The sequence below is a fragment of the Bidens hawaiensis genome, unplaced genomic scaffold, assembly GCF_021521415.1.
Source record: "Bidens hawaiensis isolate Kalapana, Puna unplaced genomic scaffold, B.hawaiensis_p1.1 tig00024256_1, whole genome shotgun sequence".
Classification (NCBI taxonomy): domain Eukaryota; kingdom Viridiplantae; phylum Streptophyta; class Magnoliopsida; order Asterales; family Asteraceae; genus Bidens; species Bidens hawaiensis.
The window spans coordinates 57,259-129,347 of NW_027493822.1; the positions used below are offsets into that span (position 1 = coordinate 57,259).

General features: G+C 37.2%; 2 protein-coding genes across 2 annotated transcripts; one reads left to right on the forward strand and one right to left on the reverse strand.

Annotated features, from left to right (window-relative positions):
• Nucleotides 1–18,971: 18,971 nt before the first annotated feature.
• LOC143568954 (uncharacterized) lies at nt 18,972–19,598 on the reverse strand. The gene is made up of 3 exons (XM_077054977.1): nt 19,541–19,598; nt 19,375–19,461; nt 18,972–19,256 (listed from the first exon to the last, which is right to left on the reverse strand). The coding sequence occupies exons 2-3, from the start codon at nt 19,442–19,444 to the stop codon at nt 18,973–18,975; spliced, it is 354 nt and encodes a 117-aa protein (XP_076911092.1). The 5' UTR covers nt 19,445–19,461; nt 19,541–19,598; the 3' UTR covers nt 18,972.
• Nucleotides 19,599–25,934: 6,336 nt separating this feature from the next.
• LOC143568957 (uncharacterized) lies at nt 25,935–29,607 on the forward strand. Its single transcript, XM_077054980.1, has 5 exons — nt 25,935–26,018; nt 26,763–26,932; nt 27,326–28,042; nt 28,555–28,771; nt 28,900–29,607. Exons 2-5 carry the CDS (start codon nt 26,783–26,785, stop codon nt 29,436–29,438), a joined length of 1,623 nt encoding a protein of 540 aa, XP_076911095.1. The 5' UTR covers nt 25,935–26,018; nt 26,763–26,782; the 3' UTR covers nt 29,439–29,607.
• The last annotated feature ends 42,482 nt before the right edge of the window (nt 29,608–72,089 follow it).

Here is a 72,089-nt window from a genome sequence, read left to right on the forward strand (position 1 = left end):
GTAAGGCTGTAGCTACTGATGAGCCACCTAAGAAGCCCCGTGTGTCCTCTGGGGCTGGTGTAATTATTGGTGCACCACCACCTCGTCAATCAACTACTCAAAGCTCGGCGGTGCCGCTAACTACTAGCACCCTGATGCTCACATTAACAACGACGATGGTGTCACATGAGAGGCTCGGCTTAATTCCTCAAACGGCGTTGACCGAGGTGCCGAGGCCTCCTGCTGTGCTGTCAACCGTTTCTTCCACGACTACAATGGGACCTCCTCCTCTGCCAACAACTGCATTTCCTCCATCTCTGCCTAGTGATGTCTCTTTCATGAGAATCACTCGGCCTCAGGGTCCTATTCAATCAGTTCATTCATCTGTATACAATTTGTCACCTGGACGTCAAACAGAAATGCTGCTTAATCTGTTACACTTATATGAAAACCAAATGGCAGCTGACCGACTCAATCAAGAACGACTCATGGAGAATCAAAGAAAAATGATGAGTTACATTTCGTTTTGTTAGAAGGAGACCAAGTCGCTGCGTGCAGGAGGAGGTGAGCCTAAACAATCACATGGTTCATCCTCTGGCGCTGGTGTGAGTGGCGCTGATGATTCAAACAAACAGTTAATTTCATTTCAAGATCCAACAGCGGCCAAGCCGATAGAGATGATTGAGGCTAACACGGTAATATTTATTGATGAATTGGGGATAGTTAGAAGTATGGTGAACAAAGATGAGATACAGATCGGTGAGTTTGTGTTTAGATCTTTGACAAGGGAGCAGATCTCTATTCTACTTGGGCTGAATGACGATCAGCTGACTACATTAGAGACTGAGCCCGATGTCGAAGTGATCAATGAGGAAGAAATGGAAGATGATCCGTTATTTATGAATACGGACTTTATTTATGAGAACAAAGAGATTGAAATGGAGGATGTTACTGCTGAAGAGTACCCGGACTTGTATCAACACGCAAATGTTGATCAAGGTGCTCCGGTATTTCATGTAGTCGTAATTAAAGAAACTGAGGACGATTTGGAGAAGATTGTGCAGCGAACGGTTCCTTCACTCAAAGAAGTGACTGATGATGACATTGAAAGATGGTTCAAACGCCAGAAAGTGGGTAAGATCATCAGTGCTTTTCGGTATGTAGATAAAGAAAGAAAGGATACTGCTGCTGCTTGGATTGAGGCAAATCAAATGACTACCTTCAAGACAGTTTCTAAGGTACATGGTGACATTGTCTCCTGGCTCTATGATTCAGACCTTAATGTATGTATTATTAAATGGGAAAAAGGTGTGCAATATTACGAGAGGATAATGGATGTTCTAACACTACCGCGTTGGGATGTACGCACCTCGCGAGACGTCCATTTATCAATCGTGGGGGCAACCGAACTGCTGAGTGGTTTCATCAACACTTACTGTTCGAGGTCAATCATGGCTTCAAGTTCTTCAAGCCCCAGGTCCCAAGACGTAAACGTACTGATGAGATTGATCCGAGGACTGGCTGGAAGAAACTTGTTTTAAAAGTGAAGCCACTAAAGACAATGAAAAGAGTTCCTGTGAAGACAATGTCGCAAGATATTTATCTGTCTTTCAACCGTTGGTAGTATGACAATCGTACTGGCGAGGCCGTTATTGTTCGTGGTCGAGGACTACAGACTGAGCTCATCAAGATAATCGATCCGATGTGGTTGGTTAATTTATCAGAGACAGACAATGACGTGCTACACAGGAAGCAAATTTTGTTTGAACGCCAAGAAGATTACGACCTGGCTATGCAATTCCAACGTGTTGTTCGTGTATGCCATGAGCACGGGATTCATAGTTGCAGAGATTGGCAGACAAAGCGTTTCAAATAAGTTAAAGACAAAGAGCTCAAGACGAGGGGGTGTCTGTTAGTGCACGGTTTTGCGTCTCGAGTCTTTGTAATTATCGTTAAATGTTTATTTGATTATTTTAATGTAATATTTAATGTTTGTTTATCTAATTAGTTATGTCATGTCTAGTTCGCTAGGAATGTTAGCGAACCAAGACTAGTTCGTTAAGGTTAGGTCTAGTTCGCTAGGAATGTTAGCGAACTAGGACTTTATAATGTATTCCCTCCTGATTCGTTAGGGGATGTTAACGAATCAGGGGGTGGTTCGTTAAGTTAATTTAAGTTAACGAAGGGGAAGCTGGTTCGCTAGGGGATGTTAGCGAACCAGATCGTCTTCTATAAATAGTGAACCATTGTTCACTTGTAAACAGTTGAAGTTTTGAGAGAATTAACATTATTCAGAAATATTTAAAGTATTCTCTCTCTCTCTCTCAAGCTTCACATTAATCTTATATTGATAATATATATATTACATAACAATCAAACTGAGGTATAAAAGAGTTAGATCCGCATAATCAATATCAACATATAGATCTGAATCAGATCTAAGTTATTGATTAGAACGAGTGTAAGTCAGGGGAGCAAACACAACTGGAATATACAAGTTGAGGAAGTGTTCGAACATGCTAATTTGGTAAACATCGAAACTGAAGGAAGTGAGAGGGAGACGGGAGAAAATCAAGCATATATGGCAGAAGTGAACGATCAGCTCTCTGAGGTAAGTTCTGAACTTCATTGTATACAATGTGAAAATCTATCTGAACAATTGAAAACAATAACTGATCAGTTTGTTAGTTTGGACACACAATTTAAAACGTTAAAAGAAGATCATCACTATACTAAACTAGAGAAAACAGTTACTCAGTAAATAAAAGCTAGTGAAAAGGATATCAGAAGTCTTAAAGCCAGTCTAGCTGAAAAAAATACAAGTAATTGATCTTAGTTATGAAGTGTTAGAAGAAAAAACCAAACTAATTGCTGAAAAAGATAAACAGATAGCTGATTACCAGGTAAAAGTGATGGAACTAAACAGAAAAATTGAACAATTTAGAAATTCTTCAGCAATGCTAGATCACATCATAAGTGTTCAACGTTCCCCAGTTAACAAAGGGGGAACTGGATTTTCTGAATTTCCACCACCGTATAACAATAACTATACTTATAATCCTAGTAATCAGCAATCTGCGAATGTTGAGATTAGTCAGACAGTTCCTATCAAAATTTCTACTAAAGAACCTGAAGTTATTAAGAGCGAAACGAGTAAGCCAATTTCTAATGTTGAGATTTCTGTTCCTAGCTCTGTCTCATCAAATTCGGACAAGGCATCTGAATCGGGTGAGATAAAAGAAGAGGTAGTGTTACTAAAACGTGGGGAGGAATATAAGCCCAATGAAAAGAATTCTTCCCTAAACCCGTTCGTCCCACCATATGTTAGACAAACGGGTAGTAATGCAACCTCAACATCGGCAACAACTGTTGAGACGAAAGTTGAAAACAGAAGTTGTTTCCGATGCAATCAAGTAGGACACCTTATTGCTGATTGTCCTATAAACCAGAGAAAATTTAGAGGTATGAGGCCTCCGAAAACTAAGAATAAAATGAATGTTAATTATGATACTGGTAAGAATGCGAACACACCAAATTTCAGACATTGGACTAATCCAAGATTTCAAAGAAATCGGTCTCATTTTTTCCCAGTTAACTACCAAGATTATAATTCAGTTAATTCACTAAGGTTTGGATGGCCTCATAGCCAATCCTCTAGAAGGTTTCCTTTCAGAACCTACAGAAACCATCCTCAAACTGACTTTGGGCAACCAAAGTACTGGATGCCGGTCAACAGATTTAATCGACCCAAGACCAGTAGGTCTTGGGTCCCCAGATTTTAATCTATTTCTTGAATTGTGCAGGAACAGTCAAACAAGGCTGTAAACAATCTGTGGGTTGTTGACAGTGGCTGTTCCCGGCACATGACTGGTAACAAGAATTTGTTACGTGACTGTAAATCTGTTCAAGGAGGAAGGGTTAGTTTCGCTGGAGAGAGTGGATGTAGAATCAGTGGTATTGGAACTGTGACTAATGGAAGAATGAACGAGCAATCATAGGATCTTTAATGTATTTAACTGCATCTAGACCTGATATTATGTTTGCAGTTTGTCTTTGTGCTCTTTTTCAGGCAAGCCCGAAGGAATCTCACATGAAGGGAGTAAAGAGAATATTGCGGTATCTCAAAGGCAAGCCTAAGTTGGGATTGTGGTACACGAAAGGGGGAGAACTGGATTTGGTAGCTTACACAGATTCTGACTATGGAGGTTGCAATCAGAACAGGAAGTCAACAACCGGTTGATGTCAGTTTCGGGGAGGAAGATTGGTGTCGTGGCAGTGCAAGAAGCAGACCTCAGTAGCCATTTCCACCTGCGAAGCAGAGTACATGGCAGCATCAAACTGCTGCTCCCAGGTTCTATGGATACAACAATAATTGCGCGATTACGGTCTGAATTTCACTCAAACTCCTATTTGCATTGATAACACTGCTGCAATCTCAGTAACTAACAATCCCGTCAAACACAGCAAAACTAAACATATTGACGTTCGTCATCATTTTATACGGGATTGTGCTGAGAATAAATTAATTGTGCTTGAAAAGGTTGATTCTTTGGATAATTTCGCCGATCTTTTTACTAAAGCGTTTGACCGATCCCGTTTTCAAAATCTTGTTGAGCTTAATGGGATGATCAATCCCGAGTAACCTTGTTTTCCATTTTATTTATTAACCAGATGACTGAAAGTGACCGGGGCGGTTTATGATGCGTTTTTATGCTTTCGCTGAAAAATAGTCGTTCATACTTAGTTAGAAGGACACATACTCGTATGTGTTCGGTCCAGCTGATCCAATGGATCTTCAGGATAGCCGTTTACCTGAAGACTTTGCCTTGATAGGGGCGATAGAATTTAAAATTTTATTCCGGGAGATGATATAATTTTTCAAGTTTATAACTTCGTAAGATGTTTCAATACAATGTTTAAAAGAACATTGATCCAACCTTGGAAAGTGATAGAAAAACTAATTTTGTGTGCTTAACTGGTGAAGTTATTAGGCCTAAAAGACTCTAGAACAGCCATTGTATGTTAGGGTAGCTTTCTATGGTGCGTAAAAGTAGAAGTGATACAAACTAAACTCCTCGATTTAATGTGGAGAATCATTCTGAGTTGTGCATGTCTCCATATACATCTTTCCGAATGATAGGCAGAAAAGTGATTACCCAGTCATACACGAGCCCGTGAGCGTTCTGATTCCCGAGAAGATAGTGTCAAGTACCTGCAGCGATCCAGATTCGGAACTTGCAGGTGTCTATAATTTGAAGCTGTATTAATTTCTGTATTAAAAAAAAACATATATGTTGTTAAGCCTTCTGGAGCTTGTGCTGTTTCAAATATCAATAAAGAGGCAAGAAAGAGAACGGGAAGAAGACTGTAAATATCAATGTGTGCTTACTGTTTAATCAGACATTACGGGTCAAAGTCAACTCGGGGTGACCTGGGGAAAGCCAAATACGCTTTGAGAATAGATAGGAGGCATCACAATCTCTCATGTGATGTCCATCTAAAGTTTGAGCTTAATTGAACCTAATCCGTATCACAGAAGCGATGAAAACCATATTAAGTTTTATACCTGCTTACAACCTATTTCTTTATGTCATAATAACGCTGAACATGGATCTATGTGACAGCCACTTAATTAGTATGATTCCTGTTCGGATCTTTTCTAAAACATGCAGGTTCACGTCAAGACTGAAATTTGATCCCGTTTATTTAATTACAAAAATTTCACTACATATTTTGTCTTATGGTTTAAAACTTGGTTACTTGGTTCTTTGATCGTAAAGTTTAAACCTTTAACGGAGGATTTTAAAAGACACTTGCATTTTGATCAAATTTATAAGGTCCTATTTTGTAAATTAAGTTAGGCGAACTTACTGGTAAGGTTTAGGAGCGAAGTTGTTCAGGGGCGAAGTTAATGGTAAGCGAAGTTAACCTTAACTTCGCCTGAGTATTTTCAAACCTATATAAAGGGTCAACTTGGTCAAACTCATTACAAACTTTCAAACACCAGCGAACTTATAACCTTACTTCCAACCTCGGCGAACTTAATCCTTGAATCGAACCTCCCTTTTATCTATTTCTTGTCCGTGTTAAAGGTGTGTAGGATCGGTTTAACCCGTAATTGATGTTAATGGTGTTAATCAGAAGCCTTTTTGGTCCGACTTGTGACATAGTTTGTCCAATCCTTTAAACACCCGAAAAACTATCTGTTTCTACTATGTTTGTAACCCCATTAATCTTCTAGATCTCAATAGAACTATCCTTTCAGGTGTGTTGATTCTCAAATACTACAAACAAAACCTTGATCGGATCATAATAATACGCCGTTTCAGTTATAGGCGAAGTTATGGTTTAGGCGAAGTTGTTCTCAACTTCGCCCTAGGTATAATTTCGCCTGATCAAGTTTTTTTTATTAATTAATTTGTCTGGTTTGTTCTCAGGCGAAGTTAGGGTTAGGCGAACTTATACCCAACTTCGCCTTAGGTTTAACTTCGCCTGCTCAAGTTAATATTATTTATGAGTTCTGGTTTGTTATCAGGCGAAGTTAGAGTTTAAGGCGAAGTTGTACTCAACTTCGCCATATACTTAACTTCGCCTGCACACTACATGTTATCATAACTTCGCTCATGGTAACAGGCGAAGTTATGATCTACTACGTCAATGCTCTAACTTAAACCGTTTGTTGTGCAGATATGGCTGCTGTAGCAGGGGCTGGTGGTGCTGGTGGTGACGAAGGTGGTGACAACAACCGACAGTTCTTTTCGGGTCACAACATGTATATCACTTTGGATCCAGATGCTAGTGGTGTCGAAGACTATCGCGAGATCATCTCCTTCCTCGTTCGCTCACGTATTTTTCACGCCATCATAACAACTCTCCCCATTTCTCTACCGAATATTGAAGATTTCTGGCGAACGGTAGAATATGACTGTAGAGTTCATCCTCCGGTTATGTGCACTACTGTGAACAATCAGGTGGTACAGTTCTCTGCAAATCAAATCAGAGTCGCGTTGCAGTTCGGGGCTGAAACTACAGATGATCCAACAGATTTTCCAGCTCCATCCAGAGATGGTGCATTTCTACGTATGGGATATTCGGGTCCATTGGGTGACACTCAAAGGCAAAAGGGATTTTTACTGGATCAGTGGCGTTTTCTGATGCACGTGATGATAGTGTGCATGTCTGGTCGTAAAGCTGGTACTGACGGTATGGGAGCAACAATGCAATCTGCAATGACAACCCTGACTTACAACAAGCCATACAGCTTTAGTCAGATGGTGTTCTATGAAATTGATCGTCAGAGACGCGCGGTCGCCAGGGAAAGACTTTTAATGTACCCCAGATTTTTACAGATGATTTTGAATCATGTAGCCCCTACACTGCCTCAACGACGTCCTATTTGTTATGTTGAGAGTGTAAGTAAGAGAATCTTTGCGCAATGCAGGTCGTCAAGTGCTCGTAGCAAATCAGAGCTTCGTCTGCGACACACTGCACTATTTGGTTATTTGGTAAATCCGGCTTATATTGCTCCCGCAGGAGATGAATTTCGAGACCCGGCACCGCAACAGGCTGATGTTCCTCAACCACCTGTACAGCAAGCACTGCCTGCTGATCCTGTTGCAGCTCCGGAAGAACAGGTCGATCTTGAAGCAGCATTTGGTGGTCAAGGGTTCTTTGACATGGAACAAATTGATCCAGCTGCTGAGGTTCGAGCCCCGGTAGCTGAGGCATCTGGTGTGAATGTTTCGATGGTAGCTACGTCTGTAGCAGATTCTGAGAGAACCGACTCTGACTCCTCCGCTGATGATATCGCTGAAGCACAACAGATTCTGGTCAGACAAGAAAGATTACATGGCAAGAGAAAGAAAGACTCGGGTGACAGTGAATCTGACTTCGAGGAGGAGTTAGACCAGTTGATACGACGATCGAAGAAGGTCAGAACTGGTGAGGGTTCCGGAGTTGGTGAAAGCTCAAGGGTGATTCGTTTCTCTCCACCCTCGTTATCTGGTATGACTATGGTTCCTGCTTCGATGACTGTGATAGTACCGATCACCTCCAGTGTTCCCGTGGTGACAACATCATCATCATTTGGTATTCCACCAACCACGTTTCAGTTTTCGGCTCCGGAGATAGTTTCCTTGCCACCTCCTACTGTTACTCCATCGGAGGTTGTTGCAAGATTTGTTGAGTCGACGTTGGTAGCTACTGCGGGGTTATCGGTCACAATACCACCCGCGGTTACTGTTCAGCCTGCTTCTGATACTCCAGCCAGTTTGGGAATACCTCCACCTTATGCTCAAGACGTTTCTCACATGCGTTTTGGATTTGATGCTACCTTATCTGATTCTGAAAGGATAGCGGCTCTTGAACGGGTAGTTGCTGAACAGTTAAGAATCAATCTAATCCAGACTCAAGCTATCCAGCGACTTGTAGCAGAAAATCAGATCCAATCGTCCCTCCTTGTTGAACATGGTAAACTATTTGATGCTCTAAAACAGTTCTTAGCATCTCAGGGGGAGACGAGCTGCAAGGGCGACGAGTTGAGAACAAAGAAGAGTCATGATAGAGACGATGATCCCAATGCATCGAAAGGTGCAGGTGGTGAGTTGCCAAGAACTGAACAAACTCTGGGACTTCCACATCTCAGGGGGAGTCAACTGGTACGGCAGGTGGATCAGGTGGTGAAAATGTAGTGGTTGTTGATGATGAGGAAATGTTGGGTGATGATGATGTGTTAACCATTGATGAGATTGAAAAGATAGGAGAACAGATTGTGATTGATAGTGAGATAGAAGAAGGGGAGATTGTGGATGATAATGTAGAACATGATATCCCAGACATTGACAAGGTGAATGTGAGTCAAGATATGGATGTGTCAGATGAGTCTGAGTGGGAAGAACAGCCGAGATGGAAAGAAGGCTATGCTCAGTGGTTTGTTAAGACAAAGAAGCCAGCGGTTCCAACAATGTTCAAAAAGAGTTACAATATCAAAGGGTATGCTGAGTCGAAGAAAGGTATTATTTGTTGGCTGTATGATGAGCAGTTAAAGTTATTTGTGATTAAACGCTTTGATGGGATTCAGTATTTTAAGACGACGTTGAGATCTCTCAATACCTTGCCTGAGTGTGAGGTGAAGGATTTGGCTAAATTGGGATTTATTAATAGGAGTGATGGCAATATGGCCAGAATAATTGGGAAGATTGTGTGGAAAGAAAGTGTGAAAGAGAAAAAGTTTGAGTTGTTAAAGCCTCAGAAAGGGAAGCTAGTTGAAGATAAGGAAAGAGGAATGAGAGCTGATGGCAAACCTTGGATGGTGATGAAATATAAGTCGATTCGGTGTTTGAAAGAAGTGCCGATGAAGTTAATGCCCAAGGATGTTTTAAAGAATCTCAAGTGGTGGTACGTAGATAGCCAAACAGCTGAAGCGGTTATGGAAGATGAAGACGAGCAGGAGATTCTGAGAGTGCATGATCCCATGCACTTGGTAAATTTGTCTCAAGCTGACTTGCAGGTGCTAAATGATAAGAAGATATTCTATATTCCTGCATGGAAAGATGAAGCCAAGAAGTACCAGAGGGTGGTCTCTGTCTGTGTAAGACAGGGCGTTCATGCTTGAAGACGGGTGACACGAGATTTTTGGGATTACGACACGAGAATGAAGATAGAGATATGAAGCTACTGCCAAGGGGGAGTCTGTTGGTGCATAATATCAGTAGTTCAGTATCTCGTGTTTTGTATGTGTCTGTAATCGTGTTAGAATGTTTGTTTTGGTTTTGAATATTAGTTTTACACAAGTTCGCCTGGGATGTAGGCGAACTTGGAGATAAGCGAAGTTATGACAACTTCGCCTAGTATGTTAGGCGAAGTTGTCGAGGTTATATAAACCTCAACTTCGGCTCTGGTTTAACAAGTTTTTCTGAACGTGTATTTGTGATTATTGATATCACGTGTTGAAGTGTTGCAATACAAAGGTGTTTATTAGTATTGTGACGTGTGTTTGTTTATCGGTTCAACGTAGTATATATCTTACGCTCGTATCGTATTACGTGGGGATTCCGCACCCTCGTGTTACGAGATACTCCTGTGTAGATCCGGCTGGGAACCTACAAAGAGCTTTGGTGCCACAAAGTCTTCATTCGGCCACTTTGCGGCACCTCATTGACTGATAACAAAAACTGACAAAATGTCAATTTTGTATTTGTTTTTCATTTTAAGTTCCCACTATCAAATTCCCGCCAAAATCACTTCTCTTCTATTAATGAAAAAGAAAAAAAAATCTTGGTTCTAAAATATAGTATTGATTATAAATTCAACATACCGTATTAATTGATTAATCTCTATTGATTGAATTATTAATGCCATAAATTATATTTTCTAACATACTTAATATAAAAATATAAATATAATAATTACGTGTAATAAATATATTTTCTTTACAAATTAAAATGTATATATAAAAGATTTTTGTTTAAAAAGTACATTAACATTCAATTTTTTGAGGCATCTTTATATTGAAAAAACTACAGTAATTTTTGTTATTTTTTTTACAAATATTCAGTCTTAAAATCATTAACAAATTTTCCAATTTTATATTTATTATAAGGTTATTGTGATAGTTTGAACAACACGTGTTTATAAGGACAACATGAAAGTTGTTCAAAAGGAAAATCTGGTGTTTTTTTTTGTTTATGGCGTATGGAATGTATAACATTTTTATAAAAAACTTTAGCTACATATTATACATCAAAAGGCCTCATGTTTTAAATGTTGTTTCCAGTGGCATTGCTTCATCATTGTATATCGATGGTAGAACAACTCATTCTCGATTTAAAATTTAAATATATTTGATTATATAAAACGACTATATTTGTAATACATTTTTTTTACGAAATACAAAGTGACTTAATTATATTTTTTGTTTTTATTAAATTATTCATTATATTATACAATAATTTATCCCGTGTAATACACATGTTTCTAAAGCTAGTTTATATAATAATTACACATTTAACCTTTATTCAAAACCAACTACCCAATGACTTTTTCACACATTAATATTTTTTTTTAAAAGTGCATTATAAAAACGAGCATTTTATTCTGTTTAATTTGAGTATAGTATTGTTATACTTCAAAGCTTTACCTATAAAAAAATAACATATTATGTGATTACTGGTTAGGATCGGCAACAAGTCGTGTCAGACAAGCTCAGATCATGTGTAAGACCAAATTAGGGTTGGATGCAAACATGGATAATTTAGTTCGGTTCGTGTTGGTATGGTTTTGAGTCGAAAGGGGTCATGTCAGAATAGGTTTTGGATTACGACAATGCACCGCGCGGGCACCCAGTTGGTTTTATTAAAAGCTTCAGCTACTGTGCCAAACACCTAAATATTACTAAAAACTAAAAACTACAACTACCAGCTAGTTTTGCCAAACATACCATACCACTTGCATGAATCTAATCATAACTTGGTTAACCAAGAAGTATGGACGAAGTTCTTTTTTATCTTTTGTTTTTTTCATGTTTTTTTGTTTATTTTTTTGGTTCTCCTCTTTTATGTTTTTTTTTAAATAAGTTATGTTAATCTTTTTTTCTAAAAAATATATAGAATTAAAACAAATAAAATGATTCACCAGATTAAATAGTTTGGTTAATTAAAATATATAGTTTGTTTATTATTATTATTATATATAATAAAGAGCTTTGGTGCCACAAAGTCTTCATTCGGCCACTTTGCGGCACCTTATTGACTGATAACAAAAACTGACAAAATGTCACTTTTGTATTTGTTTTTCATTCTAAGTTCTGGTATAGTAAGGAACGTGACGGAAACCGACTGAGTTCGTGAAGACTCGCCGCATTTTGTTTTCTTGTTCCACTACCATAACGAACGTGATGGAAACCGACCGAATTTTCGTAGACTCGCCACCTCAACCATGGTGATCGACAACGGTCGGGTTTTACCAATGCTCGAGTTTTACCGACCGGCGCCACCCCATTGGTCTACCTCTTTTTATAATTTTTTTTGTTTTAGTTATGATACAATAACACACGTAACCGAAACTGACCAAATTCACGCCCAATTACCGTCTTGGAGCTAGAGTTTTACCACTACACAGGTTTTACCGACCTGCCCGGGGCAATGCGCCGGATAAGTACTAGTTATAAATAAATCTAAAAGATGGTGACAACGTGTCTAACATTATTGAGGGTTTTAGCCTCAACTATAAAGAAAACTTGTGTTTTTGAAGTATAAATGTTTTAACTACCTTAATTTAAGAAACTACTTTACTTTTCTTTTATGTATTGGCATAATACATCTAACAAAGACATATAATAACTATGACATAACAAAGGTTATACGAGTCAACCATGAATCCATAAAAAAACTGAACACGAGCAATTCAAACCAATCAAGTTCGCTAGCTAAAAGGAAACACTTTAAACGATAACAATGTTAAATGAGCAACACTTGTGGGCTAAAGGGTGGTTCGGTTTGATCTCAAAGGGGTGGTTTGGAGGAGATCATAACTAAAGGGACTTAAAAGAAAACTAAGTCATACTTGGTGGCTAAGTTTCTTTAATGGATAAGTCTTTTTAGTATCCATAATGGATAAGACTTTTTAGTATGGATAAGTCTTGCTAATATCCATAATGGATAAGTCTTTTTATAGATAAGTCTAGCTAGTAGATAAGTTTCCTTACTCCTTAAGTTTTTGTATGCCTATATAAGGCTTGTATGTTAGTTGTAGAAATATATATCAAGTGTGTCTTGTATTAAATATAAGTTTGTCTTATATCTCTTTTCTTGTTTTCATATAATAAGAAAACGCTCGTGTGTTTGAGCAAATATTGTTCGATCGTGTATTGGGTCTTGGATTTGTTTACTGTTTCACTTGTTTAAAAAGTAACAAGTGGTATCAGAGCCAACCCATTAAACATGGCCGATTTTCAAGTTGTTGGAGGCGTGAAGAAATTGAACAATCAAAACTATAACACGTGGTCAACCTGTATGAGTTCGTATCTACAGGGTCAGGATCTGTGGGAAGTTGTTCAAGGGTCAGACACCACCCAACCGAGAATCGACACCAATGGGGCGATCAACAAGTGGAAAGTAAAGGTCGGAAAAGCTATGTTCGCGTTGAAAACAACGATCGAGAAAGAGCTTTTGGATCACGTCCGAGACCTAACAACGCCAAAAGAAGCATGGGATGCTTTGGCGGCACTTTTCTCCAAGAAAAATGACGCGAAGCTTCAGCTTCTTGAAAACGAGCTTCTGACAATCACTCAAAAAGATCTCACGATTCCGCAATATTTTCACAAGGTTAAGACCTTGTGTCGTGAGATTGGGGAGCTTGATCCGGAAGCAAGAGTTGGAGATGCTAGAATGAAACGAATTTTAATACACGGTTTAAGAACCGAGTATCGAAGTTTCGTAACCGCGGTTCAAGGATGGCCGAAACAACCATCTTTGGTCGAATTCGAGAATCTTCTCGCGAGCCAAGAAGACTTGGCTAAACAGATCGGTGACATCTCAATTTCAAGCCCAAAGATCGAGACCGAAGCCTTGTATGCCGATCGGGGGAAGGGAAAATTTCGACCAAGCGGGAATCAAGGACGAAAATGGAACGACCGATATAAGAAGTCGGATAACTACAAATCCGGACAAAGCTCAAATCAGCGAGAACCGATGAATGACAAGAAGTCGGGAAAATCCGGTAAGCGATTTCCATATAAGTGTTATAATTGTGGCAAACGTGAACACATGTCCAAAGATTGCCCGGGGAAGTCGGTTGGTGAAGGGAATGCCACCACAGTTCGAGAAGAAGTGGCTTGGGATGCCGAAGCCAATTTTACTGCCGAAGAACATGTGATGGCCTTAACCGCGAACACGGAAACTGAAGACAATCCTTTGGATGATTGGATTGTTGATTCCGGGTGTTCGAACCACATGACCGGAGAAAAGGCGAAGCTAAGAAACCCGGTCAAATATGAAGGTAATCGGGTGATTGTAATAGCCGACAACTAGAGACACAAAATCGCACACGTTGGTGACATACGATTCAAACCGCATAAACAAGGAGAGTTTGTATTAAATGATGTTTACCATGTTCCGGGTGTGAAAAAGAATCTACTATCGGTCCCTCAGGTTACGTCTACGGGTCGATACGTTCTATTTGGTCCAAATGATGTCAAGGTGTTCGATAAGTTCGAAACCTCGTCCAAAGCCATAATGCAAGGAAAGAAAAACGAGACGGTGTACGTTCTTTCCGCGGGAACAGCTTATATGGAGAAAACCAAGACGGTCCAAAGCATCGATCTTTGGCACCAACGTCTTGGTCACGTTGGGTACGATAGGCTTGTCCTAATGATCGAAAAGTCTCTTGTAGCCGAAATACCGAAGATGGATGTCCGAACATGCGTGGTGTGCGCCGGTTGCCAATTCGGTAAGGCTCACACACAACCGTTTGAAAGCTAAAGTTATCGAGCCACGAAGCCCATGGAGCTAATTCATACCGATGTGTTCGGTCCGGTGAAACAAGCTTCAATAACGGGTATGAAGTATATGATTACGTTCATTGATGATTTTTCTAGATACCTTTGGGTATATTTTATGAAAGAAAAATCAGAAGCTTTTATGAAATTCAAAGAATTTAAAAGCGTGGCGGAAAGGGAGACTAAGATCAATATCGAGTGCCTCCGATCCGATAACGGAGGCGAGTATACATCGAAGGAGTTCGATGAATATCTCAAAGTGTGCAAGATTAAACGCCAATTAACTTGCTCAAATACTCTGCAACAAAACGTAGTCTCTGAAAGAAAGAACCGAACCCTAACCGAGCTCTCAGGTAGCATGAATCATGACAAAAATGTACCAGGTTGGTTTTGGGCTGAAGCAATGCGAATCGCAGCCTATATATCTAACCGCTTACCACAACAAAATATGAAAAATAAATCACTGTTTGAAAATTTGTTCAAACTTAAACCGGAGGTTAGTCATATGAAGGTGTTCGGGTGTGTGTGCTATGTATTCATACCGAGCCATCTTAGACACAAGATGGAAAAGAAAGCAACAAGGTGCATCTTTGTTGGGTATGATCCGGAACGAAAAGGGTGGCGATGTTGCAACCCGGATATGGGGAGAGATATGTTTCTCGACACGTTGTTTTTAACGAGATGTCGTCATGGTGGCCCCGAAATCGAGAAGTGTTACCAGATTCTGAAAAATTGAAAGAGAAGCTTGAAACCGAAGTAACTTTCAATCTTGGAGAAGTAGAATCAGACAACGAGAAATATGGGTCGGACCATGTCGAGAACATCGGGCCAGTTGAAACTGAAGATTCGACGGACTCTGCACCAAGCCGAAGTTCAAACCAAGGCCCATTGCAAACTGGCGGAAGTCCCTCGGCCCAACAACTCGAACCGTCGAGTTCCGAAGCGCATGGATTAAGGCGATCAAGTCGTCAAAGAAAACCAAATCCTCGGTATGCTAATGTGGCAACTGTGGAGAATGAAGAAATCGAACCGGAATCTTTCGACGAGGCAAAAGAAAACCGAAAGTGGATAGTGGCGATGGAAGAAGAAATCAACGCCCTGGTGAAGAACCAAACTTGGGAATTAGATCCCCGAATAGTTAACGTAAACACTGTATCGTGCAAGTGGGTGTTCAGAATAAAAAGAAAAGCGGACGGATCAGTCGAGCGATACAAGGCACGTCTTGTAGCTTGCGGTTTTTCATAACAACACGGGCTCGATTATGATGAGACGTTTAGCCCGGTTGCCAAATTAACCACGGTTCGTGTATTACTTGCAATCGCAACAAGTAAGGAATGGAGCATGTGGCAAATGGATGTGAGCAACGCTTTTCTGTAGGAAACCTTGATCATGTAATTTACATGGATCAACCGAAAGGTTTTGAGAACAAAGAGCGTCCGGGTTATGTTTGCAAGTTGAAGAAGGCGTCATACTGCCTAAAACAGTCACCAAGGGCATGGTTCGGGAAAATAGGAGAGTTCCTAGAACAGAATAATCTTTTCATCTTCTTCATTACTTCATTAGGTCAAGAACACCCATTTTGTAAAAGTGTTATTTTCCCTTTCTTTCCATCCAACTTAAGAACATAATTATCATTTCCTTTCCTCTAATTTCCTTCAAACTCAAGAACACACCTAATTTAAAAAAAAAGTTCCTTCCCTCCCTTCCCTTTCTTATCCTCCCCTCTCCTTTCCTTTTCTTTCCTTGGTTAAACTCAAGAACAAGGCGTTTAAGCCCAGCTTCCGAGCACATTAGTCATTAAAAACCCGTCCCCTACTAGACCAACTCCAACTAGCCCATGCATCATCTAACCAACCCTCATTAACAATACAAGAGCAAAGAATTAGAACTAAAAATAGACAATATTATATCATACTTACTAATTAGACACGTCTCACACAATGTACCTCTCATTCTCCCTATTGTTTCATCAACAACTATTGCAATTAAAATCTTTGTTATCACTTATCAACATTTTGTCAACAAAAAAAAACACAACATGGCAAACACTCTAGAGCTCCAAATGAGAAACATTAGCAAAACAAGGTGTTACGATCAATCGATCATAGACTACAACATAATGTTTTAACTGTTTATCATAATGTTGATATTACTTATTTATAAACATAAGCTACCACATTACTATATATACATACTATACGTAAATAGACAGCAACACAAGACACAAGTTTTGCCTATCTTTTGTGTATCTTAAGATTCTTTTTTTCTAACCAGAAACTGTGAATTTTATAGTAAAAGCAAAATGCTATTTCTTACATAGAAACCTATTTTGTATTTTGCATATCTGATCAACTTGGCAACATAGACTTATTATTTCCACTTTCGGTATGCATCTATGTATTTTTCACACTAAGATCATGTGTAGTCATAACTGAGGCGTTATGCGACACGTATATGTCAGCAAAGGGGGCTATGACAAAAAAAAGTGTATTGACGTAACCCCCCATAACCTACTTACAATCATTACTCATACTTGACCAAACACACACACCATGGGCATGATATGCATAACGTCTTAGCCAAAAAGAACGCCATTGCATGGTGTTCGGGGTGCTATGGTGGGGCATCACACCCCCAACACATGGCCTAATGAACAATCTTCTATCATCGTAAAAATTCTCACACAAACTAAGATTTAAAAGGGCGGGAACCACTAAAACCAACGTGTTTCAGCTGACAAAAAACGAAGCACAAGCATTTGAACTTACGAAATTAATGGGAAATAAATTAAAGTAAATTACACCGGCATCACACTATATATCAAGCATATAATACTATTAGAGAAATTCATGTTACTTCAAAGGCTTGATACAAAGAACTGAAATTAACAATATTCTTACAATAAAATATTGTAAACTCATCTTTAACTCATGCTAATTCAGTTGTGATCCGAGCTCGGTCCAGTTGGGATAAGTCTTTTCGCTACGCCGTATCTTGGGTCAATCTCATCCAGTGACGATGGTTGTGGTGGGAGAAGTGGGCGACGAGTGTGGAACATATGAGATTTGATGATGGGGCGAAGGGGGTGCTTTGGGTTGAAGATGGTGGTCGTAGGGGCGGATGGCTGATCATGGAGGGAAGTTTTCGCCGAACCAGCCGAGGAAGCGGCAGTGATAAGGAGAGGGAAGAGTAATAGCACCAAAAAGATTTTCATCTTCTGAATATTATGTGGAAGAGATGAAGAATGAAGATGGTGATGGTTATGTTAATAGTAATTGTGAATGGGATATTTATAACTAACGATAAAAGTTATATTATATATTTAGGGTGTATATATTTGTATTTTGGTATTGTATCTCCTATTTATTTATCACGATTCTTTTCTCCCAATGTTAGGAAACCTCTTTTATATGAGAAAGAAGATCGAAATAAATAAGAATAAGATACAATATACCATATATACAAATAAGATGCATATGTTATTATTATTAGGGGTGTTCTTCGGGTTTTCGGGTCGGGTTCTTCGGGTTTCAAAGTTTAAATCTTGACCCGAAACCCAACCCGAATCCCTCACGGGCCTTTCGGGTTCGGGTAATTCGGGTTCGGGTTGGGTTAATCGGGTTTCGAGTATCATAGAAAACAAAAGAAAAACAAACAAATTTTAAAAACTACAATGCTAAAATAAAAACAACATATTATTCTTTGCTCGGAAGCAAATAATCAAATAATAAACCAACATAATATGGTAAAACAATCCAAAAGAAGAGTAAAACTAACTCAGACCATAATCGTCTTCAATCGGGCGTGATTTGGTTGTTCGATTATGGCTGCTATTAGTAATAAACGGAAAACGTAAATAACAATAAACAATCGATCTATAATAGCTGTAATGACAACAATTGATTATGACCAGATTCTAATGACGCTAGTGGCTAATACTAAGTCTATTATACCTAAAAAATATATTTAATTTTAAAACTAAAAGTTTATTCGGGTTGACCCGAAACATATAAATCAAACCCGAGAACCAACCCGAATTACTTCAGTTCAGGTTCGGGTTAGTCTTTTCTCGGGTTCGGGTTTTTCGGGTTGGATTAGTTCGGGTTTGGGTACGTGTTTTCTCGGGTCGGGTTTCGGGTAAAAGTGACGGCCCTAATTATTATAGGTATTATTAACATGTTAAATAGAAATAGTAAATGGAGAACAAGAACAATAAACTAAGTTCAAAATGCATGTATTATTGAGTTGATACTCATAATTCAAATGCTATGACCAATGTATGTCCCTATTGTTTCATCAACAATTCTTACCGCTAAAATCTTTGTTATCAACATTTTGTCAAACGAAAGAAACAAAAACAAACGCTCTAAAGCTCCAGATGAGAAACATTAGCAAAACAATACGTTACGATTATAGGTCCACAAACACCCTGTAAAGCAATGAATGCGTTAATAAATAACCACTTTTATGGCAGTTGATATAGATTTGATTCTTGATCTCTATAAATATAAACGAATGGCAAAATGCTTACCAATTGATTGACCAGATGAGGGACGGAAAACAGTTGCACCAATCCCGGCTCCAATGGATGCAAAAACTAGCGATGCACCGCACCTAACAGTAGCACCGCACACCTTTTTCCCAAGAACTTTGACTCGTTGTGACCAGTCAAAGTCAGCATCAACATCTTCCAATTTGTTGGATTTTACAACGTCACGAACATAACGGTAACATTCAATCCCAACTTGAACAAGCCATGATGCTGCAACTCCTAAAAAGTGGCCTGCTCAAATGAAAAAATAAAAAAAATTCTTTGTGTTTTGACTGTTTGTCATAGTGTTGATATATTATAAAGAGTATATTAAAATTAATATATTCTTAAAAAGAGTTAGATAACTGACCTCTAAATGTCGTTCTGCTGACACAAAAGAAATAAGTATAAAACGGCATCCCCCTGTTTGCTTTTCGCATGGCAGACTTTGGTACATCTAGCATAAACAATTAAAAAACGGTAATTAATTATATTATGTGAAACTGATAAAGTGGAAATAAATGGATAAAACGCACCTTTTAGAAGCTTCCATGCAGCACGCTGTGAAAAATGATGTACAGCAAGACGTTCCAGCACACGTCAAGTAGTAACAACACTAGTCTAAAATAAAAACGTTACAAAACACATTGAGTAATAATGTTTTAAGCATTTGGAAACATGTTACAAAATATAAATTCATACTTACTTCGCGAAAGATTTGTTTTACTGATTTCTTGAAGGGTACAACCAAGTCAACATGGTCATCAGAAGAATCGGGTAAGAAATCATCATTGTCATCATCTTCTACTTTAGGTACCAAAATTGGTAGATAAAATAATAGAAAAGACCTTAATGTGGTCATCACAAACGGTCTCGGTTGGAAAGCTGAGAATAATGGCTTGAGCTCGATAGAATATTCTTTTGTGCTGTAGTTGAGCACATCATGCCTAGAGATTGTTTCAGATGCGGTTCTTAAACTCGTTAGGTAATCTCCGGCTGAAAGAGATGGAGTCGGTGCAGCATCACAAAATGCAAATCTTTTCTCACTGAAACGATTTTAATTTTGATAAATTATTAGTAGAAAGTAAAGCCAAATACATAAGTTATAGCCCAAGAGTATAGCCTAAAATTTTAATGTATATAAATTATAAAATTTGCAGTTTTTTAACTATGCATTATGTGTATATTATTACTGTTTCCTTTTTTATATATCAATATGTGTAAAACAATAAATTTGTTTTATATGAATAAATGAGCAGCCGGCTTAATATTATTACAAGTTAAACTCGGGCAGTCGGGCTCAACACTTCAGCTCGTTAAGGTAATTGAGCCAAGGCAGCTACGTTTGTAAACAAGCTGAGCCCGAGCCAAGCTAAGCTCAGCTTGTTAGGCTCAATCAGTCGCCTCACTTAAATCAAAGCCAAACTTTTAATATATAATCTAAATTATAAAATTTGTAGTTTATTATATATAGATTTTGTGTATGTTAAAAATGTTTTTTTTTCCTTCTTATGTATATCAATGTGTGTAAAAACATAAAATTTGTTCTTTTAAATAAACGAGCTGGCTCAAGCTTTTTACGAGCGGATTATTCAACTCATTAAGGTAAATGAGCCGAGCTGTGAGCCTGAGCCCAACCTGATTCAGCTAGATTTGTTTGCGGCTTTAAAAAAAGAGGGACATTCATTACATAACCAATTTTTAGTTTATATAACCAAGGCAAATGCATAAAGCATATACATTTGACTTTAATCGTGATAAGTACAACAACAACACTGTACTTATATTAGTTATGTAATCTGTATTGAACCCCTGCACATATAAGGCAGTGTTTGGGATTCAAAAGCAAATAAGCAACTTCAAGTGTTTGGATGATAAAAATTTATACTTGTTTACCTTTAACAGTTTGAATTTGTTTATTTCAAATTCAAAATTATCAATAAGCAATGCAAACAGCCCTAAATCCCAATAAATCAACTGATTCAATTTCAACACACCAGAATAACAATAATAATAAAAATCAAAACTTGATGCCTAAATGGGTAAATACATGAATAGATAAATAAGACGTGAATAATAAGTGGGTATACCCGAATAAAGCCCTGGAAGCAAAAGGGGTGCCGGCGGCGATGTAAGCGGCGGCGGAGGAGGCGGCGAGGGTGGCGGAGTATAAGCCGGTGGCATGTAGAGTTTGGCCATTGAGGCTGGGGTTCTTCCTCAATAGATCCATAAATAAAGCTATTCCAGACATTGTGATGTTGAAATCAACGATTGAGTCAGTTGAAGATGGTAGTGATGAATGGAAGAAGATGATACAGATGAAGGGGTGAGGGTTTCAAAGACAAGACGGATCGATATCGATGGTGGTGGTGTTCTAAAGGAGAAGAAGAGGACATATAATAATAATAATAATAATAATAAGATCTATTTGAGATCTTTAATTAAAGGTATATTATTATTATTATTATTATTATTATATTATTAAGTTAAACATTTATAAAAAAATTTCTTTTAATCTAATTTGATCATTGATCAGCGACTCCCACAGGAGAAAACTCATCTTAGGTGAGATTTAAGAAAATCCTCTCTCTTTATGAAGATGGCATGTCACTACTCGGAATCATACCGAGATGCGTTGGCACTGCTTTCTAAAAGCAGCGTCAGTGTGTCTACCGATTTCACCATAGCAGCTTGCTTGAACTTATAATAGCTTATTTGTATTTAAACGTAGAGATTGAAGAAGTTAACTAAATCAAGTCAGTTTTTTTAGTAAAAATTCGAATTGATACAAAAGAAAGGAAGATCGAAAGTCAGTTTGAAGGTTCATAAGTTTCTTTTTTTATTGACATTATTTATGGTGGAATAGATTTCATAATTTTGAAACAATAAATACAAAATTACAATTTTAGTTCTCTGTTTCTTTCCTACTCTATTTATTTAGGAATTTACATCCGTATTGTTTGAATGATGTCTTGAATAATGATGTATCTAACCTAAATGGTGAGCTAAGTAGTTGTTCTTAATCGTAAGATTAAGTAGCATATGTTGAAAGTTGATGTTAGAACGAGTTAAAAGAAAGTTGGAGTTAAAGTAGCAAGTTTAGTTTTTTCAGTTAAGTTTTAATTAATAGTTTGAAAGTTTATATCTGTTTGTTTAGTTGAATATTTTGCAAATTTATCTAGTTTGCTTGAATGGTTATAAGTTAAGAGTTTGAATATGTCAAGATTATGTATAATTTGAGTAGGATTAGTATGCTTTATTTTACTATAAATATTTTTAATTAGAGGTCACTATAAATGTGTCAAGAATTATAACTAAAATAATAAAAAGTTGATCATGGGTGAAAGTGAGATCAATTTTTGTGCTATGCATTTGGGTTTGATTTAATTGGTATTTGAGCGTAGTCTCAAGTGTGTAACCTAACACGTGCATATGTGTTATGGATTACCCAGCTATATATTAAGTTGTGGCATATAGATTTAATAGAGTTACTAAAACCTACAAGCATTAGAAGAAAGTTCAAGTGTGTATATGAAACTCCATCGACTAACCTATGGGACAAGTGGATGCTCACTAAAGAACTATGAAGTCCATAACTAGTTCATTTGGTCATGTTTTTCATCATAAATGCTGATGTGGAACTCTTTGGATAGGAAAAATAGAGCAAATCCTTTATAGCAAAAGGTTATGGTTATTTTCAATCATCTATCATTTTCATTAAGTGACTATGGAATAACACTGAGGATGTGATAATCATTTGTAGCTCGATTCATAATTTGGGTGTGTTAAGGAGTTTCAATCGAAAATAAAAAAGGATAGAAAAGGAGGTTGTGTGGCCTAGAGGAAACAAAGGAGAGATGACTAAGGTTGTCGGTCGAATTAAGGTCTAGGATGGTGGAATGAAGGTTGAAGTGATTGGGCATCAAGCAGGCATGGGCAAAATCACTAAGTGTGGAAAGTTATAACGTATATCAAAACGTATGATGGAATGATGATAGGCGTGTAGTCTTTTAATGTGCAAGATACCAATGTTCATAAGGTTAGTTGTGTTAACAATGTTGTGTTTTCATGTGAGCTTCTACATACCCACTTTTGAATGCGTTTATTCTTTTTTAGGTTGGGATACATGTTGTATGAAAGATTTTGAAAGTATGAAAGCAATTATCTAATTTAGTTGAATGACATGTGTACTTTGATGAAATGACATGTCTGTTACTTGTTACTTGTGATATAACTACATGATTGACTCATATGTCTATGTGAAGCATCCATTGTGTGAATATGGGCTCGTGGTTGCCTATAATAATATGTTAGTAATAGGAAATTGTAATGGCGTGAAATGAAATGATTTTTTGTGAAACCTAATGATGATTTGTAATGATAGTATATAGCTAATTAGGATTAGCTGACTTGTTTAACGTGCATATTAGGAAGAGGTGAAGCATCGACTAACAAGGATCTAACCGAAGACCCAACATAAGATCTAGTTATGAACATTTTATATATTTCCTTTCATTTTTAATGCGGCTTGAATGCTATTTCCTTTTAAACTTTCGTTGTGGGATTGTTTTGAATGATCTTATGTAATTTCAATAAGCAACATGCATATCTACAGTCAGGGACGGATCTATGTATGCCTTAAGAAGGGCGGCCGTCCATCTTATTTTTTTTGTTGCATTGTTGTGTATATGTGAAAATCCCGAGCATCCCCCCCCCCCCTTTAAAAAATATGCAATTGCCTCCCTTTCTTGTGATTTGACCTCCTAGACAGTCTCCCTTAAGTATTTAAAGTTGAAAGAGGATACCGAGTTTACAGTTATTTAGTTTCTCCGGTCCAATGGCAATAATTCTATGACCGGAGAGTCAAAGAAATAAAGAAAACAATAGGTGGTTGGAAATGATGAATTTTTACTTTTAAATATTTTATTATTTCTCTTTTTTACTTCACAACATGCCTAAATAAAACACTATATTTATTTATTTTATGTATATTATTACTTTCTTTCTTAAATACTATATTGATAATGATTGTCTTTAATTTGTTTGGATAATGATCTACGAATTTGTTTTTTATTTGTTTTGTAGTAATCTTTTATCACTTCAGTATTTATTAAAAAAATACTTTCATGAATCTCCGTTATTAGAAATCGATAAATGTATATACAAAATACAAAAAGAAGTTAACTGATTGCAATATGAAATTGTTAAGTACATAACCCGAATATGTTAACCCGGCCCAACCCGAAAAATGCATAATATAGTTATAGTCCATCACTGGTTACAGCACAAGTTTTATGATGCTACAATAATCATTCGTCTAGTTCATTCCAAACGCTTACACAATTCTCACGATTTGTATTGATTTTTCCTTTTTTAATTTTCATAATAAGCTCACAAAATTCATCATAATTGATAAGGTTTTCCATACGTTTTTTTGTCACATGTTCCTTCAATCTTCTTATTACCTTTCACAACAAATATACAGCCTGCATATTAGAAATATGATTTTGTCTAGTTTACTAACCATTTTTTATTACTTTATTTGTTTTTTTCCCATTTCACAAAAATGTTTTGAATACTTTACTTTATTTGTTTTTTCCCTTTTCACATAAAACAATATTGGTTTAGCCAACAGTAAAAAATATAAATTGTTTGATAAGTCATTCATACGGTTAATTCACTTTTACTTGACTAATGTGGGTGAAGTTTGGGGTACATTCGGATTCCCTTAACCTGAATTGGGTATGCATTTAGATTTCAATTTCACAGAGAGAGTTACTCCATTAATTTTTATATATACCCTTATTAAGCAAAAATCTCTCACTTTTAACATGACATTATCCATTAATCGATTTTCCTTCATATTCATTCATAAATCTCCATACATACATCCCTGACACCCTTACCAAAAATTTAAAAGTCGATGATTTGACTTAAAACAATGAGCTTTTAAAATATACTTTGTTAAACTAAAACAATCTATAATCAATTTAATAATGCTTACTAAAACGTTCAAATATGATATTTTATTATTTTTAATACTCCATTTAATATTCATCCACTAAATCACTATATTCACATTGTAACCGGACCAGCCGGTCACCCAACAGTGGGCCCCACATGGTTCCTCAGCAAAACCTTGCCTCTTTATCATCATTCGCATTTCACACCATCCATAATAAATAAATAATAAATATTACATTAAACCTTTTATTTTTTCTTTTTCCTATGATTTCTAGATGGTTTTTTGCCCCCCTTTCATTCCGGCCAGCAGCCACCACCACAACCACCAGCAGCTACCTTTATAACCACCCTACATATGTACACATACTCCATCCATCCTACTCAGAAGAACCTCAAGTTTCTTGACTGTTTCTTGAACCACCACCACCATCCACCGTCTCAAACCACCGTAAATTTTGTTCCTTTAAGTCTTATAAGATACCCATACATAGTTTACAAAAGGGTTTTCAAAATCTTGCACCTTTTGTCATCTGGGTCATAGTTTTTGATGTATACAGTCAGATCTTCAAGAAATTAGTATTATAAGCTATACCCAGTTCGTATTTCTTGATTTTTAGGGTTTTAATCAAGAGTTTTGGTATGTGTTTGTGAAGGGTTTGGTGGTTTGTAGCTTAAAGTTGTGAAAGATTGTTCCTTTTTTAGGTTATGATGTTAGTTTTGTGAATTAGGGTTTTTTTAATTTTAGGGTTCCAAACATGGCTGCAAATAGTCAATGTTTTGTGGAATGGAAAGAACATTATGTTTCGAAAGAAAAGGGCAAAAGGGTGGTTCATTATTTCTTGAAAGATGTATTGGGTGAGTCGGTTTTAGCGGTTGTCGGAACTGAAAGGAGTATTAGGCATATGCTGTATGTGGTTGCTGAAGATTTCTTGAAAGTCAATGAGGCCGATAAGTTGGTCAATGCAGGGTATAGATGGAGGTCAAGGAGAGAGGTTGTGAATTGGCTTACTTGTAGGTTATCGAAACAACACCGACAAGGTGAACCCTCGAGTAAGTTTCTTAAACATGTAGTTAACATATTTGCATATATTATATGTTGAAGTGTCTTGAATGTGTAGCATTATTGTGTCATTGTGCTTGAAATGTGATATAAGTTGTATAATTGAAGATGTAATTTGCGATTGATTGATAGAAGCCGGCTTAAGTTAATTATAATGATGACGTTTTCGTGTGACGTATAATGTAATAGAACCCTAGCCTTGACATAGATACAGCCACAGGCAAGCTGTCGACTCACAAAAATACCTAATTCGGTTTTGTTTATTTTGTGTGTATTCAATTACTGGATAATTTCTATGAATAGTTTCATATATATCCTTCTAGAATTGCAAAATTTCTATGTATCCTTTCAAATTTCATAGTATGATAGTATCATATTTATATAGGAATAAAGTTTCATAGTTGCTCATTTTATAGTAAACAAAACAAGTCTTAGTGCATAATGTTCTTTTTTTTTATTCATTGAAATAATCTGTTGTTAGTAGCTGATTTTGTTTTAAATACTGTGTAATGAGTAAATATGGTTCTTTTAATATTTTGAAAGATTAAATACGATAACATAAAAATTTGAAGGATATGCATGAAAAGTTGAATTTTTTAGTAGGATATATTTGAAACAGTCTCTTTTTTTATATAGGGCTTACGTGTAAAATTGTTCATTTTTAGACGTCAACATAGTGCTGTTTTGCATTTTACTAACATTGTTTTTTTCTTACCTTAATATTTCAATTTCAGAACCTGCTAAAAGTGATCACATGTCAGGATTTGGTGTTTCATATCAGAACCGTTTTGCAAGAAATTTAAATTCACAGGCACAGGACATAGTGTGGTCAGGTGTAGCGTGGACCTGTGGTAAACAACTCAAACATTTTCCATCCTATAGCAGAAACGGGATTACAATCGTGGTAATCATTTGCCATATATATATGTACATATTTTTCTTGAATTTTTTGTTTTTTAGTCTTACAAATCACTTCCACATACCCATGCTAGTTACTTCACATTTGGTTCTTGAAGTTTTTTGGTTTCTTAACCGCTAAACTAAATCGAGTAATAGATTTTTATATTTGTTAGTTATATTACACTCTATATATGCAGATGATAATATAGTAAATTGATGTAAATGCCACTGAATCTACTCAAAATATGTTGTGACAATTCGTAGAGTGCATTCTTTTGAGTAGATTCGGTAGAAGAACCATGTTTGACTTTCTTTGATCCAATCAACTCAGTTTTAAAATAATGTATAAAAGCAAGTTCTAAGTTTCTAACTTTCTATATAATTATGTGATTTTCAGGTGCAATCATTTGTTTACGTTATGTCTGAAGAGGGAACCCGTCATCTTGCGTATCTTGAAGATATGCATGAAGACCGAAAAGGTCAAAAGAAAGTCAAAGTTAGGTGGTTTCACAACATCCAAGAAATACAAGCCGCCATTACCTTAAAAAACCCTAACCCAAAAGAGGTTTTCATTACTCCTACCACCCAAGCCATCAGTGTCGAGTGCGTGGATGGTCCAGCCCTCGTTTTGGCCCGTGAACATTACGACAAATGTGTGTTTATGCTTCCGGAAGATCTGATGGCTCGCGTTCATCTCTGTGTGAGACAGTTTAAAAACAACCGCTTGAAACCATTCAAACTGAGTAAATTATCCGGGTATTTTGATCAACCCATTTTTTTGGTTTTTGAAACTGATTTTGTCGAAGATGAAGATATTGTTAAGGTGGGGGGTAAAAGGGCTAGGAGTTCTAGAGTGCGACAGGTGCTGCCGTATGATTCGTCGTCCATGGATGCGAAGTATGAGGTTTTGAGAAGGAAGCTTATCCCGAGGTATGTGAGAACCCGGGGTTTAAATGTTATACCTTTTAAGGTTAATGAAAAGATTGAGTTGTTGAGTTTAGATAGTGGTATTCGAGGATGTTGGTTTAGATGTACTATAATGCGAGTTACTAGCAAACAGTTAAAAGTCCAATATGATGATTTGAAGGATGAAGATGATGGTGGTAATCTTAAGGTATGATTTTGTTCATTCTTTTTATTTTGTGGGTCTTATAAATTAGCAAATTTATGGTTTGTGGGTCAAATGGTCAAAAGCTGTGAAGTTTAAGGAGGGGTTAAAACTGGTTGGGTTGACCCGTTAACACTGTTTTTTATCTATTTTTATTAGTTACATATATAGTTAATAACTTAATATATTAAATTTAGTTAAGAGGAAACTGTTAGTGAACCAACAGTTAGTTTTTTTAATAAAACAATATAAGAGGTTGTAAACACTTCAAAGATTTTGGTTGGATTTTAAACAGTTCGACTTCGACATGTTTCCTTTTTAGCTATATTTATTGTGTTATACTGGTATGACTAATTTTGGCAAACGGGTTTGGGTTAAAAATGCCATTTTTCTCTGTAAATCGATTTTTTTTTATGTTGGCTCATTCATTAGTAAATGACTAAATGGTTCGAAAGGGCTCAAATTGTCACCTCGGTACCGGACTGAATCCTTATTTGACTTTTTTTTTTTTAAATTAGGAATGGGTTCCAGCTTTTAGAATGGCCATGCCTGATAAACTTGGGATAAGATGCCCGGTCCGGTCCGCTGTAAGGCCCGCTCGCATGGAAGACGAATCCAATTTTTCCATTGAGATTGGTTCCCCGGTTGACGGGTGGTGGAGCGATGGTTGGTGGGAAGGGGTTGTGACTGCAATCGGTGAATCTGGTCCTGGAGTGGTCAAACTTTATATTCCTGGTAAGCTCTTCTTCTTTTAAGTCAACTTAGTGTCAAATGGTCATCTCAGACCCGTTTTGACGCGCTTCCCATACACCCCCATCGTGCTGTGTTTTCATCCTGACGGTTTTATTTCTTGTTGACAACAGGTGAAAAAATGTTTATTGATGTAGACATGAATAATATCAGGGTTTCAAGAGATTGGGTGGAAGATAACTGGGTCGAGCTAGAAACGAGACGCGACATCCTCTCGTTGATTCATGCGAACAATGATGAAATCAAACCCGAAAGCTCGCCTCTTTCATCTAAAGACAATCCTGAACCTGTTGACCTGGAACGTGTAGAACCGGCACCCATTGACCCAAAACATGTTCACCCTGAACCGATTGACCCCGAACTGGTTGAATCGGTACCCGTTGACCCAGAACCTGTTCACCCTGAACCTATTGACCACCCGGTACCTGTTGGCCCAGAACGTGTTCACCTTGAACCGATTGACCTGGAACCCGTTGACCCTGAACCTAAGTTTGATGAGAAAGAAAACAAGCCGGAGCCTGTTGATCTTGAACCTGTTGACCCCGGACCTAAGTTTCATGAGAAGGAAAACGACGCGATTTCAGGCCCTGATGACAATGGTTTACAAAACGTGGAACAAAGCGGGCACACAAGCGAAAATGTGGAAGTGTAATTTACCAAAAAACCCGAATGGTGGTTTGTGTATAGAAGTGACAAAAAGTGATTGTTTTAGGGAATATCTGACTAGGAAAATGACTTAATATTTCAAACTCTTTTGGTTAGTTGATGCACCACCAGTGTTGGTGGTGGTACTTATTATAATAGTGGAACTGCTGATCAGTTTATGAATATCCTTTTCTTGTGTATTTTATGCTTGTTTTTTGCCCAGTTAGTGTCCTTTACCGTAAAATAAAAAGGAAAAAAACGATAACGCACAGGAATAACAGTCAAGAAGATCTTATGGAAATGGAACATTTTTGCAATGACAGATTTTAGGAATTTTAGAAAAAAAATTCGTGAATTGATTTACCCAATAATATGTTTTAAACCCATTGCAATTTTTCTCTTTTTTATTTATTTTATTTCGTAAAAGGGCCGAAAATAGGTTTGAATCTTTAGGACAATTTATATATTGAATTCATTAGTTATTCCGATGTTTGGATTAGATTCTGAAATAGTAAATTTTACGGGTATTTTATTAACCGAATTGAAAAGACACGTGCACCTTAGTTTGTTCGTGGTATGGGCTAATCTTGTACTCTTTAGTCTTTTACTAAGTAAATATTAAGAGGTGTAATTCAAGGCCTTGTTAAGTTGTTATGATTCTTTGGTCTCTGGGTATTAAATATATCTTTCCGCTAAATCTATATGCTATTATGCTAATATGAGAGGATCAAATAGAAAATGGTATTTTGTGAGAATGATAGGAACCAATTAAATATGAGAAATAAAAAATTAATAATTTAATAGAAAATGACATTTTAGTCATATGTCAAAATATGATTTATTCCACTTCATAGAATCATGTAAAGTATAGGACCATTAGTTACAAAATTTCATTCCACAATTTACTCAATGTTTTTTCTTAACTAATTTGATCTTCAATAGCAAATTCCTTAATGAATCTACAGACGGAACCTGACTACTTTTTCACCTTTTTGCTTGAATAATTGAAATCAAGGGAATCCAACCAACACAAAGACACATAAACAATAACATAGTGTTTCATAACACATAATCATCCAAAACTATCAAAATTAGTGTTTAAATTTAGGCTTATAGCAACACAATATTTTATATTACAGGTGTTAGAACAAATGCCTCATATCAACACACAATCATCAAATTATAAAATCAACATACAATTTTCATAGAGACACGCTTAAAACTCGATCCAAGTGAATGTGTTTTTATTTAAGCACTAATAGAGGAAATACACAAAATCCCTAACACCACGAAATCGAAACACGTTAAACTTTTTTTAATTTCTATTGCGATAAGCTTTTATGTCAACACGATACTTTGTTTGAACCAACACACACACAAAAAAAAAAAAAATACAAATCCCATATAATAGTATGAATAAGAACTTATTTAACATCCAATTAATCAACACAAAATTTTTTCTGTGTATTTTCAAAGCCTTAATTCTACTTGAAAGGTTGCTTCTGCTAGTGAGATCCCATCATTGTTTTCACATTTATCAGTTGCTTCTTTTATTATAACCTCAACCGCATCCATGAATATATCAAGCTATTTAATCATCCTCTCAACTAGTTCCTTCAAATCCTGAATGACGACAAGCATAAAAGTCAATTAGCAACACTAGTGTACCAACTATAAAACAAGCACACAACTAGACTGCTGCACAATGTAGCAAGTAAAAGACAAGTCAATTAGCAACATAAACACAAAAACTAACTATAGCTCAAATTCTATCAACACCAACACAAAACCCAAAGAGTTCAAATCATATCTCCACCACTATACTTTATCATCAATTCTATCACCAACACATTAATCATAAACCTTGACAACTTAGTGGCAACCAACAGTACCTGAATAATAACCCCCCCCCCCCCCCCCAAATTCTTTTAGATTACCAGCACAATCTTCACTAAAATGATAACAATACATACATTAACATCCTTATACATGTTTACAACACATGACAAACCAACACAGAGTCATACCAACACATATGAAACATGCATAATGTTTAACATATATGTTACTAACAACACCATATATCCTGTTAGAACCGACCCAGGAAACCCACACCAACTGTGCCCGTCCCAACACCCACCGGATTAAAACTAGAAAAATAAACACACCAACTGCATGTACATCAAAACAATCTTGCAATTGAACTTCGATTTTTTAAGAAATACCACAAATACAAGGTGCATTACACATGTACGGCTTCAGATTTCGCAATTAACCATAATAAATAAACAATCGACAAGGAAAACCAAAGCAAAATAAAAAATTAGGGTTACCTAATCTAATATAATCAACACTAAAACTAGAGACTTGTTGAAATCCCGTTGATAATCTTCAATTGCCTTATTTTATCTTCAATCTTGTTAGTGGAACTTGGAGTGTAAATCGAGAGGCAACTGTGTGACTTTTTGTGGAAGATAAATAACCAAGCAAATATTAAGCACTCTCCTTATTTAGAAAACCATCACTTTACCTTTTATGCCCTTTTACAACTGTTTAAACAATAATAACACTTTGTTTTACTAGACATAATATCATCCCTTAGATCTAATAATAAAAGGCTTGAATTGTTTCTTACGTTTCCTACCCAACACATGGTTTCTACCATATCTAAACCCGCTAATCTGATTGTTAAAAGAGTTATAGAAATTTATTAGTGAACAAGTGTAACAAGGAACTTCCTTTATCCAAATGGAACAAATCAGAAAATGAATTATTAAAGCACGAATGTAATACTAAATTTGTTCCAAAGAAAAAAATAAAAAAAATACTGTTGCAAGTACTAAACTAAGGTAAAGGAAGCGTGTACACTGAAAACTGAAAAAAGGAATCGTGCTTTTACTCCGCTTTAGGCCGTCTAAATGGTTAAGCCGCCTCTTGTCCAGTGTGTATATATATATCATTTCTCCACTATCAAGTCATTTTCATCCTAAGAAAAGAAAATACACAATCTCAACAATGAATTTGACTGCATATTACTTGTATTACAATGGATTCAATTTGTTTTGATTCTTACATCTTAGTTTATTACAACTCACATGTGTATAATCTTCCAAATCCTTATAACTATTTTGTTTGGTTATAAGAATAGGGTAAATGTCAAAATAGAGTTGATTGCGATAACAATATCGTTGTATGGTGTAAATAACTTTGCATCGATATGCGTGTACAAGTATCAATTCATCATATTTTAAAATATGAATATGAATGGCTAAAATGAAATATCAACATAATGGACTTTATTGTTATAGTTAAAACAAGTATCTTTGTTTTAACCATAAGAAAGATACTTGTTTCCTCGATGACGTTAAAAAAATTTGGTGCTTGTAACGATTGATACATATTTTAGAAAATTTATATCCCTTTTTTGTCGTGGTATAGACCATGCTAGTTTTTCATGCTGCAGTTCCTGTTCTTTGTTTCAAGTGAATTATACAAAATTCATCAAACATGTATCATATATAAACATGTTCATATAATGAACCTGTTTGCATATCTATTTTGACCAGAATCTTGCTGGAAATATATGGACCTAATAACCTAAACATTTACAATTGAATATTTAATTGTTGTGTGATTTACACCTAAGCCTAATTATAAAGTGACAAATCTTTGTATATAGGGTACAAACTAGATCTGCTTGACACCCATTTATATTGAATGGTCAATATCTTTGCTACCACTGTATGCTAAATGTCATATCACTTAACTTAGAGGTGGATTTCAACAACCTCAAGAAATATAATTTCATATAACAGTTCCAAACCGATTAATCGGTAGTCCCTTACCAACCAACTAGCAAATTTTTACAACCTTGATGAAAACTAATTTGAATTTTTGATATTTATTACTTATTGGATAACCTATTAACGATTACAGGGAAACTATGCAAGGAACAAAAAATTGCATTCATTGAGATATATACTAGTTAATATACCCCTGCGCGTTGCGGCGGGTTTCAGGCATGGTTAAAAACGCTAATAAACACACGAAGTGCATGAGGCGTGGATTGGAGCAACAATTAGGTTGCCAAATTACAGTTACAAAAGATGCATGTTTCACATATATGATTACAGTACATTGAAGATTTCTAGCCAAACTATAGCATAAGTATAAAGGTTAGGCTTGTTAATATTAGCCACAAAAGGTCAGTTAATTGTTCTTGGACTTCTTAGTTTGTCACTGTCCTTTCATAACTTTTGTCTTTTGCTGCCGCTTTCAAGTTCTGTAGAGAAAGTTGCTAGTTTATTAAGTTGTGTTCATTTACGAAGTGCGCGTATGTGAAAGTACCTATTTAGTTATGAATTAACCTTTTTGCAAGGTTTGTCTTCGCATCGGTTGTAGCCGGTGGCAGTGCCAAGGTTGTCGTTGATGCGTTTAACGCTGTTTACAGCCCACAATAACACCAACTAAGAATTGAATTTGGGTCGATATGGCCGCGTGCTGCCATCATCTCCTCACACGTTTATACAGTTTCCGCTAAAGAACCTGCACTGCAAACTGACAAAACAAAGAAAAGAAACTCTTTATATACTAAACTGCAAGAACAAAATAATGCAAATACCATTTCAATAGCATACATTATTTGTAAACTTCGCTTAGACATCACATTGCAATGTTTTTTAAATTAAATTATAAAAGGTAATATTAGTAATCTTTTAATGGTTAATATGATAATTGTATGTGTGTAAACAGAGGGATGCTTTAGTGAAAGTATGAGGTCATCATTCATAAAAAAAATATATAAAAAGCATTGTTTGTGAAATAACTGTGTAAGATTTTATATAGAAGTTTCTAAATTGAAGGGCAACTTAAATCGTATAACAATTTTATTTCAGATTTCATGTCGAATCACACTATTATTAAATAATATTATAAACACTAAACGGGTCAACACATCCACCAACTTGATATGAACCCGGACCCAAATACAGACCTATTTAGGCGTAATGACAGCATTATATTTGAACTAAAAGGTGAAACAACAAACACTCCTTGTGAATATTAAATATTAAAATCCTTGCACAACTTTAAGATTTATATTTCGACATCAAAAGATGCCTCAATGATGGCGAAAACATGCAGAGTATGAGAGTAAAAGATCACTTAATGTCCAAGTGAAGAAAACATAGAGTGAAGGATCTTAAAAACATAACAAACAACAATCATATAAACATGAAAGATAACCTTAGCATATGTGACCAAAAGTTGTGCTAAAGCCAAAGACTGTTTAACCGAATTCTTCTTCCTCCCTGCTAGTAATCTTGCAAACAGCTATACGAAGCCCCAATTAAAACAATGAGTTCTCAAACTATATGATGAATGAGATGAAATACATGGACATAAGAAAATTGCTAAAACCAAACCTCTAATTAGGAAAAATAAAAAAAATTACCAAGTACTTTAAGCATCATGAGACAGAACAATCAAGCCTTCGATTTAAAAACAAAAATTTACATAACTGTACAAATTCAACAGTCACAGCATCCGGTCGCCTAGGGTTTAGAAAACCAAAATCGTAAATAGAAGAATCGTAATCTACAACACACAAAGATTACACCCACGATTGATTGCAATTAACACGCCACCCCCGAACATACACTCTCAACCGACAACACACGAAGAAGACGCAAACCAAATCAAATATATGCCTGAAAATTGCGACTGCAAACATCGCAACACAAAATTCATAAATTTGAAACAGGGTTGTTAACCGAGGCTTGGGTCCGTCACACGGCCGCAACATAGATTGCCATGCCAGAAACTGGAACATCATCAGAGCCATTAACCATAGAAAAAAATGACAGGGTCATCACACCCTCTATTAAAACCCTAATTTTATATTCTCATCCTCAAATTCCAATCTCAATATCCTTCATAGCCACAATCCTCTTCAAATCCCGTTTCAATGGCCTCTCTAACGCCTAGTATACTGTTAAAACTCCTCTAGACTATGAACACCAACACTCGAGTCACCGACGACCATCGCTCACCTCTTCTCCAGGTCATTGGAATTGTCCCCGCGGGATCGGATGACCTCTGGGCTAACCACGGGTTCTATGTTTTGCTTTCGAACTCTATTAACTCAATGTTTGTTTCGCTATCTGACAGGGACATGAATCTTATACCCACGAATCGGTTGTAGTTAGGGCAGTTTGTGTAAGTTGACAAGTTCGAGTTTGATTCTATGGTACCACGTGCGTTGGGAGTGCGTCTGATTGTTGGACATCATGTGTTTGTTGGAAGACCTAAACGGCTTATTGCTAGGATTTCGGGTATGAAGAGAGAGTTTGTGCTCCATGCTGCTTCGGATTCAGAAGCTTCTGGTGATCCAATTGCAGCTTATTTGTCTAGTAACAAGATCGACCGTGCAGTGAATGAGCTGAAGGAAGGTAAAAATGAGGTTTGGGATTTTGTTGTTTATAGATTTTGATTTTTGTACATGATAATTTTGTAGAATTTGCATAAACCTGTTGATTTTTAGGGCTAAAATTGATTTAGGATTTATTGATTTTGGTGATAATAGTTTTCACGGCTGAAAATGTTTGTTTGTTTTCTACTACTGTTCACTTATCAATTTGTGATGAAGATTAGTAAAAACTGAGAGCTGTTATTTGACAAAGGGTGTTATTTTTTGGTTAAACAAGGCAGAAAAAGACAAGTACTTGCACATATAGAGAATGTGAATAACGTTTATGGATCAACGAGAGATAAAAAAAACCGACTCAGAGGTTTTCAAGCACATGTATGAAGAAACAGAGGTCAATGTTAGCAGGGAAAAAGAACACCGCTGAAAGGGACCCTTCACCAGCTGGAAAAGTTAAAAGATCTACTTCTCCTGTGCCCTCAAAGACTGCAAGAGAGCCAACCATTATAGTGCCTTCAAGATACAGACAACCTTCACCCAACGAATGGAAACATGCCTTCCCACATTCAAGTAGGATGTCAATGTCATCAGGAAGGAGGTTGTCCGGTGGAGTTAAAGATTCTGGAAACAAGAAAAAGATGCGACTTTGCCTACTCAGATTTCAAAGGTTTAAGAGGCAGTTGTTGGATCAATGAAGACATCAGAAAAACCGCCTCAGAGGTTTTCAAGCACATGTATGAAGCAAAAGAGGTCAATGTCAGCAGGGAAAAAGAACACGGCTGAAAGGGACCCTTTGCCAGCTGGAATAGTTAAAAGGTAGTCTTCTCCTGTGCCTCAAATACTGCACGAGAGCCAGCCATTATTGTGCCTTTAAGAAACAGACAACCTTCACCCGAAGGATGGAAACATGCCTTCCCACGTTCAGGAGGATGCCAATGTCACCAGGAAGGAGTTTGCATAGTGGAGTTAAAGATTCTGGTAATAAGAAAAAGTTGGCGACTTTGGCTGCTGCGATTTCAAAGGTTTTAGAGGTACTTGTTGGTTTAACGAAGACATTAGAAAACTGACTCAAAGGTTTTTATGCACATGTATGAAGCAACAGAGGTCATTGTCAGCAGGGAAAAAGAACATGGCTGAAAGGGACCCTTCACCAACTGGAAAAGTTAAAATATCGGTTTCTCATGTGCCCTCAAAGACTTCAAGAGAGCAAGCCATTATAGTGCCTTCATGATAATGACATCCTTCACCCACGTTCAAGAAGGATGTCAATGTCATCAGGAAGGAGGTTGTCTTGTGGAGTTAAAGATTCTGGTAACAAGAAGAAGTTGGCGACTTTGGCTGCTAAGATTTTAAAGGTTTCAGAGGCACTTGTTGGATCAACGAAGACATCAGAAAAACCGCCTCAGAGGTTTTCAATCACACGTATGAAGAAACAGAGGTCACTGTCAGCATGGAAAAAGAACACCGCTGAAAGGGACCCTTCACTCGCTAGAAAAGTTAAAAGATCGTCTTCTCATGTTCCCTCAAAGACTGCAAGAGAGCCAGCCATTATAGGGACTTGAAGATACAAACAACCTAAAATTGACGGATGGAAACATGCATTCCCAAGTTTAAGGAGGATGCAAATGTCACCAGAAAGGAGGCTGTCTGGTGGAGTTAAGATTCTGGTAACAAGAAAAAGATGGCGATTCTGGCTGTTGAGATTCAAAGGTTTCAAAGGCACTTGTTGGATCAACGAAGACATTAGAAAAACTGCCCAGAGGTTTTCAAGAACATGTATGAAGAAACAAAGGTCAATGTCAGTAGGGAAAAAGCACACCGCTGAAAGGGACCCTTCACCAGCTGGAAAAGTTAAAAGATCGTCTTCTTCTTTACCCTCAAAGACTGCAAGAGAGCCAACCATTATACTTCGTTCAAGATACATACCACCTTCATCCGACGGATGGAATCATGCCTTCCCACGTTCAAGGAGGATGTCAATGTCACTAGGAAGGAGGTTGTCTGGTAGAGTTAAAGATTCTGGTAACAAGAAAAATGATGTGTGTCTAATGATGCTCTTTCTAAGTAACTCACAACTAAGCTTTAAATTTATAAAACAATACTCCTAAAGAAACCACACAAAACCGGCATGTGTACCGATAACTAATAGTATAGCACTAAGGAAGTCCGAGTATCGAACACAAGGACACGTGAAAACGTTTTTAGTACTTAACCCTAACCAAGACTCACCTAAGAATAATGTTTTTTAAATTATTTTTAATTATAAACTATTTGACCTAACTTACTTTAACTAACTTAAAAGACTTAACCTAACAAGACTAGACGGAACTTTGAGAATGAAACTTAACAGTGGAGAAAACGTCTACCTAGGTAAGATCCTATTGAAGGTATAATAAGCTAATGGATTGAAGAATCTCACGACACCGATTCCTAAGGATGACACAACTAAGGTTCACTCAAGAAAGCTATATCACCTCTCGGTCTCACTAACAAACCCTAACTTACACTTAGTTGATTTTAAGAACAAACCAGTAAATGAATTGTTAAAGTGTTCTAAGGTCGACTCTCCTCTCGGTCTCATCGACACACTACGCTAATGGAGACGAATACTACACAACCAAGGATAGAGAAACCATTTAGTTTAACTTAAACTAGGTCAACTAATCGCTCACAAACCCAAACCCGACAAGAACCGAACCCGCTCTCGCGCGATCCTAATCCTAACAAGTAAAAGCTATGAGACGAGTTTACTTCCTATCACCTCTAGGTCTCTAAGAAGGTTCCTACCCGCTTATTTTAACTAATTAACATACCCAACTAAACCCTACGGTTGTACACCCCGCAAACAATCTCTAAACACAAAGTAAAGAGTTCAAACAAGCTAAAATCAACCAAAACCGATTCAATCAGTCAAAGCAAGAGGTATATGAGTTTAATTAATAAAAACACAGCCAATAAACACAACCTAATTCAATGTTAAACCAAAATTTTCATTAACAAATCAAGTCATGATGATCAACAATCCATATTACTTATTAAAACCTAACAATAAACATCTAACCTAGGTAGAACTAACAAGTTTAGCCTAACATTAATTTTGGACACCAGCATATACTTAAGTTAAACATCATAAAACTCAACATAAACATAATTAATCTCATTCAAGATTCAATAAAAATCAAGCACAAGTCAATCTTCACTTTACTTGCAAAACAATTCAAGATAAAAGATTAAAACAAATAGTTAAGTATCTTGAACAAAAGACCAAAGTTTATGGATGTAATACCTAAGTATATGGCTGATTTTCTTGATGTAGATCGACCCTAGCTGCTGTACCAAGACTTCCTTGACCTTCTTCTTCCTTTCCTAGCCACCACAAGCCTCCACAAACCTTTTTTCTTTCTTTTCTTCCTGCTGGAATTTTCGATCGGCTGCTATGTGGGTGTTAGGGTTCTTTTTTTTTCATTATCTTTATATATTAAGCATAAAAGGCTTGGATCTTGTGGACTTGGGTCGGGCCTTGAGTTGTAGTCTTCAAAGTTGATTAATAAGGCCCCTAGAGTCTTCAAACTTGACATTTTTCTTTCTTAAAACTCATAACCTACAATTAATCATCAATCTTTGTAAAATCAAGCAAAAACAAGCCATAACTCTTATTAATTATACTATTAAGCAATCAAAACATGATAAAAAGGTACATAAAGTAAGTGTGTTTTACAACACATCAAACATCCCCACACTTAACACTTTTTCGTCCCTGAAAAAGAAATCTACACAGGATCATAACCAAGTGAAAAACACCAAACTGATGATTATTAATCATTATCAAAGCACAAGAAACAACTCGACATATTGACCGCGATTGCCGATATTGTTGTCCACTTAAACCTAGCCACCAGCCAATCAAGCCCCCCTTTTGCATTAAACGTTTTATGTCCAAATATTAAGGCTACACCTACCCCATCTCAGACAAAGAGAGCTAGAAGACTAGAGTCGAAGCAAACTGGTTCGACAAATCACCATAAGACAAGGACTCGTTGATAGTACTAATTAGATGCACTCGGTGAAATTTTGATGGAAGAATGGTCATGTGGAGGTCGTACGAGCTATTCCTAAATATTATTGGACTTTGTCCTATAAATTCCTAATTTGATATGTATTGACTAAGAACCTTCGAGCCCCAATAGTGTATCCTCAGAGCCACTATCCCCAAGGTTACATGTAAACTCTAAGTCCCGTCTAGTATGTGCATCTTTGGCCTCTTTTACTAACTTTAAACAATGCTTCTTTGGCATTTTACAATACATAAATTTCTTCACAAGCATTTTGCTTTTCTTGAACAACTTTTGATAATACAATACATAACTTTCATAACAAACTTTCAAAACATACTTTTTTTTTCCAGTCTTTTATATCACCCTAAAATATATAACTATTTCTAAGCTCGTAAAAAAATGGACATGTGGTGGTGTGCTGATTTGAGTGCATTTAATTCTTACCATCTCAAAGTTTTCAGATTATGGTAATCCTCCCTAAGCATCGAAATTCGGTTTCGCCATTTTTCAAATTATTATATATATATATATATATATATATATATATAAAATTTGCTAAAGGGACTATCAAAGCTAGTTGGGCCTACCAACACATCCCAAATCAGATATGCAAACCATCTCTTTTTTAATTATTATATTATATAATTCAAAAGTTTTGAGAGTTCGTTAGCACATTGGTAATAATATCATTTCCCGCTTAATGTAGAACAAAAACAATTTTTCAAGGGACATTTTTTTTAAAACTTTTTTTTTTATATTAAGTCGCCCCAACCACTTTCAGTTTTCGGGTGAATGGCTATCCCATACATCTACATGTAGAAAACAGGACCAAACATATACAAGTATATGTCCCTCGAACTTGAGTAACTGACATAATTTTTACGAAAGAACAAAACATTTTTTTTTATTATTTTTTTTTCTACAACTAAGTAAAATAAATTCCCATCCCACACTTAGAACGAAATCGTCCTCGATGAGAACAAGAAAAAGAAATAAAATTTAAAAATAAAAACTTAAAGTAATCAAAAAGTGAAATAGAGAACGGGTTGTTCCCCTGGTTTATATGCAGATTCTTCGTTAGCTGTGTATACCGTATAACATTTCATTCGCGGCTGCAACCTCGGGAGAACAAGTTCCAAAACGCCATCAGAACTACCATGCGTATAATAATACCTGTAATAATTCAAACTCGCTCGCATTGTAGCGCCGTACAACACAGAAAACAGAAAACATAAGAAATAAGCATATTTTTTTGTTTTTGTATTTTTTAATTTTTTTGATTTTTTATTAATTTTTGATTTTTTTGTATTTTTAATATTTAATAAATAACAAAAATAAAACTGATAATAAAGAAAATCATAATACACACTTTACAACTCGGGCTGTCTCCCGAGTGATACATCCAAACGCGTCTACGCCTCGGTGAATGAGTCAAGGTAGAACACTTCGACTGTATGATCTGCAACCGGCTCGCCTATGTAGTGCTTCAACCTATGACCGTTCACCTTAAACTTCCCGCTTCGATCTTGTATCCCAATAGTGCCATACGGGAATACGTCAGTGACTGTGAACGGTCCAGACCATCGGGATTTCAACTTTCCCGGGAATAACCTCAACTGGGAGTTATTCAGTAAGACCCTATCCCCACACTTGAACTGCTTATTACCCTTCAGCTTTCTATCATGCAGTTCTTTCGTCCGCTCCTTATACTTAAATGACTATGCATACGCATGATCCCGGAGCTCCTCTAACTCACGTAACTGGTGGAAATGACTGCCCTGTGCGTCGGATAAATCAAGATTAATCCTCTGAAGGGCCCATGAAGCACGGTGTTCCAATTCAACAGGAAGATGACAGGCCTTCCCATAAATCATCCGAAATGGTGTGGAACCAGTCGGAGTCTTGTAGGCTGTTCGGAAGGCCCACAGAGCGTCATCTAATTTGTCGGACCAATCCCGGCGATTTGAACCAACTGTTTTCTCAAGAATATGTTTGATTCCCCGAGTACTCACTTCCACCTGCCCACTAGTTTGTGGGCGGTAGGCGGTCGCAAGCCGTTGGGTGACCCCATAGCGCTGCAACGCCTTATCCATCTGCGAATTGCAGAAGTGAGTACCTCGATCGCTGATCAAGGCTTTCGGGACTCCAAAACGAGCAAATAGACTTTTTAGAAAACGAACTAACACTCGAGCATCATTCGTGGGTAGAGCTTTGGCCTCAACCCACTTTAACACGTAATCGACGGCCACGAGTATGTACTTGTTCCCACGCGAAGTTGGAAACGGTCCCATGAAATCAATGCCCCACACATCGAAAACCTCACAAACTTGAATAGAATTTTGGGACATTTCGTTCGCGAAGAAATGTTGCCAATACACTGGCAACGATCACAGCTCCTAACAAACGCATGTGCGTCCTTAAAGATAGAAGGCCGGTAAAAACCAGAATCAAAGACTTTCTTAGCCGTCGAACTCACACCGTGGTAACCTCCTGTCGGTCCCACATGACAATGGCTCAGAATCTGCCATCCCTCCTTGACATCTACACACCTCCTAATCAGCTGATCAGCACCGATGCGGAAAATATACGGGTTGTCGCATAGGTAAAACTTAATGTCAGCAAAGAATTTCTTCTTTTGCTGGTAAGGTATTTTCGGGAGGTACCCGTCAGCAAGATAGTTCGCGAAGTCAGCGAACCATGGAAAACCCTCCTCCTGTGTCGTAACAAACATGAGACTCTTTGTCGGAAAACGATCGTCAATCCTGACCCCCGAATCTCCTAACTCTGCTCCCTCTAGACGCGAAAGATGATCGGCCGCCACATTCTCGGCCCCCTTTTAATCGCGGATCTCAATATCAAACTCTTGAAGCAACAGGATCCATCGGATAAGACGAGGCTTAGCATCTTGCTTGCTGAAGAGATATCGAATAGCAGCATGGTCCACGTACACAATCGTCTTAGAAAGAAATATAGAGGACCTAAATTTGTCGAATGCAAACACCACAGCTAAAAGCTCTTTCTCGATGGTAGTATAGCTTTCCTGTGCGCCATTTAAGGTCCGGCTAGCGTAGTAGATCGGATAGAAGTGTTTATCCTTCTGCTGTCCAAGAACCGCTTCGACTGCGAAGTCACTCGCGTCACACATCAACTCGAATGGTAACGACCAGTCGGGAGTAACCATGATCGGGACGTTAACGAGTTTTTCTTTTAAAAATCAAACGCCTTGATACACTGCTCAGACTAAGCAAATGGAGCATCATTCTCCAGAAGTTTGGTTATGGGTCTCGCCATTTTTGAAAAATCTTTAATGAACCGACGGTAGAACTCGGCATGACCTAAAAAACTACGAATGAATCTCACAGAAGTAGGCGGGGGAAGATTAGAAATGGTCTCGACCTTTGCGCGGTCAACCTCTATCCCCGCACTCGAAATCCGATGCCCCAGAAAAATGCCCTCGTGAACCATGAAATGACACTTCTCCCATTTAAGGACTAGGTTAGTGTCGACACAACGAGACATCATCCTCTCGAGATTAGACAAACAATGATCGAAAGAACTCCCAAATACGGAAAAATCATCCATGAACACCTCCATGGAGTCCTCGATCATATCATGGAAAATGGCCACCATACACCTCTGGAATGTGGCCGTAGCGTTACAAAGTCCGAAACGGCATACGTTTATAGGCAAACGTTCCGTAAGGGCAAGTGAAAGTGGTTTTCTCCTGATCGTCGGGTGCTATCGGAACCTGGAAGTATCCGGAGAAACCAACTAAGAAGCAGTAGTACTGCTGACCTACTAAACGCTCTAACATCTGATCAATGAAGGGTAAAGGAAAGTGGTCTTTCCTGGTGGCATCATTCAGTCTGCGATTGTCGATGCAGACTTGCCATCCCGTTATAGTCCTAGTGGGAATAAGCTCGTTCCTCTCGTTGGTGACGACAGTCATGCCACCCTTTTTAGGAACCACTTGAACTGGACTCACCCAAGCATTATCAGAAATGGGGAAAATGATCCCCGCATCAAGGAGTTTAATGATCTCCTTCTTCATGACTTCTTGCATTTTCGGATTAAGCCGCCGTTGCGGCTGAACGACAGTTTTGAAATTTTCCTCCATGAGGATTTTATGAGTGCAAAATGAAGGGTTGATACCCTTAATGTCGATAATCTTCCATGAAATAGCCTCTTTGTGCTCTTGTAGCACCCTCAACAATTTCTCCTTCTCGACCTCCGTCAAAGCAGATGCAATGATAACCAACATCTTCCTCTCTTCATCAAAAAACGCATACTCAAGATGGGCTGGAAAATCCTTAAGCTCTAAGGAAGAAGTAGGACTCTCAACCGAAGGTCGGTCCATAGGATCGTCTCGTACGATCTCAGCAGATATGCCAGATTCAGAGATATGCGACTCGCTGTCGTCATCTAAGGAATGATTGGTCATGGCAACCATCTCAACCTCTGGAATCTCCCTTTCGAGAATATGGGTGTCGGAGGCCGATCCTCCACAGATTTCGCTGAGAAACTCCCCGACATGCTCCATGATGGTATCAATGAAGTATAAGAAGTCATCAGCAGCCTTGGGGTGTTTCAGTGACTGTCGAACGTCAAAGGTGACGTTCTCATCCCCAACTCTTAATATCAACTTACCCTCACAGACGTCGATCAATGCCTGTGCAGTGGCAAGGAATGGTCGGCCCAAGATATGTGGGACACTATCATCATCGTTCATGTCCAAGATGACAAAGTCCACTGGGAAGATGAACTTGTCGACACGAACTAGCATGTCCTCGACCACACCTCGGGGGTATTTCACAGAACGATCAGCAAGCTGGATACTCATCCGGGTAGGACGTGGTTCGCCTAGACCTAACTTGCGATACACGGAATACGGCATGAGATTAATACTGGCACCAAGATCCGTCAGCGCATGAACAACCGTATTATCACTCAAGATGAAGGGAATCGTGAAACTCCTAGGATCAGACATATTTTCTGGTAACTTTCTCTGCAAGCCTACAGAGCAACCAACACTTAGTGGGATGGAAGAGATTTCAGCTAACTTATCTTTATTCGAAAGAATTTCCTTAAGGAACTTTGCGTATTTGGGCATTTGTGTGAGTGCCTCAAGGAATGGAATGTTAAGATGAAGCTGCTTTAAAAGATCAAGAAAATTAGTGTTCGGCTCCTCATCTCTGTCCCTACGGACTCTCCCGGAATATGGGAGCCTAGGTTTGTAGACTCTCGCTGGTGTGCTGGGTAACTGTGCTGCAAGTGCGGTGCTTGTGTCGACCGGATGCATGCCGCGTGATAGAGAATCGACAGTCTTGGTACTCTTAGCGGGTGGTCGCTGGTATCCACTCATAGCTAACCCGTTAAACAAGGCAATACATTCATCCGTATCCTTCGTCGTCAATAAGTTGCCTCCTGCAGCAGTGTCAAGTATACTCTAAGTCGCGCACGTCACTCTGTTATAGAATTTTTCAACAACTGCCCAGTCCTGTAGGCCGTGGTTCGGACATAAAGCAAGTAGATTTTTAAATCTCTCCCACGCCTCGTAGAAGCTCTCGGTGTTCTCCATTTGGAAAGAATGAATCTGGTTACACAAACGAGCGGCCTTAGCCGGAGTGTCGTATTTCTCAAGAAAATGGGTCTGCATGGCAGCCCAAGTAGCTATGGATCCATGTGGTAGGGACTCAAGCCACAGACTCGCATGATCAACGAGTGAGAATGGAAAAATGCGGAGTTTGATGGCGCTTTCGAACACGCGGACAAGATGAAAAGTGTCGCAAATACGTGTAATGCGAGTGAGATGAGAATGCGGGTTCTCGTGGAGCAATCCGTGAAATTGAGCAGAATAAGAGATGGTGTTCAGAATGTTAGATGGAATCTGCCAATTCGTCAAAACTCCGATGGCTAGTGGAGCAATGCTGGATCTCGCGCCTGCATCGACCGGACGGGCCCGGTCTGCAACTGTCCTCCTCGGTGGTGGAATCGCGTCGCTCATAATCCTATCCCTAATGACAGATTCAGAAAAAGTAGGAGAAGAGGATGTATTACCAACGGACGTAGAAGAACTGGAAGACGGTCTGGCACGACGCCTCTCACGAAGCTCTCTCTGGTTCGGAAAATCCTTCGGTTTCTGGTGATCCTAGAGATCAAGTACATCGCATACAACTATTAAAATAATCAAAGTAAACTAAAATTAGCATAAACTATTTTAAACTAACAAACAAAGCAAATAAGAAAAACAAGTAGCAAACAAGGTAAGTCCTAACTCGAGTCGTTCTCAATACGCCTCTAACCGTGTCCCCGGCAACTGAGCCAAAAACTTGATGTGTGTCTAATGAAGCACTTTTTAAGTAACACACAACTAAGCTTTAAATTTATAAAACAAGACTCCTAAAGAAACCACACAAAACCGACAAGTTTACCGATCACTAATAGTATAACACTAAGGAAGTCCGAGTATCGAACACAAGGACACGTGAAAACGTTTTTAGTACTTAACCCTAACCAAGACTCACCTAAGAATAAAATTTTTTAAATGATTTTTAATTATAAATTATTTGACCTAACTTACTTTAACTAACTTAAAAGATTTAACCTAACAAGACTAGACGAAACTTTGAGAATGAAACTTAACAATGGAGAAAACGTCTACCTAGGTAAGATTCTATTGAAGGTATAATAAGCTAATGGATTGAAGAATCTCACGACACCGGTTCCTAAGGTTGACACAACTAAGGTTCACTCAAGAAAGCTAGATCACCTCTCGGTCTCACTAACAAACACTAACTTACACTTAGTTGATTTTAAGAACAAACCGAGAAACAAATTGTTAAAGTGTTCTAATGTCGACTCTCCTCTCGGTCTCACCGACACACTACCCTAATGGAGACGAATACTATGCAACCAAGGATAGAGGAACCATTTAGTTTAACTTAAACTAGGTCAACTAATCGCTCACAAACCCAAACCCGACAAGAACCGAACCCGCTATCGCGCGATCATAATCCAAACAAGTAAAAGCTATGAGACGAGTTTACTTCCTATCACCTCTCGGTATTTAAGAAGGTGCCTACCCGCTGATTATAACTAATTAACATACCCAACTAAACCCTAGGGTTGTACACTTCACAAACAATCTCTAAACACAAAGTAAAGAGTTTAAACAAGCTATAATCAACCAAAACCGATTCAATCAATCAATGCAAGAGGTATATGAGTATAGTTAATAAAAACACAGCCAATAAACACAACCTAATTCAATGTTAAACCAAAATTTTCATTAACAAATCAAGTCATGATGATCAACAATCCATATTACTTACTAAAACCTAACAATAAACATCTAACCTAGGTAGAACTAACAAGTTTAGCCTAACATTAATTTTGGACAACAGCATATACTTAAGTTAAACATCATAAAACTCAACATAAAACATAATTAAACTCATTCACGATTCAATAACAATCAAGCACAAGTCAATCTTCACTTTACTTGCAAAACAATTCAAGATAAAAGATCAAAACAAATAGTTAAGTATCTTGAACAAAAGACCAAAGTTTATGGATGTAATACCTAAGTATATGGCTGAGTTTCTTGATGTAGATTGACCTAGCTGCTGTACCAAGACTTCCTTGACCTTCTTCTTCCTTTCCTAGACGCCACAAGCCTCCACAAACCTTTTTTCTTTCTTTTCTTCCTGCTGGAATTTTCGATCGGCTGCTATGTGGGTGTTAGGGTTCTTGTTTTTCATTATCTTTATATATTAAGCATAAAAGGCTTGGATCTTGTGGGCTTGGGTCGTGCCTTGAGTTGTAGTCTTCAAAGTTGATTAATAAGGCCCCTAGAGTCTTCAAACTTGACATTTTTCTTTCTTAAAACTCATAACCTACAATTAATCATCAATCTTTGTAAAATCAAGCAAAAACAAGCCATAATTCTTATTAATTATACTATTAAGCAATTAATACATGATAAAAAGGTACGAAAAGTAAGTGTGTTTTACAACACATCAAAAAAGTTGGCGACTTTGGCTGCTGAGATTTCAAAGGTTTTAGAGGCACTTGTTTGATCAACGAAGACATCAGAAAAACCGCCTCAGAGGTTTTCCTGCACAGGTATGAAGAAACAGAGGTCAATGTCAGCAGGGAAAAAGAACACGATTAAAAACACGATTAAAATATCGTCTTTTCCTATGCCTTCAAAGCCTGCAAGAGAGCCAGCCATTATAGTGCCATCATGATACATACATCCTTCACCTGACTGATGAAAACATGCCTTCCCACGTTCAAGGAGGATGTCAATGTCACCTGGAAGGAGGTTGTCTGGTGGAGTTAATGATTCTTGTAACAAGAAAATGTTGGCGACTTTGGCCGCTGAGATTTCAAAGGTTTCATAGGCACTTGTTGGATAAACGAAGACATCAGACGAACCGCCTCAGAGGTTTTCAAGCACATGTATGAAGCAACAGAGGTCAATGTCAGCAGAGCAATAGAACACGGCTGAAAGGGACCCTTCGCCAGCTGGAAAATTTAAAATATCGTCTTCTCTTGTGCCCTCAAAGGCACCAAGAGAGCCAGCCATTATAGTGTCTTCAAGATACAGACATCCCTCACTCGACGGATGTAAACTTGCCTTCCCACTTTCTAGGAGGATGTCAATGTCACCAGGAAGGAGGTTGTCTGGTGGAGTTAATGATTCTGGTAACAAGAAAAAGTTGGTGACTTTTGCCGCTGTGATTTCAAAGGTTACAGAGGCACTTGTTGGATCAACGAAGACATCAGAAAAACTGCCTCAAAGGTTTTCAAGCACATCTTTGAAGCAATAGAGGTCAATGTCAGTAGAGGAAAAGAACACGGCTGAAAGGGACCCTTCATCAAGTGGAAAAGTTAAAAGATCGTGTTTTCCTATGCCCTCAAAGACTGCAAGAGAGCCAGTCATTATAGTACCTTCAAGAAACAAACATCCTTCACCCGACGGATGGAAACAAGCATTCCCATGTTCAAAGAGGATTTCAATGTCCCCTGGAAGGAGGTCGTCTGGTGGATTTAATGATTCTGCTAACAAGAAAAAGTTGGCGACTTTGGGTGCTGCGATTTCAAAGGTTTCAGAAGCACTATTTGGATCAACGAAGACATCAGAAAACCGACTCAGGGGTTTTAAGGCACATGTATGATGCGACAGAGATCAATGTCAGCAAGGAAAAATAACACGGTTGAAAGGGACCCTTCAACAACTGGAAAAGTTAAATATCGTCTTTTGAGTTCCTTCAAAGACCCCAAGAGAGCCAGCCATTATAGTGCCTTCATGATACAGGCATCCTTCACCCGACGTATGGAAACATGCCTTCCCACGTTCAAGGAGGATGCCAATGTCACCAGGAAGGAGGTTGTCTGGTGGAGTTAATGATTCTGGCAACAAGAAAATGTTGGCGACTATGGTCGCTGAGATTTCAAAGGTTTCAGAGGCACTTGTTGGATCAACGAAGACATCAGAAAAATTGCCTAAGAGGTTTTCAAGCACATGTATGAAGCAACTGAGGTCAATATTAGCAAGGCAAAAGAGAACGGCTAAAAGGGACCCTTCATCAGCTGGAAAAGTTAAAAGATCGTCTTCTCCTGGGCCCTCAAAGACTGCAAGAGAGCCAGCCATTATAGTTCCTTTAAGATACATACATTGTTAACTCAACGGATAGAAACATGCCTTCCCACGTTCAAGGAGGATGTCAATTTCACGAGGAATGAGGTTGCCTGGTGGAGTTAAAGATTCTGGTAATAAGAAAAAGATGGCGACTTTGGCTACTGAGATTTCAATGGTTTGATAGGCACTTATTGGTTCAACGAAGACATCTGAAAAACCACATCAGAGGTTTTCTAGCACATGTATGAAGCAACAGCGATCAATGTCAGCAGGGAAAAAGAACACGGCAAAAAAGAACCCTTCACCAACTGGAAAATTTAAAAGATCGTCTTCCCATGTGCCTTCAAAGACTCCAAGAGAGCCAACCCTTATAGTGCCTTCATGATATAGACATCCTTCACCTGACGGATGGAAACATGCCTTTCCCACGTTCAAGGAGGATGTCAATGTCACCAGGAAGGAGGTTGTCTGGTGGAGTTAATAATTCTGGTAAAAAGAAAAAGTTGGCGACTTTGGCCACTGAGATTTCAAAAGTTTTAGAGGCACTTGTTGGATCAACGAAGTCATCGGAAAAACCTCCTCATAGGTTTTCAAGCACATGTATGAAGCAACAGAGGTCAGTGTCACCAGGGCAAAAGAACATGGCTGAAAGGGACACTTCGTCAGATGGAAAAGTTAATAGATCATCTTCTTTTGTGCCCTCAATGACTGCAAGAGAGCCAGCCATTATATTGCCTTGAAGATAAATACGTCCTTCACCCGATGGATGGAAACATGCCTTCCCACGTTCAAGGAGGATGCCAATGTCACCAGGAAGGAGGTTGTCTGGTGGAGTTAATGATTCAGGTAACAAGAAAAAGTTGGCGACTTTGGTTGCTGCGATTTCAAAGGTTTCAGAGGCACTTGTTGGATCAACGAAGACATCAGAAAACTGACGCTGAGGTTTTTATGCATATGTATGAAGCAATAGAGGTCAATGTCAGCAGGGAAAAAGAACACGTTTGAAAGGGACCATTCACCAGCTGGAAAAGTTAAAAGATCGTCTTCTCATGTGCCCTCAAAGACTGCAAGAGAGCCAAACATTATAGTACCTTCAATATACAGACATTATTCACCCGACGGATAGAAACATGCCTTCCCACATTCAAGGAGGATGTCAATGTCACGAGGAAGGAGGTTGTCTGGTGGAGTTAAAGATTTTGCTAACAAGAAAAGTATGGTGACTTTGGCTGCTGAGATTTCATATATTTCAGAGGCACTCGTTGGATCTTCCACAAAGTGATCTAGATAATCCTCAAAGACAATTAGGAAAAATTGAGATGAAATACATTGAACTTTAGAACACAATGAGAAGAGTGTTGGTAAAACTATGCCTGACTTTCAAGCTATTTTGAAAACTCAAGGTAAAATTTAATGAACTATCTTGTTTTTATTCTAACAAATTTCTCCGATTTTTTTTCCGTCTTTTTAAGGAGAAGACGTGGCATATTCGTTCGCAGGCTTCTTTTTCTAGACGTTTAAGTCATGCACCTTGTAACATCACATAAATATCAGATAAATACGAAGTTTTCAAAGTACAAGGACCAAAATTGAAAAATCTGATTTCTTAACACATCGCGATACGCGATATCCAAGACACAACTTCATCGCGTATCATACGCGATGACGTGGTCTGACAGGCAATGACACGTGTCTCCATGTGGAACCGGGTGTCCAGCCACATGGCACACATGGCAGGTCTAGTAGGTTACGCGACATGCCTAGTTGCGATACGCGATGTCCTCCACATAGGCCAATTGCGTATCGCTACCCAATATAATATAATAAAAAGATCCATTAACCCATCGCTATACGTGATGGGTCATCTCATCAGCGGCTATAAATAGGGCCACAAGCCCTCATTCTATACTCACACTCATCACTCTCTCTAGAAATATATCTCTCACTACCTCGTTTTACGTGCCATTGACCCGACGTTCTAACCTCGTAATACGTTCCCAAAACCAACGTTGTCTCGAAGTACTTGCCACCCCAAGACAACCCGACACCCCGCCTTTAAGTGCGTGCTGACGAAGCCCGATGACCGACGTGCCTCGTTTAGCGTGCAAGAAGTGTTGATCAAGATTCTCGATAATGTTCAAGAGTCTAGGTGCAGCCCGAGAATCTAGAAATTATAAGCCAACCAAGGTAGGGATAATGTTCGAATAAAATATTAATATAATATATAAGGCTTAGACCTAGTCGAGGGTATACTCGATAACTCGAGAATAAAAGAAAATATAACAACGAAAATATAAGAAAGAAATGTAAATATATAGTAAATCTTTGTTATTAAAATTATTTAAGTTTCTTAAATAATAAGTTAAGAAATAAAGTATACGTTTCTTCGAGAAGAAGAAACGTAGTGTTTAAAAAAGTAAAACAAGTAAAACTAAAGGTTTAAACTTGTAAAATAATGAAAAGATGTTTTGAACTAAATGTTCATAAAGAAAATATAATCGAGGTAAAGATTATACAAAAAGAGACTACAGGTCTTAAGCTATATTAAAGGTTATACTCGTACTATAGGTCCGAGATAGCAAAGACGAACCGATCAGTGAAGTGAAGCTGATCTTTTCTAAAGGTGAATACGCAAACTTTTTTAAATTGTTTAATCGAGTCAAAAGAATTTGATTACATGAGATTACGTATCTTTAAAACATTATGAATAAAGATAATCGTTGGCCCCAGGCTGCCGTGTACGTTTGTTTGGATCCTTACATATGTGGTAGACGGTGGGCACACCGCGCCACACCTGGTTTTATGCCTCCGCCATGATGAGCCGGACCTAAGTTATGTCCGAGAGAGGGTAATCATGTGTATACTGATGGTATCTAAGTAATCTCGAACCGTGCGGTGTTTGTTGAGTGGTTTCGAGTAGAGCTTAAGTATGTAATTTTGATTTATTTTAACTTGATTATTCCTAAGCCACGATGGGCCGAGACCTAAGTTACATCTCTAGGGGTAATTAAGTAAATAAAATATTTTATGCGTCAGCTTATTCACCAGCATGTGTTGCTGACGTATTTTCAAATTGTTTTATAGGTAACGAAGGATAGGCGCTTGAAAAATCGAAGTCTTCAATAAGGCGATCTGATGGCTCAGATCATTTTGTTAAATGTTAAACTTAAATGGTGGTTTTGTATAAACAAGTAATCCATTGTAACATTAAACATGTATTTTATAATCCCGTGTTTTATGTAAATATTAATATTTTAATCCACGCAAATATATTTCCGCGTAAACCCGTAACTCAGATTTATTTACAAAAACCGGTACCAACTGTTGGTCACACGCCTATGCCTAAGATGGGGGTGTGACACACCTTCACAACAAGATGATATTCCGATTGAAGGAAAAGAAAAATCAAGTGCGTTTGACACTCCCCCATACCTAATAGGAGGAATTTTACAACAACGCTCGGAATCACTCTTCATGAAAAGAAATGGACTGATGGTAGTGTACCTCTGGATGTAGTCTCTTTAAACCTAGCAAGGCTTAGACAATTATAAAAACATGTCACCACTGGCATTGTAATAGATGTTCAATCCAAAAGTCACTAATGATTTGGAATTTTGAAGTAGAATGATCAACATTTTTTATTGATTTGTAGGATGATATACGGAGGAGAAATCTGGCTTCGGTTGCTGCAGCGGATGCGTGTTAGGAAACCCTTGTTACAGAAGCAATTCTAAGGAGTTTGAGGTAACCCTGAAAATGATTACCACACCATCACCATACAAATGCAAAGAGTTTTTATCCTTCAATGGATTAATGATAATTTTCTTGCCAAACTAAAGCTAAATTTTGAAATCTACATATGAAACAAGTCGTGTTAACCCATACCCATATAATGCCTGATGTTTTTAATTTTTTAAATTTGTCTAAATAGACTAACAGTGTGTCGAAGTACGATTCCAAGATTTATATTATTTTAATAATTATATAGTTTTTTAACTAAAATGATTCAAAAAGTTTTATGCACTAAAATTACACTTTTGAGTGACTTTTGACCGTTTCTTTTTAACCAATTGCTTTTTTGCTTTTAACCTTAATTTCTACAATTATCAATTCCGAATACATTAAACAATACTCAATATTCTATTAATATTTTGTAGCATGTTTTCAAATCTCTATGCAACGTCAATAAACTTGTCGTCATTTCCATCAGGAAGAGCTAGAATAGGTGCATCGCAAAGTTTTTGTTTGAGGGTTTGGAAAGATTAATCTTGTTGTGGACCCCACTAATAAGGTTTATCCTTATGAGTTAATGAAGTATGGGGTACAACGATCTTCGAGAAATTAAGATGAAACGTCGGAGACATCCCTCCACAGTCATCGGAGATTTGGGGTTTTACATCAAAACCCTAAGCAAGCCACCACACCAACGTCTCATGGGGTTCTGAAATCAAACCCGACAACAGTGGGCAATGACTATGATAATCATTGGAGAAAAAATGGGGACGATAGACGGTGTCACATCGTACATGGAGGGAGAAAAAGCAGGTCAGACTGATGGAATAGAAGAGACAACATATCTGATCAATTTAGGATTTATGTTGGAAGGAAGACCAAACATTTTTTAGAAAAACAGACACGTAGTTCATGCAAAGACACCTGGCATGAGGACACCATGATACAAACATTAATATTGAAGTACAAAATTACATGCACAAATTACAAACTCTTAAGCCCACCGACCGTCACAATTGTATATATATATAAATTTTAAATTGAATATTAGTAACTGAAATTGAAAGTCAATTTCGTAATAGTTGAAATATAAGTTTTTTTTTATGAAAATTCAATTTCTTAATAATTGAAATATAAGTTTTTTATGGAAAGTCAATTTCGTAATGATTGAAATATAAGTTTTTTTTATGGAAAGTGTATAATTTATATTTATATTAAATAATAATATATATATATCACAATTTTTACTAATGTAAGGTTGATAAGATGTGATATGATTAACACAAAATTATGTCAAATCTAGTCAGTTACAAATCTAAACACGGTCCAATTAAAATACCCATCATTCACACCACCCAAATTCACAATCCCATTTTCAAATTCAGATATCTGTAATGGCTTCTTCTTCTCACACCCCTTATTAAAACCCTAATTTTATATTCTCATCATCAAATTCCAATATCAATATCCTCCATAGCCACAATCCTCATTTAATCCCGTTTCAATGGCCTCTCTAACGCCTGGTATGTTGTTAAAACTCTTCCAGACTATGAACACCAACACTCGAGTCACCGGTGACCACCACTCACTTCTTCCCCAGGTCTTTGGAATTTGTCCCCGCGGGATTGGATGACCTCTGGACTAACCATGGGTTATATGTTTTGCTTTCGGACTCTATTAACTTGAAGTATGTTACGCTAACGGACAGGGACACGAATTTTATACCCACAAATCGGTTGTAGTTAGGGCAGTTTGTGTAGTTGACAAGTTCGAGTTTGATTCTATGGTATCGCGTGTGTCTGGAGTGCGTCCGATTGCTGGACATCATGTGTTTTTTTGGAAGACCTAAACGGCTTATTGCTAGGATTTCGGGTATGAAGCAAGAGTTTGTGCTACATGCTACTTCAATTTCGGATGCTTCTGGTGATCCAATTGCTGCTTATTTGTCTAGTAACAAGATCGATCATGCAGTGAATGAGCCAAAGTAAGTTAAAACTGAGGTTTGGCTTTTGCTGTTTACAGATTTTGATTTTTGTACATGACCATATTGTTGAATTTGCATAAACCTGCTGATTTTTAGGGCTAAAATTGATTTAGGATTTATTGATTTTGGTGATAATAGTTTTCACGGCTGAAATTGTTTGTTTGTTTTCTGCTACTATTCAACACATTTTTACTTTTAGAGAACCTTTTGATAACTGGCCTACATATGTGAAAGAAAATAATTTTTAACTTTCTTTATGTTATGCATTTTCAAAGGTTTATTAATCAAAGCTGCTGCTTTTTGGTCCACTTATCAATTTGTGATGAAAGTTAGTAAAAACTTAGAGTTGTTATTTGACAAAGGGTGTTAATTTTTGGTTAAACAAGGAAGAAACAGACAAGTACTTGCACATATAGAGAATGTAAATAATGTTGATGGATCAACAAAGACATCAGAAAAGCCGCCTCAGAGGTTTTCAAGCACATGTATGAAGCAAAATAGTTCAATGTCAGCAGGGAAAAAGAACACGGCTGAAAGGGACCCTTTGCCAGATGGAATAGTTAAATGATCGTCTTCTACTGGGCCCTCAAAGACTGCACGAGAACCAACCATCATAGTGCCTTCAAGATACAGCCAACCTTCACCCGACGGATGGAAACATGCCTTCCCACGTTCAAGGAGGTTGCCAATGTCACCATGAAGGAGTTTGCCTTGTGGAGTTAAAGATTCTGGTAATAACAAATAGTTGGCGACTTTGGCTGATTCGATTCCAAAGCCTTCAGAGGCACTTGATGGATCAACGAAGACATCAGAAAACCGACTCAGAGGTTTTTATGCACTTGTATGAAGCAACAGAGGTCAATGTCAGCAGGGAAAAAGAACTCGGCTGAAAGGTACCCTTCACCAGCTGGAAAAGTTAAAATATCATCTTCTCATGTGCCTTCAAAGTCTCCAAGAGAGCCAACTATTATAGTGCCTTCATGATACATACATCCTTCACCCGACGGATGGAAACATACCTTCCCACGTTCAAGGAGGATGCCAATGTAACCAGGAAGGAGGTTGCCTGGTGAAGTTAAAGATTTTGGTAACAAGAAAAAGATGGTAACTTTGGCTGCTGAGATTTCAAAGGTTTCATAGGCACTTGTTGGATCAATGAAGACATCAAAATAACCGCCTCAGAGGTTTTCAAGCACATTTATGAAGCAACAGAGGTCAATGTCAGCAGGGAAAAAGAACACGGCTAAAAGGGACCGTTCACCAGCTGGAAAAGTTAAAGGATCGTCTTCTCATGTGCCCTCAAAGACTGCAAGGGAGCCAACCATTATAGTGCCTTGAAGATACAAATAGCCTTCACCCGACGTATAGAAACATGCCTTCCCACGTTCAGGAGGATGTCAATGTCACCAAGAAGGAGGTTTTCTGGTGGAGTTAAAGGTTTCGGTAACAAGAAAAAGATGGCGACTTTGGCTGCTGAGATTTCAAAGGTTTCATAGGTACTTTTTGGATCAACGAAGACCTCAGAAAAACCGCTTAAGAGGTTTTCAAGCTCATGTATGAAAAAAAGAGGTCAATGTCAGCAGGGAAAAAGAACACCGCTAAAAGGGACCCTTCACCAGCTGGAAAAGTTAAAAGATTGTCTTCTCATGTGCCCTCAAAGATTGCAACAGTGCCATCCATTATTGTGCCTTGAAGATACAGATAGCCTTCAATCGACGGACGAAAACATGCCTTCCCACGTTCAAGGAGGATGTCAGTGTTACCAAGAAGGAGGTTGTCTGGTGGAGTTAATGATTTTGGTAATAAGAAAAAGTTGGCGACTTTGGCCAGTGAGATTTCAAAGGTTTTAGAGGCACTTGTTGGATCAACGAAGACATCATGAAAACCGCCTCAGAGGTTTTCAAGCACATGTATGAAGCAACAAAGGTCAATGTTAGAAGGGCAAAAGAACACGGCTGAAAAGGACCCATCATTAGCTGGAAAAGTTAAAAGATCGTCTTTTCCTGTGTCCTCAAAGACTGCAAGAGAGCAAGCCATTATAGTGCCTTCAAGATATAGGCATCCTTCACCCGACGAATTGAAAAATGCCTTCCCACGTTCAAGGAGGATGTCAATGTCACCAGGAAGGAGGTTGTCTCGTGGAGTTAAATATTCTGGTAACAAGAAAATGATGGCGACTTTGGCTGCTAAGATTTCAAATGTTTTATAGGCACGTGTTGGATCAACGAAGACATCAGAAAAACCGTTTAGAAGGTTTTCAAGCACATATATGAAGCAACAGAGGTTAATGTCAGCATGGAAAAAGAACACGGCTAAAAGGGACCCTTCACCAGATGGAAAAGTTAAAAGATCGTATTCTCATGTGCCCTCAAAGATTGCTAGGGAGCCAACCATTATAGTGACCTGAAAATACAAACAGCCTTCAGTCAACGAATGGAAACATGCCTTCCCATGTTCAAGGAGGATGTCAATGTCACCAGGAAGGAGGTTGGTTGGTGGAGTTAAAGATTCTGCTAACAAGGAAAAGAAGGCGACTTTGGTTGCTGAGATTTCAAAGGTTTCAGAGGTACTTGTTGGATCAAGAAAGACATCAGAAAAACCTCCTCAGAGGTTTTCAAGCACATATATGAAGAAAAAGAGGTCAACGTCAGCAGGGAAAAAGAACACCGCTGAAATGGACCCTTCACCAACTAGAAAAGTTAAAAGATCGTATTCTCATATGCCCTCAAAAACTGCAAGAGAGCCAGCCATTATAGTGCCTTGAAGAAACATACAACCTTCAATGGACGGATGGAAACATGCCTTCCCATGTTCAAGGAGGATGTAAATGTCAACAGGAAAGAGGTTGTTTGGTGGAGTTAATGATTCTGGTAACAAGAAAAGTTGGCGACTTTGGCCGCTGAGATTTCAAAGGTTTCAGAGGCACTTTTTGGATCAACGAAGACATCAGAAAAACAGTCTCAGAGGTTTTCAAGCACATGTATGAAGCAACAGAGGTCAATGTCAGCAAGGCAAAAGAACACGGCTAAAAGGGACCCTTCATCAGCTTGAAAAGTTAAAAGATCGTCTTCTCCTATTCCCTCAAAGATTGCAAGAGAGCCAGCCATTATAGTGCCATCAAGATAAAGACATCCTTCACCCAATGGATAGAAACATGCCTTCCCACGTTCAAGGAGGATGTCAATGTCACGAAGAAGGAGTTTGTCTGGTGAAGTTAAAGATTCTGGTAACAAGAAAAAGATGGCGACTTTGGCTGTTGAGATTTCAAAGGTTTCATAGGCATTCGTTGGATCTTCCACAAAGTCATCTAGATCATCCTCAAAGACAAGTAGGAAAAATTGAGATGAAATACATGTAACTTTAGAACACAAAGAGAAGAGTGTTGGTAAAACTAAGCCTGACTTGCAAGCTATTTTGAAAACTCAAGTAATATTTTATGAACCAACATTTTTATTTCTAACAAATTTCTCTGATTTTTTACCGTCTTTTAAGTATAAGTTGTGGCATATTCATTCGTAGTCTGATCTTTCTAGACGTTTAAGTCATGAACCTTCACAGCATGTTGGTATTCAAATTGAAGGAAAAGAAAAATCAAGTGCGTTTAAAACTCCCCATACATGATAGGAGGACTCTTACAACAGCGCTCAGAATCACACTTCATGAAAAGAAATGGACTTATGGTACCGTATCTCTAGAAGCAGTATCTTTAAACCTAGCAAGGCATGGCAGGTATAAAAACATGCCACCACTGGCATTGTAATAGATGTTTAATACAAAAGTCATTAATGTTTTGGAATTTTGAAGTAGAAAGATCAACATTTTTATTGATTTGTAGGATGCTATGTAGTGGAGAAATCTGGCTTCGGTTGCTGTAGCGGATGCGTGTCAAGAAGCCCTTCTTACAGAAGCTATTCTAAGGAGTTTGAGGTAACCATGAAAATGATTACCACACCATCACCATACAAATTCAAATAGTTTTTATCCTTCAATGGATTAATGATAATTTTCTTGCCAAACTGAAGCTAAATTTTGAAATTTACATATGAAACGAGTCGGGTTAACCCATACCCATATACTGCCCGAAGATTTTAATTTTTCAATTTGTCTAAAGAGACTAACAGTGTGTCGAAGTATGATTCCAAGATTTTTATTATTTTAATAATAACATAGCCTTTTAACAAAAATGATTGAAAAAGTTTTATGCAATAAAATTACACTTCTGAGTGTCTTTTGACCGTTTCTTTTTAACCAACTACCTTTTGCTTTTGACAATTTCTATCTACAATAGCAATTTCGAATAAATTAAACAACACTCAATATTCTTTAAATCATTTGTAGCATGTTTTCGAATCCCTGTGAAACATCAATTTACTTCAAAGTCGTCATTTCCATCAAGAAGAGCTAGAATAGGTGAATCGCAAAGTTTATGCTTGAGGGTTTGGAAAGCTTCATCTTGTTGTGGACCCCACTCATAAGGTTTACCCTTATGAGTTAATGAAGTAAGGGGTACAACGATCTTCGAGAATTAAGATGAAACGTCGGAGACATCCCTCCACAGTCACCAACAATTTGGGGCTTTACATCAAAACCCTAAGCAAGCCACCACACCAACGTCACATGGGGTTCCGAAATCAAAACCGGCAACAGTGGGCGAAACTACGATAATCAGTGGAGAACAAGGGGGATGATAGACGACGTCACATCGTACATGGTGGGAGAAAAAGCTGGTCCAACTAATGGAAGAGAAGAGACAATAGATCTGATCAATTTAGGATTTATGTTGGAAGGAAAACCAAACATCATTTAGAAAAACTGACAAGTAGTACATGCAAAGACACCTAGCATGAGGACACCATGATACAAACATTAATATTGAAGTACAAAATTACATTCACAAATTACAAACTCTTAAGCCCACCAAACCTCACAATTGTATATATAAAATTATAAATTGAAATATTAGTAACTGAAAATGAAAGTCAATTTCATAATAATTGAAATATAAGTTTTTTTTATTGGAAAATCAATTTCGTAATAATTGAAATATAAGATTTTTATGGAAAGTCAATTTCCTAATAATTGAAATATAAGTTTTTTTATGGAAAGTGCATAATTTATATTTATATTAATAATAATACATAGATAACAATTTTTACTAATGTAACGTTGAGAACATGTGACATGATTAACCCCAAATTATGTCAAATCTTGTCAGTTACAAATCTTAACACGGTCCAAGTTAAAATACCCATCATTCACACCGCCCAAATTCACAATCCCATTTTCAAATTCAGATCTCTGTAACGGCTTCTTCTTCTCACACCCCTTTTAAAACCCTAATTTTATAAACTCATCCTCAAATTCCAATCTCAATATCCTCCATAGCCACAATCCTCTTCAAATCCCGTTTCAATGGCCTCTCTAACACCCGGTATGCTGTTAAAACTCCTCCAATCTATGAACACCAACACTCGAGTCACCGGAGACCACCGCTCACCTCTTCTCCAGGTCGTTGGAATTGTCCCCGCGGGATCGGATGACCTCTGGCAGTGTACCATTCACCGGAAAGAGATGACAATAACTTTTTGGTCAAATCAAAATCAGTGATTGCTAGATCAGTTGTTCTGATTTCATTCACAATTGCCACGGGCCAATGTAACAGTTGTCAGCTGACGTCACTCTTCATCTTCACAATCAGCAATATTCAGCAACAATTCTTCACAAAAATAGTAGAAACAAGCTCTGATACCACTTGTCGGTCCCGAATAGCTCACTCAACAGATCACTCACTCACTGTCGTAACCCACACATAAGTTTTGATAAGAAGGTTAGCGACTTACTATTTTTGATAAAGAACAATAAAATATTAAAGGTGGAATCAATAATACTCTAAATATTGTTCAACGGACATGAAAGTAACAAGCACACAAAGTAACTCAAAAGATTTCCATATATATTGCGAAAGATACAATGAAAATTAAAGAAAATCAATTAGGGAAACACACAAAGTTACTTTGTGTCACCATCATTTTCTTGTTATAAGAATCTTTTTCTATCCTTCAATGGATTAATGATAGTTTTCTTGCCAAACTGAAGCTAAATTTTGAAATCGACATATAAAACGAGTCGGGTTAACCCATACCCATATACTGTCCGAAGATTTTAATTTTCAAATTGCTAAATAGACTAATAGTGTGTCGAAGTAAGATTCCAAGACTTATATTATTTTAATAATAACATAGCTTTTTAACTAAAAAAATTCAAAAAGTTTTATGCAATAAAATTATACATTTGAGTGACTTTTGACCGTTTCTTTTAAACCTACTACTTTTTTGCTTTTAACCTTTACTTTCTACAAATAGCAATTCCGAATAAATTAAACAATACTCAATATTCTTTTAGTCATTTGTAGCATGTTTTCAAATCTCTGTGCAACGTCAATAAACTGCAAAGTCGCCATTGCCATCAGGAAGAGTTAGAACAGGTGCATCACAAAGTTTCTACTTGAGGGTTTGGAAAGCTTCGTATTGTTGTGGACCCCACTCATAAGGTTCATCCTAATGAGTTAATGAATTTAGGGGTACAACGATCTTTGAGAAATTAAGATGAAACGTCAAAGACATCCCTCCACAGTCACCGGCGATTTGGGGTTTTGCATCAAAACCCTAAGCACGCCACTACACCACCGTCACATGGGCTTCCAAAATCAAACCCGGCAACAGTGGGCAATGACTACGTTAATCAGTGGAGAACAAAGGAGGATAGAAGACGGCGTCACATCGTACACGGAGGGAGAAAAAGCAGGTCCAACTAATGGAAGAGAAGAGACAATAGATCTGATCAATATAGGATTTATGTTGGAAAGAAAACCAAACATTGTTTAGAAAAACAGACAAGTAGTACATGCAAAGATACCTGGCATGAGGACACCATGATACAAACATTAGTATTGAAGTACAAAATTACACGCACAAATTATAAACTCTTAAGCCCACCGACCCGCACAATTGCATATATAAAATTTTAAATTGATATATTAGTAACTGAAAATGAAATTTAATTTCGTAATAATTGAAATATATGTTTTTTTTATGGAAAGTCAATTTCGTAATAATTGAAATATAAGATTTTTATGGAAAGTCAATTTCCTAATAAATGAAATATAAGTTTTTTTATGGAAAGTGTATAATTTATATTTTATATTTAAATTTATAATAATAAATAGATTACAATTTTACTAATGTAATGTTGAGAACATATGACATGATTAACCCCAAATTATGTCAAATCTTGTCAGTTACAAATCTTAACACGGTCCAAGTTAAAATACCCATCATGCACTCCGCCCAAATTCACAATCCCATTAACAAATTCAGATCTCTGTAACGGCTTCTTCTTCTCACACCCACTATTAAAACCCTAATTTTATATACTCATCATCAAATTCCCATCTCAATATCCTCCATAGCCACAATCCTCTTCAAATCCCGTTTCATGGGCCTCTCTAACGCCAGGTATACTATTAAAACTCCTCCAGACTATGAACACCAACTCTCGAGTCAACGTTGAACAACACTCACCTCTTCTCCAGGTCATTGGAATAGTCCCCGCGGGATTGGATGACCTTTGAAAGTGTACCATTCACCGGAATGAGATGACAATAACTTTTTGGTCAAATCAAAATCAGTGATTGCTAGATCAGTTGTTCTGATTTCATTCACAATTGCCACGGGCCAATGTAACAGTTGTCAGCTGACGTCACTCTTCATCTTCACAATCAGCAATATTCAGCAACAATTCTTCACAAAAATAGTAGAAACAAGCTCTGATACCACTTGTCGGTCCCGAATAGCTCACTCAATATATCACTCACTCACTGTCGTAACCCACACATAAATTTTGACAAGAAGGTTATCAACTTACTATTTCTGGTAAAGAACAATAAAATAATAAAGGCGAAATCAATAATACTCTAAATTTTGCTCAACGAACATGAAAGTAACAAGCACACAAAGTAACTCAAAAGATTTCCATATATATTGCGAAAGATACAATGAAAATCAAAGAAAATCAATAAAGGAAACACACAAAGTTACTTTGTGTCGCCATCATTTTCTTGTTATCAGAATCTTTTTCAATCCTTCAATGGATTAATGACAGTTTTCTTGCCAAACTGAAGCTGAATTTTGACATCGACATATAAAACGAGTCGGGTTAACCCATACCCATATATTGTCCGAAGATTTTAATTTTCTAATTGTCTAAATAGACTAATAGTGTGTCGAAGTATGATTCCAAGAGTTATATTATTTTAATAATAACATAGCTTTTTAACTAAAAAATTCAAAAAGTTTTATGCAATAAAATTACACAGTTGAGTGACTTTTGACCGTTTCTTTTTAACCAACTACTTTTTTGCTTTTAACCTTTACTTTCGACAAATAGCAATGCCGAATAAGTTAAACTATACTCAATATTCTTTTAGTCATTTGTAGCATGTTTTCAAATCTCTGTGCAACGTCAATAAACTGCAAAGTCGCCATTGCCATCAGGAAGAGCTACCATTAGGAAGAGTTAGAACAGGTGCATCGCAAAGTTTCTATTTGAGGGTTTGGAAAGCTTCGTATTGTTGTGGCCCCAATCATAAGGTTCATCCTAATGAGTTAATGAATTTAGGGGTACAACGATCTTTGAGAAATTAAGATGAAACGTCAAAGACATCCCTCCACAGTCACCGGCGATTTGGGGTTTTGCATCAAAACCCTAAGCACGCCACTACACCACCGTCACATGGGCTTCCAAAATCAAACCCGGCAACAGTGGGCAATGACTACGTTAATCAGTGGAGAACAAAGGAGGAAAGAAGACGGCGTCACATCGTACACGGAGGGAGAAAAAGCAGGTCCAACTAATGGAAGAGAAGAGACAACATATCTGATCAATTTAGGATTTATGTTGGAAGGAAAACCAAACATTGTTTAGAAAAACAGACAAGTAGTACATGCAAAGACACCTGGCATGAGGACACCATAATACAAACATTAATATTGAAGTACAAAATTACATGCACAAATTACAAACTCTTAAGACCACCGACCCTCACAATTATATATACAAAATTTTAAAATTGAAATATTAGTAACTTAAAATGAAAGTCAATTTCGTAATAATTGAAATATAAGTTTTTTTATGGAAAGTCAATTTCGTAATAATTGAGATATAAGATTTTTATGGAAAGTCTATTTCGTAATAATTGAAATATAAGTTTTTTTATGCAAAGTGTATAATTTATATTAATAATAATATATAGATTACAATTTTTACTAATGTAAAGTTTAGTACATGTGACATGATTAACCCCAAATTATGTCAAATCTTGTCAGTTACAAATCTTAACACGGCCCAAGTTAAAATACCCATCATTCACACTGCCCAAATTCACAATCCCATTATCAAATTCAGATCTTTGTAACGGCTTCTTCTTCTAACACCCCTTATTAAAACCCTAATTTTATATACTCATCCTCATATTTCAATCTCAATATCCTCCATAGCCACAATCCTCTTCAAATACCGTTTCAATGGCCTCTCTAACGCCCGGTATGCTGTTAAAAATCCTCCAGACTATGAACACCAACACTCAAGTCACAGACGACCACCGCTCACATCTTCTCCAGGTCATTGGAATTATCATCGCGGGATCGAATGACCTCTGCAAGTGTACCATTCACTGGAAAGAGATGACAATAACTTTTTGGTCAAATAAAAATCAGTGATTGCTAGATCAGTTGTTCTGATTTCATTCACAATTGCCACGGACCAATGTAACAGTTGTCAGCAGACGTCACTCTTCATCTTCACAAACAGCAAATATTCAGCAACAGTTCTTTACAAAAATAGTAGAAACAAGCTCTGATATCACTTTTATGGTCCCGAATAGCTCACTCAAGAGATCACTCATTCACTGTCGTAACCCACACATTAGTTTTGACAAGAAGGTTAACGACTTATTATTTTTGGTAGAGAACAATAAATATTAAAGGCGGAATCAATAATACTCTAAATGTTGCTCAACGGACATGAAAGTAACAAGTACACAAAGTAACTCAATAGATTTCCATATATATTGTGAAAGATACAATGAAAAACAAAGAAAATCAATTAGGGAAACATACAAAGTTACTTTGTGTCGCTATCATTTTCTTGTTATCAGAATCCTTTTAATCCTTCAATGGATTAATGACAGTTTTCTTGCCAAACTGAAGCTGAATTTTGAAATCGACATATAAAACGAGTCTGGTTAACCCATACCCCTGTCCGAAGATTTTAATTTTCTAATTGTCTAAATAGACTAATAGTGTGTCGAAGTATTATTCCAAGAGTTATATTGTTTTAATAATAACATAGCTGTTTAACTAAAAAAATCAAAAAGTTTTATGCAATAAAATTACACATTTGAGTGACTTTTGACCATTTCTTTTTAACCAACTATTTTTTTTATTTGCTTTTAACCTTTACTTTCTATAAATAGCAATTCCGAATAAATTAAACAATACTCAATATTCTTTTAATCATTTGTAGTATGTTTTCAAATCTCTGTGCAACGTCAATAAACTGCAAAGTTGCCATTGCCATCAGGAAGAGCTCGAACAGGTGTATCGCAAAGTTTCTGTTTGAGGGTTTGGAAAGCTTCATCTTGTTGTGTATCCCACTCATAAGGTTTATTCTTATGTGTTAATGAAGAAAGGGGTATAACGATCTTCAAGAAATTAAGATGAAACGCCGGAGACATCCCTACACAGTCACCAGCGATTTTGGGTTTCACATTAAAACCCTAAACACGCCACCACACCACCTTCACATCGGGTTCCGAAATCAAACCCGGAAACAGTGGGCAATGACTACGATAATCAGTGGAGAATAAAGGGGGACGATAGACGGCGTCACATCGTACATGGAGGGAGAAAAAGTAGGTCCAACTGATGGAAGAGAAGAGACAACAGATCTGATCAATATAGGATTTATGTTGGAAGGAAAACAAAACATTGTTTAGAAAAACATACAAGTAGTACATGCAAAGAAACCTGACATGAGGACGCCATGATACAGACATTAATATTGAAGTACAAAATTACATGCACAAATTACAAACTCTTAAGCCCACCGACCCTCACAGTTGTATATATAAAATTTTAAATTGAAATATTAGTAACTGAAAATGAAAGTCAATTTTGTAATAACTGAAATATAAGTTTTTTATGGAAATCAATTACGTATTAATCGAAATATAAGTTTTTTATGGAAAGTCAATTTCGTATTAATTGAAATATAAGATTTTTATGGAAAGTCAATTTTGTAATATTATATTAACAATAATATATAGATTACAATCTTTACTAATGTAACGTTGAGAACATGTGACATGATTAACCCCAAATTATGTCAAATCTTGTCAGTTACAAATCTTAACACGGTCCAAGTTAAAATGCCCATCATTCACACTGCCCAAATTCACAATCCCATTTTCAAATTCAGATCTCTGTAACGGCTTCTTCTTCTCACACCCCCTATTAAAACCCTAATTTCATATTCTCATCCTCAAATTCCAATCTCAATATCCTCCATAGTCACAATCCTTTTCAAATCCCATTTCAATGGCCTCTCTAACGCCCATATGCTGTTAAAACTCCTTCAGACTATGATCACCAACACTCAAGTCACCGGCGACCACCGCTCACATCTTCTCTAGGTCATTGGAATTGTCACCTCGGGATCGGATGACCTCTGGAAGTGTACCATTCTCCGGAAATAGATGACAATAACTTTTAGGTCAAATCAAAATCAGTGATCGCTAGATCAGTTGTTCTGATTTCATTCACAATTGTCATGGACCAATGTAACAGTTGTCAGCTGACGTCACTCTTCTTCTTCACAATCAACAATATTCAGCAACAGTTCTTTACAAAAATAGTAGAAACAAGCTCTAATACCACTTGTCGGTCCCGATTAGCTCACTCAATATATCACTCACTCACTACGTAACCCACACATAAGTTTTGACAAGAAGGTTAACGACTTATTATTTTTGGTAAAGAATAATAAAATATGAAAGGCAGAATCAATAATACTCTAAATGTTGCTCAACGAACATGAAAGTAATAAACACACAAAGTAACTCAAAATATTTCCAAATATATTGCGAAAGATACATTGAAAATCAAAGAAAATCAATTAGGGAAACACACAAAGTTACTTTGTGTTGCCGTCATTTTCTTGTTATCAGAATCCTTTTCTATCCTTCAATGGATTAATGATAATTTTCTTGCCAAACTGAAGCTAAATTTTGAAATCGACATATGAAACGAGTCGGGTTAACCCATTCCCATATACAGTCCAAAGATTTTAATTTTGTAATTGTCTAAATAGACTAACAGTGTATCGAAGTATGATTCCAAGATTTATGTTATTTTAATAATAACATAGCTTTTTAACTAAAATAATTCAAAAAGTTTTATGAAACAAAATTACACATTTGAGTGACTTTTGACCGTTTATTTTTAACCAACTACTTTTTTGCTTCTACCCTTTACTTTCTACAAATAGCAATTCCGAGTAAATTAAACAATACTCAATATTCTTTTTATCATTTGTGGCATGTTTTCAAATCTCTGTGCAACGTCAATAAACTGCAAAGTCGCCATTGCCATCAGGAAGAGCTGCCATCAGGAAGAGCTAGAATAGGTGCATCGCAAAGTTTCTGCTTAAGAGTTTGGAAAGCTTAATCTTGTTGTGGACTCCACTCATAAGGTTTATCCTTATAAGTTAATGAAGTAAGGGGTACAACGATCTTCGAGAAATTAAGATGAAACGTCGGAGACATCCCTCCACAGTCTGAAGATTTGAGGTTTTACATTAAAACCCAAAGCACGCCACCACACCACCGTCACATGGGCTTTCAAAATCAAACCCGACAACAGTGGGCAATGACTACGATAATCAGTGGAGAACAAAGGGTGACGATAGACGGCGTCACATCGTACATGGAGGGAGAAAAAGCTGGTCCAACTAACTCATAAAGTTTATCCTTATAAGTTAATGAAGTAAGGGGTACAACGATCTTCGAGAAATTAAGATGAAACGTCGGAGACATCCCTCCACAGTCACTGAAGATTTAAAGTTTTACATCAAAACCCAAAGCACGCCACCACACCACCGTCACATGGGCTTTCAAAATCAAACCCGACAACAGTGGGCAATGACTAAGATAATCAGTGGAGAACAAAGGGTGACGATAGACGGCATCACATCGTACATGGAGGGATAAAAAGCTGGTCCAACTGATGGAAGAGAAGAGACAACAGATCTGATCTATTTAGGATTTATGTTGGAAGGAAAACCAAACATTGTTTAGAAAAATTGACAAGTAGTACATGCAGAGACACCTGGCATGAGGACACCATGATACAAACATTAATATTGAAGTACAAAATTACATGCAAAAATTACAAAAGCCCACCGACCCTCACAATTGTATATATAAAATTTTAAAATTGAAATATTAGTAACTTAAAATGAAAGTCAATTTCGTAATAATTGAAATATAAGTTTTTTTATGGAAAGTCAATTTCGTAATAATTGAGATATAAGATTTTTATGGAAAGTCTATTTCGTAATAATTGAAATATAAGTTTTCTTATGCAAAGTGTATAATTTATATTAATAATAATATATAGATTACAATTTACTAATGTAAAGTTGAGAACATGTGACATGATTAACCCCAAATTATGTCAAATCTTGTCAGTTACAAATCTTAACACGGCCCAAGTTAAAATACCCATCATTCACACTGCCCAAATTCACAATCCCATTATTAAATTCAGATCTTTGTAACGGCTTCTTCTTCTAACACCCCTTATTAAAACCCTAATTTTATATACTCATCCTCATATTTCAATCTCAATATCCTCCATAGCCACAATCCTCTTCAAATACCGTTTCAATGGCCTCTCTAACGCCCGGTATGCTATTAAAAATCCTCCAGACTATGAACACCAACACTCAAGTCACCGACGACCACCGCTCACATCTTCTCCAGGTCATTGGAATTATCATCGCGGGATCGAATGACCTCTGCAAGTGTACCATTCACTGGAAAGAGATGACAATAACTTTTTGGTCAAATAAAAATCAGTGATTGCTAGATCAGTTGTTCTGATTTCATTCACAATTTCCACAAACCAATATAACAGTTGTCAGCTGACGTAACTCTTCATCTTCACAATCAGCAATATTCAGCAACAGTTCTTCACAAAAATAGTAGAAACAAGCTCTGATACCACTTGTCGGTCCTGAATAGTTCACTCAATAGATCACGCATGTTAGTACACGGTTTTGCGTCTCAAGTCTTTGTAATTATCGTTAATGTATTTATCGCTTATTTAATGTAAAAGATATTTATATCTAATCTAGTTTGTTAGTAGAACATGCTAGTTCGTTAAGGATGTTTAATGAACTAGCCCTTAAGTTATGTTCCCTCCTGATTCGTTAAGGATGTTTAACGAATCAGGGGGTGTTTTGTTAAGTTATTTCGTTTAATATATTGTAACGAAGTAGGTGTCTAGTTCATTATGGAATGTTAACGAACTAGACCCGTCTTCTATATATAGTGGTGTGTCCACTATTTAATTTAAGTTTGTAGTTAAAGTATAACGAACCTCTGTCCAATCTCTCTCTCAAGCTTCATTAACGTATTCAACCTAATTATACATAGCTACAACTAATACTAATACTAATATTAATATATAACCGATAATCAATAGCATCATGAACTAGATCCGTTTAATTGTTATTAAGTAATCCTATATCCGAGATCGTTTGTAGGGTTTCACAAGTGGCATCAGAGCGTTCGGTGTTCGATTGATCTTGATTTGAGTGTTAATTCATTATTAAAGGATTGTTAATTTTTATATTGGTACTATAGTGTGTACGGTTTGAGTTTGGATAAAAGTCGGTGTGAATTTGATTGAGATATGAATTGATTTGGTTAGATTTGTGTTTGTTAAGGTATTGGAAGGTTGTTGTGAGTAGGGATTGGATTTTGGATTGGTTTTAGATTGAATTGGTTTGGATCTGTTTTGGCCGAAAACAGAGGATATGTTTTGGTTAAATCGGTTACGGTATAAGGTATATTGGGTTACGAGATGTTTTGAGTTGGATTCGTGTTATGTTTCCGAGTATATTGATAGGTGAATTGGACAATTTGGTGGTGTATTGATTGTGTATTACAAATTTGAGATTGGTTTGGGTGTTCATACTTTTCCAGAAATCTGGAAATGTATGATTGAATGTTTTGAAGATCTTCATCTGATCTTTAAAGATTTGTTAAAACTTCAAACTGATTCGTTAACACTTCAAGCTGATTCGTTATTATTATTGACTAATTTGTAAACCAGTTCGTTACATTTTCTGATTCGTGCTATTCAATTCGCGTGACACGTGTCCACTTCGTTAACTGTTATGCTAACAACTTTTTGCCACGTGGCAATAGTTGTCAGAGTTTGTTACAACCGTTGTAACAACCTGATTCGCTATAGTTGATTCGTTATCAACTGTAGCTAATTCGTCATTTAATTCGTTAAGTGAGTCGTTAAGGTTACTAAGTGTTTCGTTAAAGTTCGTGATCTTAATTCGCTAAGTTTATACTTTGTGATTCGTTATAAAGAACCACCTCATTCGTTAAAATACTTTGTCAAACTAATTCGTTACTTTGACTTAATTCATTGACCAGTTCGTTATAATCTACTTCGTGTGATACTGTTTCAGATTCGTTAATATTGTTTTTGATTCGTTTCCTGGACAACTTTCGTTTCGTGAATTGTGATTTGTTGACTACTGTTTGCAGTTCATTAACAAGTACTATTCATAATTCGTTAAGATATTTTCAATTTTTATCCTTGGAGATTGAAAGTATTGTCATTTAACAACATGGCTGGTATGTATGCTTTGGCTTCTCAAAATATGTTAATGCAACAAATGTTGCAACTGGACACCGAGATCGGTTCACATTCAAAATGTCCACGTTTAATGAAATTTAGCGACTTTGCTAAGTGGGAACCCCGTTTCCGAGCACATCTAGGGTCTGTCCACCCTGACTGTTCGTATTTCCTGGATGAAGTATATACCGTTCCTATGATTGGAGATGAGACTATCGGCTTCACACCTAAAGCCATCTCTCAATACTCTCAAAAAGAGAAGAAAGCATTGGAATTGAAACAAAAGCATACTCTACTCTACGATGGCTTTACCTGAAAACATCTTTCACCAAGTTGGTAGCATAAAGATTTGTGCTTCGTTATTCCAACACATTCGTACGAGGAGTATGGGTAACACGGTTGAAAGCAAGAAGGTGATGCTCAAGTTTCAATTTTAGAAACTTTAACCTACTAAAGGGTGAAACTGTCGAGGAGATGACAACAAGGTTTAATCATTTGATAACTGAGATGGATAAAATGAAGTTGGAAACTTCTAAAGTTGATAAGATTGATACTATCAAGAGTGCTTTACCGAGTTCTTATTCTATATTTTCAATGGTTTTGAAAGAGAACAATTACTTCAACAATGAAGACTTAACAACATTTGAATTCATGCAAAAGATCGAAGCAAGAGAATATAATCTAAAATTTCAAAAGTCTTCAAAGGATAGTCAAGATCCTGCTTTTTATGGTGGGAGTATGCCCTTGAGTTCAACCATTTCTCCGATCACTGCATTCCTTACACAAAATGCAAGTGAGAATGCGACAACTATTTATAGTAAT

Bases quoted from the DNA above. Each gene is read 5' to 3' on its own strand.
- LOC143568954 (XM_077054977.1), bottom strand. From the start codon at position 19,444: ATGCGAAAAGCAAACAGGGGGATGCCGTTTTATACTTATTTCTTTTGT. The intron at 19,257-19,374 runs GTCAGTTATCTA...TCATTTGAGCAG, and splicing joins CAGCAGAACGACATTTAGAG to GCCACTTTTTAGGAGTTGCA.
- LOC143568957 (XM_077054980.1), top strand. From the start codon at position 26,783: ATGTCAGGATTTGGTGTTTCATATCAGAACCGTTTTGCAAGAAATTTA. The intron at 26,933-27,325 runs GTAATCATTTGC...TGTGATTTTCAG, and splicing joins GAAACGGGATTACAATCGTG to GTGCAATCATTTGTTTACGT. The intron at 28,043-28,554 runs GTATGATTTTGT...TTTTTAAATTAG, and splicing joins ATGATGGTGGTAATCTTAAG to GAATGGGTTCCAGCTTTTAG.